At 46.4% G+C, this 72,089-nt stretch overlaps 2 non-coding genes across 2 annotated transcripts; one reads left to right on the plus strand and one right to left on the minus strand.

Moving 5' to 3' along the window:
* Positions 1 to 15,037: 15,037 nt before the first annotated feature.
* trnan-guu (transfer RNA asparagine (anticodon GUU)) lies at positions 15,038 to 15,111 on the minus strand. Its single transcript has one exon. It is a non-coding gene; the product is annotated as a tRNA-Asn (tRNA).
* Positions 15,112 to 25,201: 10,090 nt separating this feature from the next.
* On the plus strand, positions 25,202 to 25,273 carry trnaw-cca (transfer RNA tryptophan (anticodon CCA)). The gene has a single exon. It is a non-coding gene; the product is annotated as a tRNA-Trp (tRNA).
* The last annotated feature ends 46,816 nt before the right edge of the window (positions 25,274 to 72,089 follow it).

Consider the following 72,089-nt stretch of genomic DNA (forward strand, 5'->3'; position numbering starts at 1 on the left):
CCCGAATTAAGAGCCTTTTCAGGCCACGTAACGGCCAGGAGAAGTGGGCGTTGGGAGCTCGGTTGGCCGAAAGGATTGTGAGATCAGAAACTGTGGAAAATCTTAAATCATCCAGAATAGGTGCCGGAGCAAGTTAAAACACCACAAAAGGCACACCAGCCTATGTCATGCTCCAGAATTGTGGTCAGTCTTCAATTGACCACCTAAGAGAATGGGTAAAATGGACTAAGGGTGAAAACAGGCCATTTCCACCCGATGGTTCATTCAATTTAGAGAGAATAACCTGTCTAGAAGAATGCCTGAAAGACAGAGACCCAGGTAGAAGAGGAAAAAAAAAAAGTGAATTGGTCAGCGTTTGGAGATTTGAAAAGGGAAGCTGAGGAACGACACGAGAAGAGCCTAAGAGTTAGCAAGCAGTGTACTAGAGGGAGAAAGCAGGGGGATGAACGGGTAGAGCAGGTGAATCGCCCTCGACATAACAAACACCCATCCGTTATGGTTGCTAAAGAGACAAAGGCACACTCACCTCGGGCTCCTGAGGGTTGGGATAAGGATGAGGATGAGGACTGGGATGAGGATTGGACTCCCTACAGCCATCGACCACCGCCGTATGTTCCATCCCCGGGGGGTGCTCCAGGCCAAGGAGGAGACGATCCTCGGGCCGGAGTACAGGGAAACGGCGTAACACCCGCTCCCAACAATACAGGTGCGGCTGCAGGAAATATAAGTCAGTCACAAGGGAATCAATACCGTGACGGCCCTGCAGGGGGTACACGAAGTCTTACCCGTGGACCAGAGCCCGTTGCCCTGGAGCCATCATCATCTGCATACCCAGTAAGACTTTTTCCCAGTCCACTCTCCGGGGGGGGCTCCGGAGGTCGAGATTTCGACATGGAACAACAAGAATTTAGGCTTCACTGAGATTTGAACTCAAATCACTAGATGTAAAGTCAAGAGGGCTCACCATTACACCATGGAACCAACTATTCCAAAACATTTGAAACATACTTCGTCACAGACAAGGCACTGGAAGGCTGGAAGGTCGATCACACCGGTTGTGGGAGAGCTGGTTGGTGGTGACATGGAAGTGTCTGCAGTGTGCGGGACCAGACGGCTTCCACACATCCACAATGAATGTCCCACCCTTTACTTGGGAAAAGTACAACTGAGAGTGGATAAGTTCCATCCCGGTCGGAGCAATCTGAAGCTTTAACTGACTGACACCCTGGTTTTGCATGTCTTGCAGTGTGTATCTGTGGCGCAATGGTTTGGCGCATTCAGCTGGTAACTGAAAGGTGGGTCATCCAAACCCATCTCCGGGCGAAGCCTTTTAATGTTTTTCCCCGAGGATTCGGTGCCGCACAGTTCCGGGTTGTCCTTGTGCATTTTGGCTGCACGAATATATTCCGCAAACATTGCAAGCTTTGCTGTTATCCAGTGAGTTCCCACTCCAATACTTTTATGAGCATTCAGCACAAGTAAAACGAAAACAATTTTTCACATGGATCATGTTCCTCCATCCAGTCCAATCAAAATAAAATATGTTATTGGGTTTAAAGGAACTGGTGAAAATTGATTCTATTGATACATATATCGAACTGGAACTTCGGTCTCAAGTGCTCCTCCTATCAAGAATAGACACACACACAATCAATGGTTTTACAACTGAGTCATAATCACTTACAATTTCTCATACAGCATGTAAATGAGATAGGGATACAAATTCATCACATGTAAAGAGAAAATGAATGATTAAAGATACTACTGTCCCTCAGTAACTATATTATTATTTATTTCATCCTGAAAAAGGTTATCGGTTATTTAACGGTGATTAAATGAATTCTTATTTTTTCATATTAGCTGCATGTCGTCAATTTTATAAGGTTTTGAATTGAAAAAAGCTGTTACAGAAGTTACCGCCCTGACCTGGAATCGAAGCTGTTTTTCCGTGGCAGAAGGACTGGTTTTACCCAATCATTTCAGGGTCATTTCAAAGAATCACGTGACGTTAAATTCAGATCATGGTTACAATGTGTTTCGGTGTGAAACAAGTGGATTGAAAAGGACAATAATGACACCAAGCATTACGATGCAGCGATGCAGCAATGCAGCATTCCCTGGTGGTCCAGTGATTAGGATTCGGCGCTCTCACCACCGCGGCCCTGGGTCGATTTCCTGCCAGGGAAATTGCATTTCCATCAAAATTAAAACCTTAGAAGAACGAGTTACATGCATCTCATGTGGAAAAAAAGATTCATTGATTTAAACATCATTAATTAATCTATTGTAGAACTTCAATCATATAATTTGCCCTGTGTATGTGAGGAACATTTATCCTGACCTCATTGTATTTTAGGAGCATGGTCCAGCCCCGGTATCTCCACCTGTGAAAGTAGGAAACTGCTGGAAATACACAACAGGACGGGTAGCCTTTTGCAAACAATTAAACCCAGGTTACAGACTCCTTCTTTCCCGTGTCCTTTGCGGGACACTTGTTCCGCTTTAATTTTACAGACTGACTGAGTTCACTAACCGCGGGGAGAGAGTAGGTGCCTCCGCGGCCCCACTGTGCTAACATGGAAGATAACACGATGGGGATGTAAGATAGTGGGTGGGGATCAGTGACATGTTTGTGTAAAGGGCAGCGGAGAAGAAGGAATGACAGCTGTCAGTGAGGGACAGAAGTTGTTTAAGGTGAGCCAACACATTCCCGATCAGCACAGAAGGCATTCACTGGTCAGCTGCCCTATGCTGTACTTCTGGTCAGAGCGGTTTCCGCAGTGGAGCCGTTATCACGTTTGCTTTCCACGTGAAAGGATCCCGTGCAGGAAGATTATGCTTAAACTTGCTGTGGATGAACAGTCATGGGCGAGTTTATTCTCCTGTCAAAAGGGCGACAGTGGCTTCTCCCTTATTCTTTAATTGCTCTTTATTTCACTTCACTAAATAGATATATTTGAGTGAGAGAAATTGTTCCAGAGTGTCGCACACTTCATCTTTTGTTCCCTTTTAAACACATAAAATGAGGCCGGGGGAATAAATCCAGAAAACAAAGCCGAGGGATATAGACAAGAGGAAGAGAGAAGGGGAAATACTGCCTCTACCCAGAACGAATGCAGAAATCCCTCTGCTGCGCTCGGGGTGGCCACCCGCAGCCTGGGTACACTAACGTCCCAACAGTTCATTGACTGTCGGAGTGGGACCGTTCGGCGCTTCAGAAGACAGGTCGAAAAAGCAAAGTCACTGATTCAGTCCCATGTGCTTCTCTGACTGACACCGGGGAAACGGTGAGACAGATTTTGGAGCATAGGTCTGGTTATTGTGAAACAGCAAAGAAAATATGCAGTCTGGAATTAAATTATTTAATGTGTATCCTGCTCGTTTAGTGGTTAGGCATTCACAGAGGGAGCCCGAGTTCGGAAAGTAACTTTTTAATTCAAACTTTTTTCAAATAATTACATGCAATTAACTAAACTCTGTGGGAGGTGGGGTGATTAAACATCTCCGATCGGAAAGGAATTGTCCGCGGGAAGCCTCCAACCGGAATTTTTGGGCCAATATTCTCACCCGGATTGTTTTGCAGACTTATAGTCAATATTTCAATAACTGAACTGTAATAATTTCAGGAGCTTTCATCATAGATGATATTTTACACCCTATCTGACTTAACACACTCAGAATTTTTGAAATTGGTTTCAAATGTTCATTGCTCAGAAGTCAAGGAACCTGGGGTACTTTTTTCAATTTATTTCACAGCAAATATATTCGAAAATGATGTTTCTGCCCGGGCTCGAACCGGGACACTTTCGTGTGTGAGAAAACGTGATAACCTCTACACTACAGAAACCGCTACTGAACTTAGTGCCCAGAGAGAAGTGTTAAGCCAGAAGGTGTAATTCTGAATCTCTTTCTGTGAAAAAATCAGAACACAAACATTTCTCTGACCGAAGCTGCACAAGTCAAAAATGTTCCTTTCAAAGTCGTCAATCTCCCAAATTAACGCACCCCCCGAATCTTCTGGATCAGAAAGCTCCAGTTGTGCCGACTCAATCCATAAATCTGACTTTACTCACCCTGTATTTTAGGAGATTGGTTTAAAATGTTCATTGCTCATAAGACACGGAACCTGGGGCTACTTTTGTTCAATGTATTTCACAGCAAATATATTCTAAAATAAAGCACGCGCCCAGGCTCAAACCAGGGACATTTCATGTGGGAGGTGAACATGATAACGGCTACACTACGTAAACCTTTCCTGAACCCAGCCCCTGGTTCGTCATTTGTACCACAATTAAACCCAATGAGATCGGAATAAAAGTTCCTCACATGCTCATGGCAAAATAAATGGTAATAGATTTACAAAATAATTTATGTATTAATTAATGATGTTCAAGTCAATGATTCTTATTTTTTATACATGATTTGCATATAGATCTGTAAAATAAATGAACTCTTTTTTTTTATAAGGTTTTGAATTAAAAGTACAACTTCCCAGGGTGGGAATTGAATCCAGGACACAACGTTGAGAGTATTGAATCCTTACCACTCGACAACCAGGGACCGATATACCGTTTTACTGCTGCATCATTATAGTTCATGACATTATTGTCATTTTCAGTTCACTTGATTCACACCGAAAACGATTGTAACTGTTGTGTATGCATGCCTGTTTACTGTGTGATGTCTGTAACACTGCTATGCAACACTGAATGTACTCTTACACTCTACACACCTTACCTACACCAGAGGGTGCTGCTGCTTGAGACTGAAAGGTTACCTGCAACCCAGTATATAAAGGACCTCACAGCTTGGTGTCCTCACTCGAGGAGCTTCAAATAAATGACTACAGGTCTACACAGTTTAAGTATCATACCCTGCCTTGTGGAGTCATTACTCAAGGTGCCTACAGACACTACAGTAAACGCCACTTGAAATCACATTCAAATGATTCACTGAATCCACCCCTTGTACCACCGCAACACAGGTTCAATTCTTGGTCAGGGAGATAATATTTACAACACAGTTTTCAAACTAATAGCCCGATATAAATGTCAACATACAGCTAATGTGAAAAGATTAATTAATTTAATCATGTTCAATGAACCGATAACTTTCTTTTGCAGAATTAAAGAAATGATAATATGGTTACTGAGGGATAGTGGTACATAAGAACATAAGAACATAAAAATTAGGAACAGGAGTCGGCCATCTAACCCCTCGAGCCTGCTCCGCCATTCAACAAGGTCATGGCTGATCTGGCCATGGACTCAGCTCCACTTATCCGCCCGCTCCTCATAACCCTTAATTCCCTTATTGGTTAAAAATCTATCTATCTGTGACTTGAATACATTCAATGCGCTAGCCTCAACTGCTTCCTTGGGCAGAGAATTCCACAGATTCACAACCCTCTGGGAGAAGGAATTCCTTCTCAACTCGGTTTTAAATTGGCTCCCCCATATTTTGAGGCTCTGCCCCCAAGTTCTAGTCTCCCCGACCAGTGGAAACAATCTCTCTGCCTTTATCTTGTCTATCCCTTTCATTATTTTAAATGTTTCTACAAGATCACCCCTCATCCTTCTGAACTCCAACGAGTAAAGACCTAGTCTACTCAATCTATCATCATAAGGTAACCCACTCATCTCCGGAATCAGCCGAGTGAATTGTCTCTGTACCCCCTCCAAAGCTAGTATATCCTTCCTTAAGTAAGGTGACCAAAACTGCACGCAGTACTCCAGGTGCGGCCTCACCAATACCCTATACAGTTGCAGCAGGAACTCCCTGCTTTTGTACTCCATGCCTCTCGCAATGAAGGCCAACATTCCATTCGCCTTCCTGGTTACCTGTTGCACCTGCAAACTAAGGGTGTCCTTGGAGATGGAGCAAGCGGTGTCCACCGGTACGCTCGCGGCCTTCCGCGAGAGGTGGGCACCGGAGGGACTGGAGTGCATCATCACGCCCGGCAACCAAATTTTAATTTGATTTTACGTTTTTAAGTTAAATTTGTTTTAATTGCCGGTGCTTTTAGTGTCCCCCTTCCCTTTTATAGGGGGCACTGGAAAAATTTGATTTTAGCGCCCCCCAAAAAAAAAAACAAAGACCCAAAAAAAAAAAAGGGGGCCTTGAAAATGTCTGCTGTGTCACCCAGGTCGGGTGGCATGGTTTTAATGTTTTATGTTTTTGCAGGTTAACTCAAAAGAGTTTCATGCACAAGGATCCACAGGTCCCTCTGCACCGCAGCATGTTGCAATTTCTCCCCATTCAAATAATATTCCCTTTTTACTGTTTTTTTTTCCCAAGGTGGATGACCTCACACTTTCCGACATTGTATTCCATCTGCCAAACCTTAGCCCATTCATTTAATCTATCTAAATCTCTTTGCAGCCTCTCTGTCCTCCACACAACCTGCTTTCCCACTAATCTTTGTGTCATCTGCAAATTTTGTTGCACTACACTCTGTCCCCTCTTCCAGGTCATCTATGTATATTGTAAACAGTTGTGGTTCCAGCACCGATCCCTGTGGCACACCACTAACCACCGATTTCCAACCCGAAAAGGGCCCATTTATCCCGACTCTCTGCTTTCTGTTAGCCAGCCAATTCTCGATCCATGCTAATACATTTCCACTGACTCCCCGTATCTTTATCTTCTGCAGCAACCTTTTGTGTGGTACCTTATCGAATGCCTTTTGAAAATCTAAATACAGCACATCCATCGGTGCACCTCTATCCAACATGCTCGTTATATCCTCAAAGAATTCCAATAAATTAGTTAAACATGATTTCCCCTTCATGAATCCATGCTGCGTCTGCTTGATTGCACTATTCCTATCTTGATGTCCTACTATTTCTTCCTTCATGATAGTTTCAAGCATTTTCCCTACTACAGATGTTAAACTAACCAGCCTATAGTTATCTGCCTTTTGTCTGCCCCCTTTTTTAAACAGAGGCGTTACATTAGCTGCTTTCCAATCCGCTGGTACCTCCGCAGAGTCCAGAGTATTTTGGTAGATTATAACGAATGCATCTGCTATAACTTCCACCATCTCTTTTATTACCGGCATTTCATCAGGACCAGGGGACTTGTCTACCTTGAGTCCCATTATCCTGTCCAGCACTACCCCCTAGTGATAGTGATTGTTTCAAGGTCCTCTCTTCCCACATTCCTGTGACCAGCAATTTCTGGCATGGTTTCTGTGTCTTCAATTGTGAAGACCGAAGCAAAATAATTGTTTAAGGTCTCAGCCATTTCCACATTTAGAAACATAGAAACATAGAAAATAGGTGCAGGAGTAGGCCATTCGGCCCTTCTAGCCTGCACCACCATTCAATGAGTTCATGGCTGAACATGCAACTTCAGTACCCCATTCCTGCTTTCTCACCATACCCCTTGATTCCCCTAGCAGTAAGGACTTCATCTAACTCCTTTTTGAATATATTTAGTGAATTGGCCTCAACAACTTTCTGTGGTAGAGAATTCCACAGGTTCACCACTCTCTGGGTGAAGAAATTCCTCCTCATCTTGGTCCTAAATGGCTTCCCCCTTATCCTTAGACTGTGTTCCCTGGTTCTGGACTTCCCAAACATTGGGAAGATTCTTCCTGCATCTAACCTGTCTAACATTTCTATGAGGTCCCCTCTCATTCTTCTGAACTCCAGTGAATACAAGCCCAGTTGATCCAATCTTTCTTTATAGGTCAGTCCCGCCATCCCGGGAATCAGTCTGGTGAACCTTCGCTGCACTCCCTCAATAAAAGAATGTCCTTCCTCAGGTTAGGTGACCAAAACTGTACACAATACTCCAGGTGTGGCCTCACCAAGGCCATGTACAATTGTAGCAACATCTCCCTTCCCCTGTACTCAAATCCCCTCGCTATGAAGGCCAACATGCCATTTGCTTTCTTAACCGCCTGCTGTACCTGCATGCCAACCTTCAATGACTGATGTACCATGACACCCAGGTCTCTTTGCATCTCCCCTTTTCCTAATCTGTCACCATTCAGATAATAGTCTGTCTCTCTGTTTTTACCACCAAAGTGGATAACCTCACATTTATCCACATTATACTTCATCTGCCATGCATTTGCCCACTCACCCACCCTATCCAAGTCGCGCTGCAGCCTCATAGCATCCTCCTCGCAGCTCACACTGCCACCCAACTTAGTGTCATCCGCAAATTTGGAGATATTACATTTAATCCCCTCGTCTAAATCATTAATGTACAGTGTAAACAGCTGGGGCCCCAGCACAGAACCTTGCGGTACCCCACTAGTCACTGCCTGCCATTCTGAAATGTCCCCATTTACTCCTACTCTTTGCTTCCTGTCTGACAACCAGTTCTCAATCCATGTCAGCACACTACCCCCAATCCCATGTGCTTTTACTTTGCACATTAATCTCTTGTGTGGGACCTTGTCGAAAGCCTTCTGAAAGTCCAAATATACCACATCAACTGGCTCTCCCTTGTCCACTCTGCTGGAAACATCCTCAAAAAATTCCAGAAGATTTGTCAAGCATGATTTCCCTTTCACAAATCCATGCTGACTTGGACCTATCAAATTACCTCTTTCCAAATGCACTGCTATGACATCCTTAATAATTGATTCCATCATTTTACCCAGTACCGATGTCAGGCTGACCGGTCTATAATTCCCTGTTTTCTCTCTCCCTCCTTTTTTAAAAAGTGGGGTTACATTGGCTACCCTCCACTCCATAGGAACTGATCCAGAGTCAATGGAATTTTGGAAAATTGACTGTCAATGCATCAGCTATTTCCAAGGCCACCTCCTTAAGTACTCTGGGATGCAGTCCATCAGGCCCTGGGGATTTATCGGCCTTCAATCCCATCAATTTCCCCAACACAACTTCCCGACTAATAAGGATTTCCCTCAGTTCCTCCTCCTTACTAGACCCTCCGACCCCTTTTATATCCGAAAGGTTGTTTGTGTCCTCCTCAGTGAATACCGAACCAAAGTACTTGTTCAATTGGTCCGCCATTTCTTTGTTCCCCGTTATGACTTCCCCTGATTCTGACTGCAGGGGACCTACGTTTGTCTTTACTAACCTTTTTCTCTTTACATATCTATAGAAACTTTTGCAATCCGTCTTAATGTTCCCTGCAAGCTTCTTCTCGTACTCCATTTTCCCTGCCCTAATCAAACCCTTTGTCCTCATCTGCTGAGTTCTAAATTTCTCCCAGTCCCTGGGTTCGCTGCTATTTCTGGCCAATTTGTATGCCACTTCCTTGGCTTTAATGCTATCCCTGATTTCCCTTGATAGCCACGGTTGAGCCACCTTCCCTTTTTTATTTTTATGCCAGACAGGAATGTACAATTGTTGTAGTTCATCCATGCGGTCTCTAAATGTCTGCCATTGCCAATCCACAGTCAACCCCTTCACTATCATTCGCCAATCTATCCTAGCCAATTCACGCCTCATACCTTCAAAGTTACCCTTCTTTAAGTTCTGGACCATGGTCTCTGAATTAACTGTTTCGTTCTCCATCCTAATGCAGAATTCCACCATATTATGGTCACTCTTCCCCAAGGAGCCTCGCACAACGAGATTGCTAATGAATCCTCTCTCATTACACAACACCCAGTCTAAGATGGCCTCCCCCCTAGTTGGTTCCTCGACATATTGGTCTAAAAAACCATCCCTTATGCACTCCAGGAAATCCTCCTCCACCGTATTACTTCCAGTTTGGTTAACCCAATCTATGTGCATTTTAAAGTCACCCATTATAACTGCTGCACCTTTATTGCACGCACCTTTAATTTCATGTTTGATGCCCTCCCCAACATCACTACTACTGTTTGGAGGTCTGTACACAACTCCCACTAACGTTTTTTGCCCTTTGGTATTCTGCAGCTCTACCCATATAGATTCCCATTATTAAATTCCCCTTCTCATCTTCTAAGGGACCAACATTTACTTTAGTCACTCTGTTCCGTGTTATATATCGGTAAAATCTTTAACTATCCATTTTTATGCTTTGCACAAGTTTACCTTTGTAATCTATCCTTCCTTTCTTTATTGCTTTCTTAGTCATTCTTTGCTGTCGTTTAAAATTTTCCCAATCTTCTATTTTCCCACTAACCTTGGCCACCTTATACGCATTGGTTTTTAATTTGATACTCTCCTTTATTTCCTTGGTTATCCACGGCTGGTTATCCCTTCTCCTACCGCCCTTCTTTTTCACTGGAATATATTTTTGTTGAGCACTATGAAAGAGCCTCTTAAAAGTCCGCCACTGTTCCTCAATTGTGCCACCGTTTAGTCTGTGTTTCCAGTCTACTTTAGCCAACTCTGCCCTCATCCCACTGTAGTCCCCTTTGTTTAAGCATAGTACGCTCGTTTGAGAAACTACTTCCTCACCCTCAATCTGTATTACAAATTCAACCATACTGTGATCACTTATTCCGAGAGGAGCTTTTACTAGCTTCAATCATTAATTTTCTCTTTACATGTGATGAACTTTTATCCCTATCTCGTCTACACACTGTATTTTAGGAGAATGGTTTAAAATTGTAAGTGCTTATTGTCATGTATTCAACCAACATTGTAACCCATATATAATCTGACCTCAGTTGTACACTGTGAGAACAATGACCACTAGGTGGTGAACTTGTGGGAGACGCTTCTAACCTGGACCTTCAGGTATAAAAGGGGAAGCTCCACCCACTTTCATCACTTGAGTGCTAAGGAATAAATTACAGGCCACAGACTGACCTTCTCTCAAGCATGGGCCTCGTGTGCATTTCTACTGTATAGTAAAGATGTATCAATGGCGACGAGAAACTGGGATTTAAACCACGTGAGCATGGCCGCTAGCAGAATAGACGAGAGATACTGTGTTAAGGAATGGTTGGGACAGAGAATCAACATTGTTGAAGCAGCACACAGTTCTCCAAGCAGACAAGGGCAATCGGGTATGCCTCAACATGTAGTCGAACCCAGAGGGGGAGTTCGACAGAGATAATGGCAAGCAGAACGGCGATTCACACCATTGCAAGGGACAATGTGGCCAGTAATGGGGCCATCAACACCTGTTAATGGCACAATCAAGGACAGTCACATGGGTAGTCAGGGACGATTGACTAGCAAGGGATCTTTTGTTTCCAACAACAGCTCATGTTGGAGGCATGGAGGCACAAACTCAGGCGGAGATTGCAGAGATGAGCAAAATACCTACAGAAATTGCAGAAATGAACGCTGGGGGAAATTGCTGGAAGCTGAAGTTCAGTGAGTTCATGTGGAGCACGTATACAGTTCATAGACTAGGATGCCACCGATAATGATGAAATTGCTCCTCAGTGGCATCCCAGTATCAATGGAGCTAGACACGGGGGCTAGTCAGTCCCTGATGGGTAACAAATAGTTGAAAAGTTGTGGGCGTCCCAGGCCAGTAGGGCCAAAATTATCACCGATTGACGCACAGCTACGGACATACACCAAGGAGATCATTCCGGTGCTTGGCAGCGCCACGACAATCGTGACCCACAAAGATTCGGAGAACAGGTTGCCGCTCTGGTTTGTCCCGGGGGATGGTCCCGCACTACTGGGGAGGAGTTGGCTTGCTGTCATGAACTGGAAATGGGGCAATGTTAATGCTATTTCCTCTGTGGAGCGAGTTTCATGCTCACAGATCCTGCACAAATTTGACTCATTATTTCAACCCGGCATTGGCACTTTCATGGGGGCCAAGGTAGTGATTCACATAAACCCGAAAGCCAGGCCAGGACACCACAAGGCCAGAGCGGTGCCGTACGTGATGTGGGAAAAGATAGAAGGTGAATTGAACCGCCTGCTGAGGGAAGGTATCATTTTGCCAGTCGAATTCAGTGACTGGGCGAGCCCGATTGTACCGGTGTTCAAGGCGGATGGGTCGGTCAGGATTTATGGTGATTACAAGGCCACCATCAATCGGGTGTCACTCCAAGACCAGTACCCGCTACCGAGAGTGGAGGAACTCTTTGCGATGCTATCCGGTGGCAAACTTTTTTCAAAATTGGACCTGACCTCAGCTTACATGACCCAGGAACTGGCGAGAGAGTTGAAGAAGCTGACCACCATCACGACACACAATGGGTTGTTTAAGTACAACAGATGTCCGTTCGGGATTCGCTCGGCCGCCGCGATCTTCCAACGAAATATGGAAAGCCTCCTCAAGTCGATTCCAGGGACGGTGGTTTTTCAGGACAACATCCTCATCACGGGTTACGAGACTGAAGAACACCTCCACAACCTGGAGGAGGTGCTACGCAGACTGGACCGGGTAGGGCTGCGACTGAGAAAGGCGAAGTGCATCTTCCTAGCTCCAGAGGTAGAATTCCTGGGGATGAGGGTAGGAGAAGACGGGATGAGCCCTACTGCGTCCAAGACGGAAGCGATCCAGAGAGACCCAGACCCCGTAACACGACGGAGCTGCGTTTGTTCCTGGGGCTCCCCAACTATTTGGTCACTTTCTTCCCAAATTGAGCACGCTGCTAAAGCCGCTTCACGTGCTCCTAAGCAAAGGTCGCGAATGGGTCAGGGGGGACAGCCAGGAAAGGGCTTTTAATAGAGCACACAATTTGTTATGTTCCAACAATCTGTTAATGCGATATGACCCATGTAAGAAACTTGTGTTAACGTGCGATGCGTCGTCCGATGGTGTCGGGTGTGTGTTGCAGCATGTCAATGTCAAGGGTCAGTTACAGCCGGTAGCTTATGCCTCCAGAGGTCTGTCCCAGGCAGAAAGGGGCTACGGGATGATAGAAAAGGAGGCGCTCGCATTTGTATATACGGTAAAGAAAATGCACCAGTACCTGTTTGGCAGGAAATTTGAGCTGGAGACAGATCACAAACCCCTCACGTCCCTTTTGGCCGACAACAAGGCCATAAATGCAGACGCATCGATCCGCATACAGAGGTGGACACTCACGTTAGCCACCTATGACTACACAATTCGGCACAGACCAGGCACTGAAAACTGCGCCGATGCACTCAGCAGGCTCCCACCAGCCACCACTGAGGGGGCTACCGAGCATGCCGCTGAGATGGTCATGGCTGTTGAAGCTTTCGCAAGCGATGGCTCACCCGTGACAGCCCGTCAGATTAAAGTCTGGACAAATAGAAATTCGCTATTGTCTCTAGTCAAGAAATGTGTCCTGAATGGGGACTGGGCAGCCACGTACAGGGCATGCCCTGAGGAATTTAAACCATTTCACAGGGGCAGGGATGAACTCTCGATTCAGGCCGATTGCCTACTGTGGGGAAACCGCGTAGTCATGCCCCAGATGGGCAGAGAGGTGTTCATCATAGAACTCCACAATGAGCATCCGGGCATTGTCATGATGAAGGCAATTGCCAGGTCACACGTTTGGTGGCCAGGGATAGATGCAGAACTGGAAGTTTGTGTTCGCAGGTACAACACGTGTGCCCAGCTGGGCAATGCGCCCAGGGAAGCCCCCATTAGCCCTTGGCCATGGCCCGCCAAGCCTTGGTCACGCATTCATGATGACTACACAGGTCCTTTCATCGGAAAAATGTTTTTGGTTGTAGTAGACGCTCACTCCAAATGGATTGAGTGTGACATTTTAAATTCAAGCACATCCTCTGCCACGGTAGAAAGTCTACAGGCAATGTTCGCCGCCCACGGTCTACCGGACATCTTGGTCAGCGACAATGGCCTGTGCTTCACAAGCACTGAATTCCAGGACTTCATGGCAGGCAATGGAATGAACCATGTCAGAAAGGCACCGTTCAAGCCAGCCTCAAACGGCCAAGCAGAACGAAAAGTGCAGATAATCAAACAGGGGATGCTCAGAATCCAAGGGGGTTCCCTACAAAGCCACTTATCACGCCTCCTGTTGGCCAATAGATCCCAACCACACTCGCTCACAGGGGTACCACCCGCAGGGCTGCTAATGATAAGGATGCTCAAATCCCATTATCCCTTATACACCACACCATGAAAGAAATTGTTGAGAGCAGGCGCCAATAACAATATAACTACCATGACAGGAATGCGGGGGCACGATATATTGGTGTAAACGACCCTGTTGATGTCCACAACTACACTGCAGGGCCGAAATGTCTCGCAGGCACTGTGATTGCCAAAGAGGGCAATAGGATTCTGGTAGTTAAACTAACCAATGGACAAATCTGCCGCAAACATGTGGATCAAACAAAAAGGAGGTTAAGCAAACCCATAGAAGAAGCAGAGGAAGAACACGATACAGAGTTCACTCCAGCACAGGTGACCGAACACCGGAACCAAAGGAAGGAGAGCCCAGTCACTGTGGGCAGTCCGGATAGGCCTGAGGCACCGCAAACAGCAGACACACAGGCCAGTGCCCAACAACCGGAGCCCCAACTCAGGCGCTCTGCAAGAGAGCGTAAACCACCAGAGAGACTCAACCTGTGATCCCAAAAAGACTTTGGGGTCATGTATTCAACCAGCATTGTAACCTATTTTTAAATTCAAAACCTGATAAAATTGACGACATGCAGCCAACGTGCAAAAGTAAGAATTATTTTAATCACCGTTAATTAGCCGATAACCTTCTTCAGAATGAAATAAATAATAATATAATTACTGAGGAACAGTGGTATCCTCAATCATTCATTTTCTCTTTACATGTGATGAAGTTTTATCCCTATCTCATTTACACGCTGTATGAGAATGGTTTAAAATTGTAAGTGTTTATGACTCAGTTGTAAAACCATTGATTTTGTGTGTGTCTATACTTGATAGGAGGAGCACTTGAGACCGAAGTTCCAGTTCTATATATGTACGAATAGAATCAATTTCCACCAGTTTCTTTAAACCCAATAACATAATTTATTTCTAATGGGCTGGATGGAGGAACATGATCCATGTAAAAAATTGTTATCGTTTTACTTGAACTGAATGCTCATAAAATATTGGAGTGGGAACTAATTGGATAACAGCACTGCTGGCAACATTTGCGGAATAGATTCGTGCAGCCAAAACACACAATGACAACCTGGGACTGTGCGGCCCCGAATACTCGGGGAAAAACAGTTAAACACTTCGTCCCTGGGTGGGCTCGAACCACCAACTTTTCGGTTAACAGCCGAACGCGCTAACCCATTGCGCCACAGAGACTGATGGAAGTATAAGGTGCAAGACATCCAAAACCAGGGTGTCAGTCAGTTAAAGCTTCAGATTGCTCCGACCGGGATCGAACTTGTCCACTCCCAGTTGTACTTTTCCCAAATAAATGGAGGGACATTCATTGAGGATGCGTGGAAGCAGTCTGGTCCCGCACACTGCAGACACTTCCATGTCACCACCAACCAGCTCTCCCACAACCGGTGTGATCTACCTTCCAGCCTTCCGGTGCCTTGTCTGTGACAAAGTATTCTGATTGTCCCGAAGCCAGTATTAGGTTTGAATTCCTTTTTAGCTCCTGACTGCGGATATTCCTGTGATTAAACGGGAAATAAATGCTTACAGGGACAGTTGTTTTCACCGTTTCTTTGCTTGGTGAAATTTCAAAGATTGAAAGCAAGGCACATCAACCCCAAACGTCCCGTGAGATGGAAGCCCAGTTGCTGTTTCAAGCTTGAATGCAGGTACAAGCAGAACTTATTCAAAGAAAGTCCAAGTCCCAGAGACGCCTGATTATTTGCACCAAACTCTTTGCAAAGAGTTGAGGTACATGTTTGGTGATCTGGGCACATCTTTCCCCAAACTACAACACTTCAAACATAGCTCAATGGCTGTAAAGCGCTTTGGGGCGTCATGAGTTCCTGAAAGGCGCTGCAGATATGCAAGTCCTTCTTTACAAAAGTTCGATGCAATTTCAAAATATGCGAGCAATATCAGGGCTCCTCTGGGAACCCTCGTAAATTTCAATTAACAACTCCAAGGGAAATCACAGCCCGAGACCAACGAGCCAATTGTTTGACAAATGTGAAGATAAGGTGTAACCATGATCAAAGCATTTTTTTGTGTGTCGCTATTCAGAACATAAGAACTTAAGAACTAGGAGCAGGAGTAGGCCATATGGCCCCTCGAGCCTGCTCCACCATTTAATATGATCATGGCTGATCCGATCATGGACTCAAGTCCACATCCCTGCCCGTTCCCCATAAGCCTTATTCTCTTATCAGTTAAGAATCTATCTCTGTCTTAAATTTATTAAATGTCGTGGCTTTCTCAGCTCTCTGATGCAATGAGTTCGACAGATTTACAACCTCTGAGAGAAGAAATTCCTCCTCATCACAGATTTAAATGGGCAGCCCCTTATTCTGAGATTATGCCCCCTAGTTCTAGTCTCCCCTATCAGTGGAACCATCCTCTCTGCATCCACCTTATCAAGCTCCCTCATTACCTTTAACGTTTCGATAAGATCACCTCTCATTCTTCTGAATTCCAATGAGTAGAGGCCCCACCTACTCAACCTTTTCTCATAAGTCAACCCCCTCATCTCCGGAGTCAACCCAGTGAACCTTCTCTGAACTGCCTCCAAAGCAAGTATATCCTGTAGTAAATATTGTAAGTGTTTGTGATCCTCGCCCAATTGCCAGATGGACGGTTTGAATCGCCCCCACCTTACGAAAGTTCTAGATCCGGGAATTATTATTCAGAGTGTAAATTAAATGAGTCACGGAAAGGGATGCTTCAGTGATAAATCGTAGTATATTTATTTGGTCTAACATACACTGTCTAAAACATGCACTGCTAAACTAAATCACTTTCTCTGTGGAGAATAAAATCCCGGTTACAAACAACATACATACAGTACAGAAATGAACCTAGTAACACGCAGTAATTCCCTGGTGGATTCTAACCCCACCCCTACCAATGAATTACCCTCCCCAGAATAGCCCTGAAAAGCTTCCCTTCTGAGAAAACTCTGAGCCCTTACCCAGCTGGCCTGGGATATATGGTTACTGGCTTGGGACACTCGCGACCATGTTCACCACCACACGCAGCCCGTTTCCTTGCTCAGCTCAGCTGTGGGAATTCACTGCCTGGTCATCAGTCTCGGTGGCTTCTTCTGCAGTACTGCGGCCCCTTCCTCTGGTACATCGATCGGTGGAGCGAGAGGGAGAGGGGGCTCTCTCTAGACACAAGCTGCAAGCTGCAAGCTCCAAGCTTCACACCAAGCTCCAAGCTAATAATAATGTGGAAAGGACCCTGTCTTTCTGGGAGTCTTGCTACCCCTATCTTTCCCGCCAATCTTTAAAACCCCTTTGTTTCTAAGCACGGGTACTTAGTCAGTGATGGGAACGACCCAGCTCCTCCTTGGCTGGCCAGGCTGGTGGGTTCATTGTTCTGTGTCTCCTTCTGAGATGGAGGTGAGAAGTGCTTTTACAAATTAGAGTGGCTTTGTCAGTGGCCCCTCTTCCTGGCCGACAGCTCTTTTGTCAATGGATGACTGACAGCTCTTTTGTCCCAGCGAACTGCTATGCGGTCTCTGGATTTTTAACAAAACCAGCTTTTTCACATATCTGCGCAGGGTGACCCCAGCACAGGGAAAATAGCCTCAGAAAAATAAAATCCACAAAATATTCTCGACTGAGTCCATTCTTTAAACAGAAACTTTGCGATGTCTTCATTACGCTCTGCTAATTATCGATCTTGCCACGTAAAAAGTGCGTTGGCATTGCAATGCATTAATGTAAAATTTATGAAAAGAAAATGCAACGTTTTATCGAGTGCAAAACATGCAGTGCCTGCATTTCAAAAAGCATTGCTTTTATTCATCCTGCGGAATGCATATTGCACAGATAATCTCAGCACACATTGTGCAGACAAAGGCAGCATTGGACAACAAAGTGATTTGTCCTCCGCTGATTTGTAGCAGATAACTGACGGTTGAGCACACAATTTGACAACTAGACTTGTAGATCAAGCATCAATGAAAAAGGCAACAAAACTGCCCACCAGCACCAGGTGTCTTTCACTTGTTTGTCCAAAATTTTCAGCAGCTGGGACAACAAGAATTTAGGTTTCACCGAGATTTAAACTCAGATCGCTAGATTTAAAATCAAGAGGGCTCACCATTACACCGTGGAACCAACTATTCCAAAACTTTTGAAACATACTTCGTCACAGACAAGGCACTGGAAGGCTGGAAAGTAGATCACACCGTTTGTGGGAGAGCTGGTTGGTGGTGACATGGAAGTGTTTGCAGTGTGCAGGACCAGACTGCTTCCACACATCCACAATGAATGTCCCACACTTTACTTGGGAAAAGTACAACTGAGAGTGGATAAGTTCGATCCCGGTCAGAGCAATCTGAAGCTTTAACTGACTGACACCCTGGTGTTGCATGTCTTGCAGTGTGTATCTGTGTACCAATGGTTTAGCGCATTCGGCTGGTAACTGAAAGGTGGATAATCCAAACCCATCTCCGGGCGAAGCCTTTTAATGTTTTTCCCCGAGGATTCGGTGCCGCACAGTTCCGGGTTGTCATTGTGCATTTTGGCTGCACGAATATATTCCGCAAACATTGCAAGCTTTGCTGTTATTCAGTGAGTTCCCACTCCAATACTTTTATGACCATTCAGCACAAGTAAAACGATAACAATTTTTTACATGGATCATGTTCCTCCATCCAGTCCAATCAAAATAAATTATTTTATTGGGTTTAAAGGAACTGGTGAAAATTGATTCTATTGATGCATATATCGAACTGGAACTTTGGTCTCAAGTGCTCCTCCTATCAAGAATAGACACACACACAATCAATGGTTTTACAACTGAGTCATAAACACTTACAATTTCTCATACAGCACGTAAATGAGATCGGGATAAAAATTCATCACATGTAAAGAGAAAATGAATGATTTAAGATACTACTGTCCCTCAGTAGCTATATTAATATTTATTTTATCCTGAAAAAGGTTATCGGTTATTTAACTGTGATTTAATTAATTCTTATTTTTTCTTATTAGCTGCATGTCTTCAATTTTATAAGGTTTTGAATTGAAAAAAGCTGTTACAGAAGTTACCGCCCTGACCTGGAATCGAAGCTGTTTTTCGTGGTATAAGGAGTGGTTTTACCCAATCATTTAAAGGTGATTTCAAAGAATGACGTGGCGTTAAATTCAGATCACGGTTACGATGTGTTTCGGTGTGAAACAAGTGGATTGAAAAGGACAATAATGACACCAAGCATTACGATGCAGCGATGCAGCAATGCAGCATTCCCTGGTGGTCCAGTGATTAGGATTCGGCGCTCTCACCACCGCGGCCCTGGGTCGATTTCCGGCCAGGGAAATTGCACTTCCATCAAAATTAAAACCTTAGAAGAAAGAGTTACATGCATCTCATGTGGAAAAAAAGATTCATTGATTTAAACATCATTAATTAATCCATTGTAGAACTTCAATCATTTAATTTGCCCTGAGTATGTGAGGAACTTTTATCCCGAGCTCATTGTATTTTTTGAGCATGGTACAGCCCCGTTATCTCCACCTGTGAAAGTAGGAAACTGCTGGAAATACACAACAGGACGGGTAGCCTTTGACAAACAATTAAACCCAGGTTACAGACTCTCTTCCTTCCCCTGCCCTTTGCGGGACACTTGTTCCCCTTTAATTTTACAGACTGACTGAGTTCACTAACCGCGGGGAGAGAGTAGGTGCCTCCGCGGCCCACTGTGCTAACATGGAAGATAACACGATGGGGATGTGGGGTGGTGGGTGGGGATCAGTGACATGTTTGTGTAAAGGGCAGTGGAGGAGAAGGATTGACAGCTGTCAGTGAGGGACAGAAGTTGTTTAAGGTGAGCCAACATATTCCCGATCAGCACAGAAGGCATTCACTGGTCTGCTGCCCTCTGCTGTACTTCTGGTCAGAGCGGTTTCCGCAGTGGAGCCGTTATCACGTTTGCTTTCCACGCGGAAGCATCACGTGCAGGAAGATTATGTTTAAACTTTCTGTGGATGAACAGCCATGGGCGAGTTTATTCTCCTGTCAAAAGGGTGACAGTGGCTTCTCCCTTATTCTTTAATTGCTCTTTATTTCACTTCACTAAATAGATACATTTGAATGACAGAAATTGTTCCAGAGTGTCGCCCACTTCATCTTTTGTTCCCTTTTAAACACATAAAATGAGGCCGGGGTAATAAATCCAGAAAACAATGCTGAGGGATATCGACAAGAGGAAGAGAGAAGGTGAAATACTGCCTCTTCACACCGGAGAAGTGTGAGCTTGTGGATCGGAGAAGTTGCAGCTGCTGGAGCTGTGCGTTTTATCGGGGAGGGACGGGGGGAGAGCCCGTCGAGCGACCGGAGAAGCTGAGAAGCTGCTGTGCTTTTCATCGGGTTTGACACTGTTTAAAAATGGCAAAGTGCCAAGTTTTCTCTCCCTGCTGCCCATGCGCGAAGGTGCCGGCAGTGTTTTCGGCGCAGGCATTTGGCTCCGCCCCCCACTTTACCATCGACACCACGCCAGGACTCCGGGGACTGTACACAGCGGCCAGGATGGGGCGAGTTTTTCCCCGAGCCGTTTCCAGCGTGCAAAATCGGTGCACTTGAGGTCAGTGCGCCGACAAAACTTCTTGGGGAAAATCTAACCCTTGAAGAGTAAGGAGTACACTGAAGGAAATACAAATATGTTTGCCGAGCAAAAAAAACAGGGCACTCGCCCCATAGTACCTAATATATAGCCCATAGTACAAGAGTAAGGAAGTCTTGCTACAATTGTATAGGGCCCTGGTGAGGCCACACCTGGAGTACTGCGCACAGTTTTGGTCTCCTTATTTGAGGGAGGAAATAATTGCCTGGGAGGTGGTACAACAGAGGTTCACCAGATTGATTCCTGGGATGAGAGGACTGTCTTAAGTTGAGAGATTGTGTAGAATGGGCCGATACTCTCCGGAGTTTCGAAGATTGAGAGGTGATCTCATTGAAACACACAATATTCTGAAGGGGATTGACAGGGTAGATGCTGAGAGGTTGTTTCCCCCGGGCTGGAGTGTCTAGAACGAGGGGGCACAGTCTCAGGTTAAGGGGTCGGCCATTTAAGACAGAGATGAGGAGGAATTTCTTCACTCAGAGGGATATGAATCTTTGGAATTTTCTGCCCCACAGGCCTGTGGATGCTGAGTCTCTGAATATATTCAAGGCTGCGTTAGATAGATTTTTCGAGTCTCTGGGAATCAAGGGATCGAGAGATCACTCGAGTTTGGACGAATGAGAGGGGATCTCATGGAAACATATAAAATTCTGACGGGACTGGACAGGTCCCGATGTTGGGGTAGCCCAGAACCAGGGGTCAGAGTCTAAGGGATAAGGGGTAAGCCATTTAGGACTGAGATGAGGAGAAACTTCTTCGCTCAGAGAGTTGTTAACCCGTGGCATTCTCTGCCGCAGAGTTGTTGATGCCAGTTTGTTAGATATATTCAAGAGGGAGTTCGATGTGGCCCTTATAGCTCAAGGGATCAATGGGTATGGAGAGAAAGCAGGAAAGGGGTACTGAGCTGAATGATCATCCATGATCTTATTGAATGGTGGTGCAGGCTCGAAGGGCCGAATGGCCAACTCCTGCACCTATTTTCTATGTTTCGATGTTTCTATGTCCTGCTACTGCTTCTTTAATAAATGATTCCAACATTTGCCCAACCACAGATGTTAGGCAAACTGGTCTATAGTTTCCTGCTTTTTGTCTGCCTCCTTTTTTAAATAGGGGCATTACATTTGCAGTTTTCCAATCTGCTGGGTCCTCCCCAGAATCCAGCGAGTGCATGTCCACAGATCACTGAAAGTAGCAGGCCAGGTAGCTAAGGTGATTGAGAAGAAATATGGAATGATTGCCTTTATTAGCCGAGGCATAGAATACAAGAGATGGGGTCGGTGGGGCAGGTTAGGTCACAGCTGGAGTACTGCATGCAGTTCTTGTCGCCATATTACAGGAAGGACATGATTGCACTGAAGATGGTGCAGAGGAGATTTACGAGGATGTTGCCGGCAGTGGAGAATCTTAGCCATGAGGACAGATTAGATAGGCTGGATTTGTTTTCCATGGAACAGAGCCTGAGGGGAGACCTCATTGAGGTGTATAAAATTAAGAGGGTCTGAGATATAGTGGATAGAAAGGACCTATTTCCCTTAGCAGATGGATCAACAACAAGGAGGCATAAATTTAAAGTAATTGGTCGAAAGTTTAGAGGGGATATTTCTTCACGCAGAGGGTTGTGGGGTCTGGAACTCACTGCCTGAAAGGATGGTAGAGGCAGAAACCCTCACCACATTTAAAAAGTGCTTGGATGTGCACCTGAACTGCAGGGTTATGGACCTAGAGCTGGAAAGTGGGATTAGGCTGGATAGTCTCTTGTTGGCCGGCGCGGACACGATTGGCCGAAATGGCCTCCTTCTGTGCTGTAATCGTATTTGATTCTATGAACTCGTTTGCAAAGAGTTGAGGTGATTTGGGCACATCTTTCCTCACATGACAACATTTCAAATGCAACTCAACGGCTGTAAAGCGCTTTGGGGCATCATGAGTTCCTGACAGACGCTGCAGAAACGTAATTCCTTCTTTGCAGAATTTCAATGCAAACTCAAGGCTGGACTGGGATTTGAAGCCAGGATTTTTCTGCAAATTTCAAGTAACAACTGCGAAGCAAGAATCAAACCCCTCGACCAACAAACCACCTGCTTAGCAAACGTGGAGATAAGATGTCACCATTATTGAAGCATTTTTAGTGTGTGTTGCTGTTCTTGATCGGAGCAGCACATGAGACGGAATCAGTGACTTTGCCTTTTCGACATGTCTTCTGAAGCGCCGCACGGTCCCACTCCTGCAGTCACTGAGCTGTTGCGACGTTAATGTATCCATCATCATCATCATCATCATAGGCGGTCCCTCGAAACGAGGATGACTTGCTTCCACGCCGAAAAAGGATGAGTTCACAGGTGTTTCAATGAAGGACCCGAACTACATCCCAAAGGGTGGAAGATGCCTGTGCGTGGATTTTTTTAATGTGTGGTGGCCGTTGCACTACAGCCATCACATGGGCTTGACAGAGCGAGGTCTTGGTTCAGTGGCAAGGGTTAACCAAGACGACAGGCGAACAGCTCTGCTGCACGGACCTAGTGCACACACATATCACAGTGTGGGCTGGTCCGTGCTGCCCCTGGGCCGCTGGTCCCAAACTCATGCCTCCCCTGGGCCCCGATCACGTCCCTCTACAGTCTCTCGCCGCTCCTTCGGCCCGTTCTCGATGCTCCTGCTGTATCTGCCCACGCTCCAATCACAGACCTGGACCTTGATGACGTCACTCCTCGCTGCCGCCGCCCTCCTGCACCAGCTCGCACTGCTCCCTGGAGTCGTCTCCCGGGACCTCCAAGCTGCTCCCAGGGCCGCTCGCCGTTCCTTTTATGGCCCGACCTGCCGCTGGTGTTCTCCCGTTTGTGTTTCCAGGCTGTGGGTGGCCACCCCGAGCGCAGCAGAGGGGTTTCTGCATTAGCTCCGGTTGGGGACAGTATCTTTCCCCTTCTCTCTTCCTCTTGTCTTTATCCCTGTGCTTTTATTTCCCTATTTATTCCCCCTGTCTCAGTTTCTAGTGTTTAAAAGGGAACAAAAGATGAAATGGGTATCACTGTGAAACAATTTTTCTCACTCAAAGTTAGACGCACTCCCGTTGCACCATGAGGTCTCGGTAGCGAGCCGTTGATATTCAGGTTCATATATAAATATATCTACATGTATCATACCCGTTCCCTGGTGGTCGAGGGGTTAAGGTCCGGCGCACTAAACTGATTTCAATTCTCGATCAATTCATCGCATCAAAATAATTGAGGACTGTGAGACGATTAATAATTGCTGTAATCACCATGAATACCAATACTTTCTGCGATAGACCAAGCTTACAGACTATCTGGCTTCCCCTGCCCTTTGCCGGGCACGTGTTCCGGGTTTAATTTAGTAAACTGGGCGAGTTCACTGATCGCGGGGAGACGGTAGGAGCCTCTGTGGCCCCACTGTGAGGATGTGGAAGTGAACACGGTGGCTGGGTGATCCGTGACATTTCTGTAAAGGGCAGCGGAGGAGAAGGATTGAGAACTTTCAGTGTGGGACAGAAGTTGTTTCAGGTGAGCCAACACATTCCTGATCAGCACAGAGGGAGCTCACTGGTCAGCTCCCCTCTGTTGGGACTGTTTTGCCAGAGGTTTCTGTCGTGTAGTGGTTATCACATTTGCTTTATACGTGAAAAGTACCGGGTTTGATTCTGGGTAGAAACATTATGTTTAAACTTGCTATAAGAGAACAATCGGAGGAGAGCTTAGTCTCCTGGAAAATGTTGCCTGACCTGCTGAGATTTCCAGCGTTTGCTGTCGTTATTTGCTATTTATACTCCTGGTAAAAGGGCTCCCTTATTCCTGAATTGCTCTTTATTTAACCAATAAATAGATAACTTTCAGTGAGAGAAAACGGATCCATCGGGGACCTTTCACGTGTGAGGCCAACGTGATATCCGCTACACTGCAGCCCATCAAAGGGCGAGAAACCACTGAATATAAAGGATGAGCTCACAAATATCAGGGGCAGTGCAGTCTGGTCAACGTCAAACCCTCCTTTCTTATTCAGCAGAGGCATGAACGGGAGTCAGACGCCACAAAGTTTAATTAAAGATACAAATACAAATAAAACTTCCAAATCTTTTCACTGTACAATTCTTTCACTTTATTTGAAATCCTACTGCGTTGAATCTGAAAATGATCACCATGGGATTTTATCTTCACGACTGATTCTATTTTCTCTGCACGGAAGGAATAACCGGTGCTGTTAAATTTGACAAAAGTTGCCCCAGATTCCTGGTGACATCGGCAATACGGTGTGTAAAATGGGTTAACATGCTGAAGAACATAAGAACAAAAGAAATAGGAGCAGGAGTTGGTCATACGCCCCTCGAGCCTGCTCAGTCTTTTAATACGATCATGGCCGATGCGATCATGGACTCAGGTCCACTGCCCTGCCCGCTCCCCAAAGCACAGGACAAATGATTGAAGAATCGACTGTCCCTCAGTTAGCATTTCTTTCATTGTGCAAATGAAGGTGAGGGGTTAATTAATGATGCTTTTCCATGAAAACAACACAAAAGTTGAAGAAAAAAACATACGGTGACTGGCAGGTGAGCGTTGCTTCTGACACCTGGTGGAAATGGACGGGCATTTTAATGCCCCTTGTGTTGTTAAAGCTTCATATAGAAGAACATCTCAAGCACATCGTGTAGGCCTCGTGGCGCAACGGTAGCGCGTCTGACTCCAGATCAGAAGGTTGCGTGTTCAAATCACGTCGGGGTCACTGTTCTTTCAACATTAATATTTTCTTTGCTGTTTGGCAATAACCAGACCCTTGTTCCAAGGCCTGTCTCACTGTTTCCCCAGTGACAGGCAGAGATACGCCTGCTGCCCTCATTTAATTCATGTGACAGGACACAACAGTTCAAAATCAACTTGCAGGTGGCCACACACACCGCCGAGCGGTCGAAGGTGCTGTGATTAGATCGCAGTTTTCTCTGGAGGTGTGGGTTTGAATCCAACTTCTGACATTTCTTATTTTTAATCATTAAGCGAAACTCATTGTTTGACACCACGACCAACTCCTTAAAATTGGGATTCAGCAGCTCACCTGCTCGCTGAACATCTCCGTCTGACCTGGTGCTGAAAGTGGAGATGTTTCCGCAGTGTCGCGGTTAACATGCTCGCCTCACAGACGGGAATATTTTCTGGAGCTTTCTCCTCATGCATGCTCAGGGGCGAGTTTGTTCTCCTGTGAAAAGTTCATAAGATGATAAGCATGTAAGAATTAGTGGCCGGAATAGGCCATTCGGCCCCTCGAGCCTGGTCCACCATTGAAGAAGATCCTGGCAGTTCCTCGACAGTAAGTTTAAACATCTGGGGCAGAGCCAACAGGCGCCTGTCTGCAATCAGTGAGAGAACGGTATGTTTGGCAGAGGCCTGGCGAGCTCAGTCGGTGGAACATAAGACTTTTAATCTCAGGGTCGTGGTTTCGACATCCACATTGGACATTTACATTTTTCATCGAATTATAGAATGATAGAAGTTTGCAGCCATTTCGGCCCATCACTTCCACCCCGGCCAACAAGAGGCGATCCAGCTTCATCCCACTTTCCAGCTCTGGGTTACGGCACTTCAGGTGCACATCCAAATACTTTTTACATGTGGTATCTACCTCCGCCATTCTTTAATGCTGCGAGTTCCTGACCCCCACAAACCTCTGCATGAAGAATTTTACCTTCAAATCCTCTTTAAACCTTCTACCAATTGCTTTAAATATATGCCCCCTGATTGTTGACCCCTCTGCTATCTACTATATCTCGGCCCCTCTTCATTTTATGCATCTCAATGTTGTCTCCCCTCAGCCTCCTCTGTTCCAATGAAAACAAACCCAGCCGATCCAATCTGTCCTCATAGCTAAGATTCTCCACGCCTGGCAACATCCTCGTTCATCTCCTCTGTACCCTCTCATACAATCACATAATTCCTGTAATACGGTGACGAGAACTACACACAGTACTCCAGCTGTGGCCTAACCAGTGTTTTATACATTTCAGGCATAACCAACCTGCTCTTCTATCCCATGCCTCAGCCAATAAAGGCAAGCATTCCGTGCGCCTTCTTACCCACCTTATCCAACTGGCCTGCTACCTTCAGGGATCTGTGGACATGCACTCCAAGGTCCCTTTGTTCTTCCACACTTCTCAATGTCGGACCATTTAATGTGTGTTTCTTTCCTTGTTTGCCCTCCCCAAATGCACAGCCTCACACTTCTCTGGATTAAATTAGTATCACTTGAAAACATTTTAATCATACCTCCTATATTTAAGTTTAGATCATTGATGTTGCCACTAAAAGCCAGGGACCTAGCACTGAGCCCTGTGGAACACCACTGGAACCATCCTTCCAGTCCCAAACACTCCCATCAAACATTACCCTTTGCTTCCTGCCTCTGAGCCAATTTTGGATCCAACTTGCCACTTTGCCCTGGTCCCATGGGCTTTTACTTTTGTGACCAGTCTTCCATGTGGGAACTTGGCGAAAGCTTTGCTAAAATCCTTATACACTACATCATACGCACTGCCCTCATCAATCCACTTGGTTACCTCCTCAAAAAATTCAATCAAGTGAGTCAGACAAAATCTTCCCTGAACAAATCCATGCTGACTATCCGTGATTAACCCATGTCTTTCTAAATGCAGAAATTAAATCATTGTTAAATTTTAACCTGCTTTTACGGGAAAACACCATTAATTAACCGATGATCTTTGTTGTGCATGTATAAAATAAGTATACACCCTGTACACTCAATGTACAGTTACATAAGACCATTGAATGTATCTTCACACTGTATGCACTATGCTTGTACCACCAGAGGGTGCAACTGGTGGAGACCTCGGGGTCACCTGCATACAACAGGTAACCAGATATAAAAGGGAGCTCACAGTCCTGTATCCTAACTCAGGAGCTGCAATAAGTGGACTAAGGTCACCACAGTTCAAGTACAATACCTTACCTCGTGGAGTCATTACTAGAGTGCTTACAGAAACAATAACTGGTGACGAGAATACGAATTTCCATGTGACAATGGCTAACCTTGGCACGTTTGAACAATTCGCCGATGGGGAAGATTGGAAGGCCTTTGTGGAAAGTCTCGAACACTTCTTTATTGCAAATGACATGGGGGGAGACGACCCGACCTCGCTGGCTGATAAGTGCAGAGCTATCCTACTCAGTAGTTGTGGGCCCACCGTCTATGGCCTTGTCAGGGACCTGCTAGTCCCAGAGAAGACAATAACATATCTTGAGCTCGTAAGGTTGGTACAGGAACAGCTCAAACCTAAAGAGAGCATCCTCACGGCCAGACACCGGTTCTCTCCCCACCGGTGGATCCGAACGCCAAGAAATCGCAAAATATGCTGCAGACCTGAGACGATTGGCTGCACCATGTGATTTTAGCAATCACCTCACCGAAGCACTAAGGGACATCTTTGTTATTGGAATCGGTCACAAGGGCCTTCTTCACAGGCTGCTCTCTGCGGACACCACGGCCACCCTGCAGAAGGCAATTAACGTGAGCCAGGCGTTCATGATCTCGGCCTGCGATTCCAAGTGGATGTCTCACCCCCAGGACTCTAACCCGGCAAGTACTGTGAACCGAAAGGTGCCTTTTAGAGGCAGGGCTGCTGTTAGCAGTCTCTCTCAGGGAAGAGAGAACAGAACCCCGAGTCCCACAATCCTGAGTCCGCCACATGGGGTCAACCGGCCAACCCCATGCTGGCGCTGTGGAGGAAATCACAGGGCCCACCAGTGCCGCTATAAAGACTATACTTGCAAAGGCTGTAACATGAAGGGCCACCTCCAGCGAATATGCAAGAGAAATCATACTCACCGAGTCGATGGAGAGTTGGCTGATCATCCGGAGTCCAGCGACAATGAGGTTTACGGAGTGTTTACCTGCACCACCGAGAGTTCCCCGTTGAAAATGGAAGATGAAGTCAACGATGTTCCAGTCACGATGGAGGTGGACACAGGGGCGAGCCAGTCACTGATGAATCAGGCAGCCTTTGAGAAACTCTGGGACAATCTAATCGAACGACCTAAAATGATCCCGATCGAAGTGAAACTGCTCACCTACACAAACGATACATCCCAGTCGTTGGCAGCGTGGATGTCCAGGTGTCCCATGGTGGCGAGATGCACAGGTTACATTTGTGGACCGTTGCTGGGGATGGTCCAAAGCTATTAGGAAGAAGGTGGATGAAAAAGATCAATTGGAGCTGGGAATAGCTCCAACCTCCAGCGATCGACATCCCCCATGGCCCCGAAGTTGCATCCAGCACAACACCTGAAAAACCAACCGCCCAACTCGACTGTGCGGCGACGACACAGACCGCTCAACCCAACGGCGAGATGATCCAGCCAAAACAACCAGACCTCACCTTCCAGGCTCCAGTGGCAGGACTCCGGAGAAGAAAATTCACGCAGAAGATAACTTCCTGTCTTCCGTGGAAGAACCTGGGGACAAAAGGATCACCGCAGCCTACCTCATGGAGAGAAAGAAGATGGCGTCTGAACCACGAGGTGAAGGACCTGAAGTCAAGATGGCGGCAGCCAGACCACAAGGGAGCAACACGTGACGCCGAGCGGCGAACTGGATTGGGGTAAAGATTGAAAGACCCTCTTAAAGGAGACCGGCAACCCATCACAATTAAAGGGACATTTCCACTCTTTATATAGCGATGATGGTGATACAAATGTAAAAGATGTAACTGACAATTTCAAGTTTGTAAATGTAACTAATCATGATAAGTCGGGCAATTGCGGTCAGAACCAAAGTATTGTGAGAGTAAACGAAGTGATGACGTGCGATGCTGGGATTTACAAGCATGCCGACAAAACCAAGGGCAACGTCCCGTCAGCACCCAGGTTCCGCGACCATGTAGCCTGCCCCTCCGGGACCAATGTGATACCCCAGGGAGTGTGGCCACACACAGAGGGAGCATACCAGCTGCAGGGCCAGTCATCAGCGGACGGCAAAGGCACCACGACCGGTACCCTGCACCCGATCGGCTCTAACTCTCTGGCCACCAGGGCCAGTACTGGGAGCGAGCGGATAGCACCCTCCTGACCTCCCAACAGGACCTGGGATGACCAGGCTCCCATTATCGCTGAAGAGCAGCAGGGAGACACCGCAGCCCTCAAAGGAGGACAAGGAGGCCACACACTTATGTGGCTCTGCCCATCACTAGGCAACGGTAAAGGCTCTGAGACTCAGCCAGGTGAGCGATCTGAGCCCACCCAGCTGGCAGGGGACACAGCGCCGCTATCAGACAACCTGGACACAGTCTGGTTACTCTGGAAGTAGTGTCCTCACCCACCTGCACCTACACAACCCAGGGGCAAGACTGTGATACCACGTATGTACCTTACCTGTAAAATGTACTTGTTCCACGACTGCAGAACCCAAACAGTGATGTAACTAATCCGATGTTTTTTTGTTCTTTCTGTCTGTACAGGTTTGCACATGCAGGTGTTGAGCCACACACATGGTCTATGTATGGGGGGGCGGAGGGTGCCGGGGGGGGAATGGATGTATGAAGCCATGGACACACATGGATCACACCCAGAACCCACTCAACCCCCACTGCAACCTCCAACCATCCACTGCTGAACATTTCCCAATGTCGTGGTAATAAGGACTTGGGGGTCCACAGGGAGAGAACCAAGCCAAAGCATTGACAAGATGCAAGGGCTTTGGGCACTCAAGTCTCGCGCCAGAGCACACAATGCAACGGCAAGTGGCACAAGACTAAGGGGAGAGTGATGTTGTGTCTGTTTAGTATAAGTATACTCCCTGTACACTCAATGTACAGTTACATAATACTACTGGATGTAACTTCACACTGTACACACTATGCCTGTACCACCAGAGGGTGCAACTGGTGGAGACCTCGGGATCACCTGTACACGACAGGTAACCAGGTATAAAACGGAGCTCACCATAGTGTACCCTCACTCAGGAACTGCAACAAATGGACTAAGGTCAACATAGTTCAAGTACAATACCTTGCCTCATGGAGTCATTACTTGAGTGCTTACAGACACAATTGAAAGAGATTAAACATTAAATGGTAGGACATTGAGAATTGTAGAGGAACAAAGCGACCTGGGAGTGCATGTCCACAGATCCCTTAAGGTAGCAGGCAAGGTGGATTAGCTGGTTAAGAAGACATGCAGAATGCTGGCCTTTATTAGCCGAGGCCTGGATTATGCTTGAATATAAAACAATGGTTAGGCCACAGCTGGAGTACTGCGTGCAGTTCTCGTCACCGCTGTCCAGGAAGAAGACTGTGATTGCACTGGAGACTTACAGAGTAGATTTCGAGAATGTTACCGGGAGTGGAGAATCTTAGCTATGAGGACAGATTGGATAGGCTGGGGTTGTTTTTCTTGGAACAAAGTGGGCTGAGGGGAAACATCATTGAAGTGTATACAATTATGAGGGTCCTTGATATAGTGGATAGAATGGGCCCATTTCCCTTAGCAGAGGGGTCAACAACCATGGGGCATAAATTTTAAGTCATTGGTAGAAAGTGTAGGGGGGATTTGAGGGGAAATGTCTTCACGCAGAGGGTTGTGGGGGTCTGGAACTCACTGCCTGAATGGGTGGGAGAGGCAGAAACGCTCACCACATTTAAAAAGTGCTTGGATGTGCACCTGAAGTGCCGTAACCTGCAGGGTTATGGACCGAGAGCTGGAAAGTGGGATAAGGCTGGAGAGCCTGTTATTGGCCGGCACGGTCACGATGGGCCGAAATGGCCTCCTTCCGTGCTGTAAACTTCTGATTATATAATTCGATGAAAAATAATCACCAAACGTGGGCTCGCACCTCTGACCCTGAGATTTACTATCTCATGATCTACTGACTGATTTATCTGGGCTTCTGCACAATGCACCTTTTTGTCGTTGATTACAGCTCTGCCCCAGATGTTTAAACCTGCTGTCGAGGAACTGCCAGGATCTTCTTGAATGGTGGACCAGGCTCGAGGGGCCGAATGGCCTACTCTGGCCCCTAATCCTTACATGCTTATGATCTTATGACATTTCACAGGAGAACAAACTCGCCCCTGAGCATGCATGAGGAGAAAGCTCCAGAAAATAATCCCGCCTGGTGAGCTTTCGCGTGTGAGGCGAACGTGTTAACCGCTACACTGCGGAAACATCTCCACTTTCAGCACCAGGTCAGACGGAAGTGTTAAGCGAGCAGGTGGACTGCAAAATCCAACTTTTTAGGCGTTGGTCGTGGTGTCAAACAATGAGTTTCACTTAATGATTAAAAACAGGAAGTGTCAGAAGTGTGATGTGAACCCACAGCTCCAGAGGAGACTGCGGCCTAAACACAGAACCTTGGACCGCTCGGCCATCCTGACTATTTAGGGCAATATGTGGCCAACTGCAGGTTTATTTTCAACTTTTGTGTCTTGTCACATGAAATAAATGAGGGCAGCAGGAGTATCTCTGCCTGACACCGGGGAAACAGTGAGACAGACCTTGGAGCAAGGGTCTGGTTTTTGCCAAACAGCAAAGAAAATATTAATTCCCGAATTACCCTGAAGAACAGTGACCTCGACGTGATCTGGGGTCAGACACGCTACCGTTGCGCCACGAGGTCGATACAGCACATCGGAAATGTTTGACTATCTGAAGGTTTCACAATCCAAGAGGCTTTAAAATCCCCGCCCATTCCCACCGGGTGTCAGAAGCAGCGCTCACCTGCCAGTCACGGCATGTTTTTTTGTTCAACTTTTGTGTTGCTTTCACGGGATTGCATCATTAATTAACCCCTCACCTTCTTTTGCACAATGAAAGAAATGCTAACTGAGGCAGAGTCGATACTTCAACCATTTTTTTCTGTGCTTTGCATAGAAACATAGAAGCATAAAAACATAGAAAACAGGTGCAGGATTAGGCCATTCGGCCCTTCGAGCCTGCACCACCATTCAATATGATCATGACTGATCATTCACCTCAGTACTCCTTTCCTGCTTTCTCTCCATACCCTTGATACCTTTAGCCGTAATGGCCACATTTAACTCCCTTTTGAATATATCAAACGAATTGGCCTCAACAACTTTCTGTGGTAGAGAATTCCACAGGTTCAGAATTCTCTGAGTGAAGAAGTTTCTCCACATCTCGGTCCTAAATGGCTTACCCCTTGTCCTTAGACTGTGACCCCTGGTTCTGGACTTCCCCAACATCGGGAACATACTTCCTGCCTCTAACCTGTCCAATCCCATCAGATCTGTATATGTTTCTCTGCAATCCCTTCTCATTCTTCTAAATCCCAGTGAAGAAAATTCTAGTTGATCCAGTCTTTCTTTACATGTCAGTCCTGCCCTCCTGGGAATCAGTCTGGTGAACCTTCGCTGCACTCCCGCAATAGCAAGAATGTCCTTCCTCAGATTAGGAGACCAAAACTGTACACAATATTACAGGTGAGGCCTCACCAAGGCCTGCGTCTGCGCACATACAGAGGCTGAATTCCAGGACATAGTCGACGTATTTACTGAGGCGTATGAAAGCATGGGCCTTACGCTAAACATCCGTAAGACAAAGGTCCTCCACCAGCCTGTCCTCACCGCACAGCACTACCCCCCAGTCATCAAGATCCACGGCGCGGCCCTGGACACCATGGACCACTTCCCATATCTCGGGAGCCTCCTATCAACAAGAGCAGGCATCGACGACAAAATTCAACACGGCCTCCATGCGCCAGTGCAGCCTTCGGCCGCTTGAGGAAGAGAGTGTTTGAAGACCAGGCCCTCAAAACTGCCACCAGGCTCATGGTCTGCAGGGCTGTAGTAATACCTGCCCTCCTGTAAGGCTCAGAGACATGGACCATGTACCGTCGACACCTCAAGTTGCTGAAGAAATATCACCAACGATGTCTCCGCAAGATCCTACAAATCCTCTCGGAGGACAGATGCACCAACATCAACAGCCTTATTCAGGCTAACATCCCCAGCTTTGAAGCACTGACCACACTCGATCAGCTCCGCTGGGCAGGCCACATAGTCCGCATGCCAGACACGAGACTCCCAAAGCAAGTGCGCTACTCGGAACTCCTTCATGGCAAACGAGCCAAAGTGGGCAGCAGATACTCTACAAGGACACACTCAAAGCCTCCCTGATAAAGTGCACCATCCCCACTGACACTCAGGAGTCCCTGACCCAAGACCATCCTAATTGGAGAAAGTGCATCCGAGAGGGCGCTGAGCACCTCGAGTCTCAACGCCGAGTGCCAGTAGAAATCAAGTGTAGACAGCAGAACCTGTCCCACCCATCCCTTCCCTCAACGACTATCTGTCCCACCTGTGATCGGGTCTGTGGCTCTAGTATTGGACTGTTCAGCCACCAAAGAACTCACTTTCGGAGTGGAAGCAAGTCTTCCTCGATTCCGAGGGACTGCCTATGTAGATTCCAAAATTCATGGAAACCCCCCAGTGTTTAGACTCACTGAAAAGGAAATTCGATTTAGGACTATTAAACATAAAGTTTGGGATTCTAAAAAGCATATGGATGAAATGTACAATTCTTAACCAAGTTTGGGATTTTAAAAGGCATGTTTGGGCCTGTGGGGAAAAGCTGCAGTGACAGAGGGGTGGGATTTAGAGTTTGGATATTGTAGCTAATCAGTTTGTCTAGGGGAGCTCTTCAACCATAGTCAGGCTCCCAGAAAACATTAGCATTTAAACAATCGACCACGGAAGAAACATTATCCATCCCACCCACAGGACCCAAATATCACATTCATATTCCAACACCTTTTCAACATGTATAGAAATATCTGGCTCAGCCCAGACTTCCCGAAGCCAAAGCAGTGCTATTACAATGGACAAGAGTTCATCAGTTCATAAATAAGGAGTATCACCATCCCAAAGTCTATCAACACCAGATTAAAACATTTAATCAAGTCTCAGTTAGCTAGTCCGCCAAAACATATACAAAGAAGACCACTTAAATCAATGGGCAGCAAAACTTAAACAAAAGAAACGTTAGATTTGGCACGAAGATTAAGCAGCCTCTCAGAGTATAACTGGGGGCCTATCGTACCAAGAGCAATCTATTTTTCTGACCATTACTTTGGAACAACAAGATCAAGATCGAGAGCAAACGGCGAGATAACACAGGAAGAGACATCACGACATCGGAGAAAAGAATTTCAAAAAACCAATCAGTGGAACATCAATACCAACTGACTTGGTAACAGGCATCAACCGGACCACCGCGACCGACGGACACAACCAGGAAAATCAACCACTAGAAAACCGGGGTCCACGCAAGTTTTCCACTCTACAATTTGTGCCTCGACTGTCCAGCAGGTAAAAATTACCGAAACAACTTAAAACCCGATTGATGACAAAGGATACCGGCTTCGGGACAATCAGAATACTTCGTCACAGACAAGGCACCGGAAGGCTGGAAGGTAGATCACACCGGTTGTGGGAGAGCTGGTTGGCGGTGACATGGAAGTGTCTGCAGTGTGCGGGACCAGACTGCTTCCACACATCCACAATGAATGTCCCACCCTTTATTTGGGAAAAGTACAACTGAGAGTGAACAAGTTCCATCCCGGTCAGAGCAATCTGAAGCTTTAACTGACTTACACCCTAGTTTGGGATTGTAATGTCTGTAAGCATGTAATGCTTGTAGCGCCACACTGTGGATGTGGACGTATTGTGTAATGCAACTGTACAGTTAATCATTAAACAGAACAGGCTCTTTCCGGAGAGTTCCGAGAGAGCAGTCTGCATGTTAGGAAGCTGTGTGTGCTGTGCTCTGTGAAGGTATCACAGGGATGTCTTGCAATATGTGCATCTATCAGTCTCTGTTGTGCAATGGATTTGTGCATTCAGCTATTAACTGCAAGGTTGGTGGATCGTAGCCCATTCAGGGACAAAGCCTATAATTGTTTTTCCCTGAGGATTCGGTGCCGTGCAGTTCCACGTTGTCATTGTGCGTTTTGGCTGCGCGAATATATTCCGCAACCATTGCCAGCTGTGCTGTTATCAAGTTATACCAACTGTTACTTGCATTTTCGTGTGGTTGTTCATTGTCTCGTCGCCAATTGATACGCTCATAATAAAGAATGAAAGTGAGTACTGTGAACAATGAGTAAGTGTGACATTAGCTCCTTTAATAAGACTCCAGAGTGCTTATATACCATGCTCCCAATGGATGCTGGAATCCCTTGGGACTCCAACAGGTCGGCCCTCTGGTGGTGGTGTGATACAGGTGGCCAAGGGTTAAATACATAACACAAGGTGTGTACGGAAATCAACCATCAAAAGCCCTGTCATTAACCACAGGGGTTTCCGGCAATTTTCTGATCGCAAAGGGCTTTCAGTCCTTGTCCTTAAAATTGCAGACGTGGAAATTGGGGAGTTTACTGACTTTGAAAGGAGAACATTGTTGTTTGGTGCAGTTTTGGTCAGAGAAATGTTTGTGAAAGGAACTTTTTGCAGAGAGAGGGATTGAGCATTTCAGCTTGTAGCTGAACACTTCTCTCTGGGCACTGAGCTAAGCAGCAGTTTCCGTAGTGTAGCGGTTATCATGTTTGCCTCACATGCGAAAGGTCTCTGTTGCGAGCCTGGGCGGAAACATTATTTGTGAAGCAAAAACTTGCCTGCAATAAAATTGAACAAAAGCAGTTAAGGGTACATTGTCGCATGAGCAATGAACATTTTAAAACTAATCTACTCAAATACAGAGTGTGTAAAATCAGATTGGAGATAAAACTTCATCAAGGGTTAAAGTTTCACGAATTATTAAAGTTCAGTTCTTGAAATTTCGGTTGTCCCTGTTTGCATTTCTTTCATTCTGTGAAACAACACTATCGGTTTCTTCCATCAGATCTAAGTTGCATTTGAAACCCACAAACGGCTCATTAATTATTCGCTATTCCCCAGTGCCAGAGCTCAGAGGGTTATTGTCCATCCCTGGGATGCAAGCTACCTCAGACCTGGGCTAAACCTCCCCGTGCACCGATCACAGGCTCAGGAAAACCCCGGGGGAGAGGATATCCCGATCACTGGGCCTTCCAGCAACACTGAACAAGCACCCGGTCTGAAACTTTCCCGAGTAATAACTTGCAACTGAAGCATCAACAGTAAGGATGGCCGAGCGGTCTAAGGTGCTGCGTTCAGGTCGCAGTCTCGTCTGGAGGCGTGGGTTAAAATCCCACTCCTGACATTTAGTGTTTTTATTGCAAACTCATTGTTTTGACACCACTCTGAAGTGCTTTGGGACATCCATCTAATGTAATAAAATTACTCCACTTCAATTGCAAACAGTGATATCAAAGTTACTTCCCAAACCGGGAAACGATCCCGGGTGGCTGTAGCGAAAGGAATGGTTTTGTGAAGCATTGAAAGGTGCCCTGTAAATATCCCGCACTGCTAATTTAAACTCACGGTTATAATTTGTTTCAGTGCAAAAGAAGGCAGGCTCGAAGGGCCAAATGGCCGACTCCTGCTCCTGGTTCTTGTGTTCTTATGCAGAGCACAGAACAGATGATTAAATTATCAGCTCTCCCTCAGTTCGCATTTCTTTCATTGTGCAAAAGAAGAAAATGGGTTCATTAATGATGTTTTCCTGTGACAGCAACATAAATTTTAATGAACTGTTATCGACGAACATGGGGCTCAAACCCACGATCCTGAGATTAAAAGTCTCATGCTCTACCGACTGAGCTAGCCAGACTTCTCAACATCTACCCTGTCAATCCCCTTTAGAATATTGTCCGTTTCAACGAGATCACCTCCGAGTCTTCGAAACCCCAGAGAGAATTGGCATATTCTACACAATCTCTCATCATAGGACAGCCCTCTCATCCCAGGAATCAATCTGTTGAACCTCTGTTGCACCACCTCCAAGGCAAGTGTGGCCTTCCTCAGATAAGTACTATGGGCGAATATCCTGTTTTTCTGCTGATTCTACTTGCTCCTCCTTTGATAGTCCTTCTCTGTACATTCTGTATTCTGCTTGGTTCTCTACTGAAATATGAGCCTGAAGTTTATCACAAGCTTCCGTTTTTGTGTTTTAGTTGATCTTCATTCATCCACCGAGCTGTAGCTAGCTATCATGCTATTTCTGCACCCTGCATGAGAACGTGTCTAGTCGTTACCCGATCTATCTCATTTTTGAAAGTCTCCCAATGTCCCTTTCAACTCATAAAATTAGTCCTCCTACAGTTGGGTATTTTCACACATGATTATACCTTCTCCTTTTCCATAACTACTCTAAACCTAATGATATTGTGATCACTGTTTCCTCAATGCTCCTCCACAGAAACATGCTCTACTTAATCCATTTCCGAGATCCAGAACTGCTTTCTTCCCCATCGTGCTGGAAACATACTGATGGAGAAAGTTCTAATACAGATTTCAGGAAATCCTCCCCTGCATTTTCCCTTTGCATTGTTATTTTCCCAGTTTACGTTGAAGTCCCACATTAGCACGACAGATCTTGAATCTTTCTGCATTTTACCTAAATTTACACCTCTTTATCCTTCCCACTATTAGCTGGCCGATAACATAATCGCTCATCTAACTTTCTACAGGCACATTCATTTAAAAAAGAATGTCGGATGGGAATAGGGCCACAAATCGATGGACAATATTAAATCACATGAACCGATGGAAAAATGACATAAAATATGAAATAATTACTTTGCCTCTGTATTTACCAGGGACACAGGGCAGATGGACATGATGGTGGAATAATGTATGGGAAATTATATAACTGCAATAAGTAAAGAGGAGAAATATTAAATGAAAAACCAAATGAAAGGAGGATTGAACCCCTGGTCTGGATGGATTACATCCATACACTTTAAAATAATTCAGCGAAGAGATAGCAGGAGCACTATTACAAATATTTAATGATTAGTTTGAAAAATGTGTCGTGTCAGAGGAATGGCGGATAGCTAACGTAATACATATATTTGAGATGGAAGATAGAACATGTCCGGGGAACTATGGAACAGTCAGTGGAACTTCGGTGGTAGGAAAATAATGGAATCCCTACTAAAGTAGAGAATTGAAGAATATCTATAAACCAAAAATATAATTATGTATAATCAGCGTGGATTCAAAAGCAAAAGTCTTGCTTGACCAACTTCTTTGATTTCATTGAAGAAGTAACAGGAAGAGTAGACCAGGGTAATGTGGTCGATATAATATACTTAAATTTCCAAAAAGTCTTTGATGAGGTACCACATATTAGAATAATGAATAAGGTCAGAGCTTGCGGTGTTAGGGGACAAGTCGTGGAATGTATAGCGAGCTGACCCCAAGACAGAAAGCAGCAGTAAAGGACTGTTATTCTGAGTGCAGAAGGTGTAAAGTGGGCTCCCATGAGGATCAGTGTGGGACCAATGCTGTTCACAATTTAAATTGTCCATTTAGACTTTGGAATCAAAAAAACAATTTCTACACTTTCAGATGAGGCCAAATTGGGGTGGGGCTGATAGACATTATTGAGGAGGACTGCAACAAACTACAACAAGACATTAATAATCTTGTAGACTGGACATTGAATTGGCAAATTCAATCCAACACAGACAGAGTGAGGTCATATACTTTGGTAAGAAAGATAAGGTCAAATACTACGTGAGAATAAGAATCTAAGTGAGGTCAAGGAGCAAAGGGATCTCAGAGTAGAAATACAAATAAACAGTAAAGGTCGTGATGCGGGTTATACATCCATAAAAAGAAAATGGAGCACCAAGGGTTAATTCAAGAGGGATAGTGTTGAAAAGTAGTGAAGTTCTGTTGAACTGGTACCAAACTTTCTTTGGACCACACTTGCAGTACACTGTACAATTCTCATCGCCGTGTTATAAGAACATAAGAACATAAGAACATAAGAATTAGGAACAGGAGTAGGCCATCTAGCCCCTCGAGCCTGCTCCGCCATTCAATAAGATCATGGCTGATCTGGTCGTGGACTCAGCTCCACTTACCCGCCCTCTTCTCGTAACCCTTAATTCCCTTATTGGTTAAAAATCTATCTATCTTTGACTTGAAAACATTCAATGAGCTAGCCTCAACTGCTTCCTTGGGCAGAGAATTCCACAGATTCACAACCCTCTGGGAGAAGAAATTCTTTCTCAACTCGGTTTTTAATTGGCTCCTCCGTATTTTGAGGCCGTGCCCCCTAGTTCTAGTCTCCCCTACCAGTGGAAACAACCTCTCTGCCTCTATCTTGTCTATCCCTTTCATTATTTTAAATGTTTCTAAAAGATAACCCCTCATCCTTCTGAACTCCAACGAGCAAAGACCCAGTCTACTCAATCAATCATCATAAGGTAACCCCCTCATTTCTGGAATCAGCCTAGTGAATCGTCTCTGTACCCCATCCAAAGCTAGTATATCCTTCCTTAAGTAAGTTGACCAAAACTGCACGCAGTGCTCCAGGTGCGGCCTTACTAATACCTTATACAGTTGCAGCAAGAGCTCCCTGCTTTTGTACTCCATCCCTCTCGCAATGAAGGCCAACATTCCATTTGCCTTCTTGATTACCTGCTGCACCTGCAAACTAACCTTTTGGGATTCATGCACAAGAACCCCCAGGTCCCTCTGCACCACAGCATGTTGTGATTTCTCCCCATTCAAATAATATTCCCTTTTACTGTATTTGTTCCACAAGGTGGATGACCTCACACTTTCCGACATTGTATTCCATCTGCCAAACCTTAGCCCATTCGCTTAACCGATCCAAATCTCCTTGCAGCCTCTCTGAGTCCTCTACACAACCCGCTTTCCCACTAATCTTAGTGTCATCTGCAAATTTTGTTGCACTACACTCTGTCCCCTCTTCTAGGTCATCTATGTATATTGTAAACAGTTGTGGTCCCAGCACTGATCCCTGTGGCACACCACTAACCACTGATTTCCAACCAGAAAAAGACCCATTTATCCTGACTCTCTGCTTTCTGTTCGCCAGCCAATTCTCTGTCCATGCTAAAACATTTCGTCTGACTCTGCGTACCTTTATCCTCTGCAGTAACCTTTTGTGTGGCACGTTATCGAATGCCTTTTGGAAATCTAAATACACCACATCCATCGGTACACCTCTATCCACCATGCTCGTTGTATCCTCAAAGAATTCCAGTAATTGCATGGCCACTATGGTCAGATGTTCGACCCCAGTCAATGAACGACACTCAATAGTGTTGTACAATGACAGATAGTCCCAGTAATACAGATTTAGTCCGGTCAGATATTGCAGTCTGCCCAGTGCCTCTCATTTCTCACAACTCTATTGTGACAGCGAATCCCAGTAAGAAACAAACTTTAGAGAGCTTTTAGTGCCGAGGGCAGGTGCAAGTATACAAAGTGTTCCAACAACAGCAATAACTTCATCATTTGCGTGTCTGCAGAGTACAGAGTTACGGTTTCTGTTAAAGGAACGGCATAAATGAGCAATGGGAATTTGGCTAATGTGGACTTCCGATTTATTGAAATTATGTCACTGCCCCTATCATTTAATGGTCATCACTACATTGTCAGATACAGAACAAGGCCAAATATGGATTACACACAGAGTTACACAACGTCAATGACTACAATCACTGACCAGGAAGAGTAGTGACTGCAAGGATCACGTAGAATATTTTATCAATGATGGAAAATGTCGCAGGCATTGTCATGTATTCAACCAGCATTGTAACCCATGTATAAACTGACCTAAGTTGTACACTGTGAGAACACTGACCACCAGGTGGGATACACTCCTAACCTGGACCTTCAGGTATAAAAGGGGAAGCTCCACCCACCTTCATCACTTGAGTGCTATGGAATAAAGGACAGGACACAGACTGACCTTCTCTCAAGCATAGGCCTTGTATGCATTTATACTGTGAAGTAAGGACGTATCAATGGAGACAAGAAACTGGGATTTAAACCACGCGAGCATGGCCACTAGCAGAACAGACGAGAGGTACTGTGTTAAGGAATGGTTGGGACAGAGATTCAACATTGTTAAAGCAGCACACAGTTCTCCAGGCAGACAAGGGCAGTCAGGCATGCCCCAACATGTAGTCGAACCCAGAGGGGGAGTTCGACAGAGACAATGGCAAGCTAAACAGCGATTCACGCCATTGCAAGAGACAATGCGGCCAGTAATGGGGCCATCAACACCTGTTAATAGTGCACTCAAGGACAATAACAGGGGCAGTCAGGGACGATCGACTGGCAAGGGATTTTTTGTTTCAAACCGTAACTCATGCTGGAGGCGTGGAGGCATAGATTCAGCCGGAGTTTGTAGAGATGAGCAAAATGCCTGCAGAAATTGCAGAAATGGACACTGGGGGAAATCGCTGGAAGCTGAAGTTCAGCGAGTTCATGTGGAGCACGTATACAGTTCATACACCAGGACGCCACCAATAATGATGAAAGTGCTCCTCAATGGCATCCCAGTATCAATGGAGTTAGACACGAGTGCCAGCCAGTCCCTGATGGGTATCAAACAGTTCAAAAAGTTGTGGGCATCCAAGGCCAGGAGGCCAAAATTATCGCCGATTGACGCACAGCTACGGACTGACACCAAGGAGATCATTCCGGTGCAAGGCAGCGCCACGGTAGTCGTGACCCACAAAGATTCAGAGAACAGGTTGCCACTCTGGATTGTCCCATAGGACGGTCCCGCACTACTGGGGAGGAGTTGGCTTGCTGTCATGAACTGGAAATGGGGCGATGTCAATGCAATTTCCTCTGTGGAGCGAGCATCATGCTCACAGGTCCTGGACAAATTTGACTCATTATTTCAACCCGGCATTGGCACTTTCATGGGGGCCAAGGTAGTGATTCACATAAACCCGGACACCAGACCAGTACACCACAAGGCCAGAGCGGTGCCGTACGTGATGCGGAAAAAGATAGAAGGCGAATTGGACCGCCTCCTGAGGGAAGGCATCATCTCGCCAGTCGAATTCAGTGACTGGGCGAGCCCGATTGTGCCGGTGCTCAAGGCGGATAGGTCAGTCAGGATATGTGGCGATTACAAGGCCACCATCAATCGGGTGTCACTCCAAGACCAGTACCCACTACCGAGAGTGGAGGACCTCTTTGCGACGCTATCCGGTGGCAAACCTTTTTCAAAATTGGACCTGACCTCAGCTTACATGACCCAGGAGCTGGCGAGTGAGTCGAAGAAGCTGACCACCATCACGACACACAAGGGGTTGTTTGAGTACAACAGATGTCCGTTCGGGATTCGCTCGGTCGCCGCGCCCTTCCAACGAAATATGGAAAACCTCCTCAAGTCGATTCCAGGGACGGTGGTTTTTCAGGACGACATCCTCTTTACGGGTTACGATACTGAAGAACACCTCCACAACCTGGAGGAGGTGCTACACAGACTGGACCGGGTAGGGCTGCGACTGAAAACTGCGAAGTGCGTCTTCCTAGCTCCAGAGGTAGAATTCCTGGGGATGAGGGTAGCAGCAGACGGGATCAGCCCAACTGCATCCAAGACGGAAGCGATCCAGAGAGCACCCAGACCCCATAACACGACGGAACTGCGTTCGTTGCTGGGGCTCCTGAATTATTTTGGCAACTTTCTTCCCAAATTGAGCACGCTGCTGGAGCCACTGCACGTGCTCCTATGCAAAGGTCGTGAATGGGTCTGGGGGGACAGCCAGGAAAGGGCTTTTAATAGAGCACGCAATTTGTTATGTTCCAACAATCTGTTAACGCTATATGACCCATGTAAGAAACTTGTGTTAACGTGCGATCTGTCGTCCTATGGTGTCGGGTGTGTGTTGCAGCATGTCAATGCCAAGGGTCAGTTACAGCCGGTAGCTTATGCCTCCAGAAGCCTGTCCCAGGCAGAAAGGGGCTACGGGATGGTAGAAAAGGTGGCGCTCGCATTTAGAGACCGCATGGATGAACTACAACAATTGTACATGCCTGTCTGGCGTAAAAATAAAAAAGGGAAGGTGGCTCAACCGTGGCTATCAAGGGAAATCAGGGATAGTATTAAAGCCAAGGAAGTGGCATACAAATTGGCCAGAAATAGCAGCGAACCTGGGGACTGGGAGAAATTTAGAACTCAGCAGAGGAGGACAAAGGGTTTGATTAGGGCAGGGAAAATGGAGTATGAGAAGAAGCTTGCAGTGAACATTAAGACGGATTGCAAAAGTTTCTATAGATATGTAAAGAGAAAAAGGTTAGTAAAGACAAACGTAGGTCCCCTGCAGTCAGAATCAGGGGAAGTCATAACGGGGAACAAAGAAATGGCGGACCAATTGAACAAGTACTTTGGTTCGGTATTTACGAAGGAGGACACGAACAACCTTCCGGTTATAAAAGGGGTCGGGGGGTCTAGTAAGGAGGAGGAACTGAGGGAAATCCTTATTAGCCGGGAAATTGTGTTGGTGAAATTGATGGGATTGAAGGCCGATTAATCCCCAGGGCCTGATGGACTGCATCCCACAGTACTTAAGGAGGTGGCCTTGGAAATAGTGGATGCGTTGACAGTCATTTTCCAACATTCCATTGACTCTGGATCAGTTCCTATGGAGTGGAGGGTAGCCAATGTAACCCCACTTTTTAAAAAAGGAGGGAGAGAGAAAATAGGGAATTATAGACCGGTCAGCCTGACATCGGTAGTGGGTAAAATGATGGAATCAATTATTAAGGATGTCATAGCAGTGCATTTGTAAAGAGGTAATATGATAGGTCCAAGTCAGCATGGATTTGTGAAAGGGAAATCATGCTTGACAAATCTTCTGGAATTTTTTGAGGATGTTTCCAGTATAGTGGACAAGGGAGAACCAGTTGATGTGGTATATTTGGACTTTCAGAAGGCTTTCGACAAGGTCCCACACAAGAGATTAATGTGCAAAGTTAAAGCACAAGGGATTGGGGGTAGTGTGCTGACATGGATTGAGAACTGGTTGACAGACAGGAAGGAAAGAGTAGGAGTAAATGGGGACTTTTCAGAATGGCAGGCAGTGACTAGTGGGGTACCGCAAGGTTCTGTGCTGGGGCCCCAGCTGTTTACACGGTACATTAATGATTTAGACGAGGGGATTAAATGTAGCATCTCCAAATTTGCGGATGACACTCAGTTGGTTGGCAGTGTGAGCTGCGAGGAGGATGCTATGAGGCTGCAGAGCGACTTGGATAGGTTAGGTGAGTGGGCAAATGCATGGCAGATGAAGTATAATGTGGATAAATATGAGGTTATCCACTTTGGTGGTAAAAACTGAGAGACAGACTATTATCTGAATGGTGACAGATTAGGAAAAGGGGAGGTGCAAAGAGACCTGGGTGTCATGGTACATCAGTCATTGAAGATTGGCATGCAGGTACAGCAGGCGGTTAGGAAAGCAAATGGCATGTTGGCCTTCATAGCGAGGGGATTTGAGTACAGGGGCAGGGAGGTGTTGCTCCAATTGTACAGGGCCTTGGTGAGGCCAGACCTGGAGTATTGTGTACAGTTTTGGTCTCCTAACCTGAGGAAGGACATCCTTGCTATTGCGGGAGTGCAGCGAAGGTTCACCAGACTGATTCCCGGGATGGCGGGACTGACCTATCAAGAAAGACTGGATCAACTGGGATTGTATTCACTGGAGTTCAGAAGAATGAGAGGGGACCTCATAGAAACGTTTAAAATTCTGACGGGGTTAGACAGGTTAGATGCAGGAAAAATGTTCCCAATGTTAAGGAAGTCCAGAACCAGGGGACACAGTCTAAGTCTAAGGGGGAAGCCATTTAGGACCAAGATGAGGAGGAATTTCTTCACCCAGAGAGTGGTGATCCTGTCGAATTCTCTACCACAGAAAGTTGTTGTGGCCAATTCACTAAATATATTCAAGAAGGAGTTAGATTAAGTCCTTACTACTAGGGGAATCAAGGGGTATGTCGAGAAAGCAGGAATGGGGTACTGAAGTTGCATGTTCAGCCATGAACTCATTGAATGGCGGTGCAGGCTAGAAGGGCCGAATGGCCTACTCCTGCACCTATTTTCTATGTTTCTATGTTTCTATGTTTCCATGTTTCTATGTTTCTATGTTTCTATTCCATTGTCCTTCTGATCAATTGCTGTCCCTGCATATTAACCTTTTGTGTTTCATGCACAAGTACCCGCAGGTCCCGCTGTTACTGCAGCACTGTGCAGTTTTTCTCCATTTAAATAATAACTTGTCTTTGATTTTTTCTGCCAAAGTGCATAACCTTGCACTTTCCAACATTATACTCCATCTGCCAAATTTTTGCCCACTCACTTAGCCTGGCTATGTTGTTTTGCAGATTTGTTGTGTCCTCCTCACACATTGCTTTTCCTCCAATCTTTGGCTATGTTACACTCGGTCCCTTCTTCCAAGTCGTTAATATAGATTATAAAGAGTTGGGGTCCCAGCACTGATCCCTGCGGCACCCAACTAGTTACTGTTTACCAACCAGAGAATGAACCATTTATCCCGACTTTCTGTTTTCTGTTAGTTAGCCAATCCTCTATCCATTCTAATATATTACCCCCAACCCCTTGTGCAGTAATCCTTTATGTGGCACCTTGTCAAAATGCCTTCTGGAAGTCCAAATACACCACATCCCCTGGTTCCCCTTTATCCACCCTGTTCATTACATCCTCAAAAAATTCCAGCAAATTTGTCAAACATGACTTCCCTTTCATAAATCCATGCAGACTCTGCCTGACTGAATTATTTTTTTCCAAAGGTCGGAGGAGCAGTGACCGGAGGAGGTGTGAGCAGCGGCCTATAAAGGCCCAGCGGGAGTCCGGGGATCGACGGCAGTCGGAGGAGCAGCGGCTGGAGGAGCAGCGAGCAGCGAGCTACAGCTGGTGCAGGGTCAAAAGTAAGAAACAAGTCACAAGTAATCAAAGGGTGACGTCACAGCCAAGAGGGTAAGTGATTGGCTGGTTGAGTGGTGAGTAGTTTTCTGTTTCTTTGTCTTTCTTCTTGTTCTTAGCAGCAAGAAACCTTTGGCATGTTGCCAAATTAAGTAATCTAATGGTTAAGTCATGGCAGGAGAGCTCGGACACGTGTCATGCTCCTCCTGTGCTATGTGGGAAGTCAGGGGCGCTTCCAGTGTTCCTGATGACTACATGTGCAGGAAGTGTATCCAGCTGCAGCTCCTGACAGGCCACATTGCGGCACTGGAGCTGCGCATGGAGTCACTCTGGAGCATCCGCGATCTGCGGATGTCGTGAATAGCACATTTAGTGAGTTGGTCACACCGCGGGTAAAGGTTACTCAGGCAGATAGGGAATGGTTGACCATCAGGAAGAGCAGTGGAAGGAAGGTAATGCAGGAGTACCCTGGCGTCATCCCCCTGCAAAACAGATACACCATCTTGGGTACTGTTGGAGGAGATGACTCATCAGGAGAAGGCAGCAGCAGCCAAGTCCATGGCACCAGGGGTGGCTCTGCTGCACAGGAAGGCAGGAAAAAGAGTGGGAGAACTATAGTGATAGGGGATTCTATTGTAAGGGGAAAAGATAGATGTTTCTGCGGCTGCAATCGAGACTCCAGAATGGTATGTTGCCTCCCTGGTGCAAAAGTCAAGGATGTCTCGGAGCGGCTGCAGTGTATTCTGGAGGGGAAGGGTGAACAGCCAGCTGTCGTGGTACATATAGGTACCAACGATATAGGAAAAAAACGGGATGAGGTCCTTCAAGCTGAGTTTAGGGAGCGAGGAGTTAAATTAAAAAGTAGGATCTCAAAGGTAGTAATCTCAGGATTGCTAACAGTGCCACGTGCTAGTCGGAGTAGGAATTGCAGGATAGCTCAGATGACTATGTGGCTTGATGAGTAGTGCAGTGGGGAGGGATTCAAATTCCTGGGACATGGGAACCGGTTCTGGGGGAGGTGGGACCAGTACAAACCGGACAGTCTGCACCTGGTCAGAACCGGAACCAATGTCTAGCGGAGTGTTTGCTAGTGCTGTTAAGGAGGGGTTAAACTAATATGGCAGGGGGATGGGAACCTATGCATGGAGATAGAAGGAAGTAAAATGGGTGCAGAAGCAAAAGATAGAAAGAAGAAAAATAAAAGTGAAGGACAGAGAAACACAAGGCAAAAATCAAAAAGGGCCACATTACAGCAAAATTCTAAAGGGAGAAAGTGTATTAAAAAGACAAGACTGAAGGCTCTGTGCCTCAATGCGAGGAGTATTCGTAATAAAGTGGACAAATTAACTGCATCAACAGCAATTAACAAATATGATATAATTGGGATTACAGAGACATGGCTCCAGGGTGACCAAGGCTGGGAACTCAACATCCTGAGGTATTCAACATTCAAGAAGGACAGACAGAAAGGAAAAGGAGGTCGGGTAACGTTGCTGGTTAAAGAGGAAATTAACACAATAGTAAGGAAGGACATTAGCTTGGATGGTGTGGAATCTGTATGGATTGAGCTGCGGAATACCATCGGGCAGAAAACGCTTGTGGGAGTTGTGCACAGACAACCAAACAGTAGTAGTGAGTTTGGGGACAGCATCAAACAAGAAATTACGGATGCGTAAAGGTACAGCAGTTATCATGGGCAACTTTAATCTACATAGAGATTGGGCTGACCAAACTGGTAGAAATACAGTGGAGGTGGATTTCCTGGAGTGTATTAGGGATGGATTTCTTGAAAAATATGTCGAGGAACCAACTAGAGGGCTGGCTATCCTAGACTCGGTGATGTGGAATGAGAAAGGACTAATTAACAATCTTGTTGTGCGAGGCCTCTTGGGAAAGAGTGACCACAATATGGTACAATTCTTTATTAAGATGGAGAGTGGCACAGTTAATTCAGAGACGAGAATCCTGAACTTGAGGAAAGGTAACTTCAATGGTATGAGGTGTGAATTGGCTAGAATAGACTGGCAAATGAGACTTAAAGGGTTGACGGTGGATAGGCAATGGCAAACATTTAAAGATCATATGGATGAACTTCAACAATTGTACATCCCTGTCTGGAGAAAAAAATGAAACGGGGAATGTGGCTCAACCGTGGCTAATAAGGGAAATTAGGGATAGTGTTAATTCCAAGGAGAGGCATATAAAGTGGCCAGAAAAAGCAGCAAACCTGAGGACTGGGAGTAATTTAGAATTCAATTGAGGAGGACAAAGGGTTTAATTAGGAGCGGAAAAATAGAGTATAAGAGGAAGCTTGAGGGGAACATAAAAACTGCCTGCAAAAGCTTCTGTAGATATGTGAAGAGAAAAAGATTAGTGAAGACAAACGTAGGTCACTTGCAGTCAGAATCAGGTGACTTTATAATGGGGACAAAGAAATGGCAGACCAATTGAACAAATACTTTGGTTCTGTTTTCACGAAGGAAGATACATATAACCTTCCGGAAATACTAGGAAACCGAGGGTCTAGCGAGAAGTCGGAACTGAAGGAAATCTTTATTAATCAGGAAATTTTGTTCGACAAGTTGATGGGATTGAAGGCCAATAAATCCACAGGGCCTGATATTCTTCATTCCAGAGTATTTAAGGAAGTAGCCCTAGAAATAGTGGATGCATTGGTGATCATTTTCCAACAGTCTATCGACTCTGGATCAGTTCCTATGGACTGGAGGGGAACTAATGTAACAACACTTTTTAAAAAAGGAGGTAGAGAGAAAATGTATTATTATAGACCAGTTAGCCTGGCATCAGTAGTGGGGAAAACGCTGGAATCAATTATTAAAGATGAAATAGCAGCGCATTTGGAAAGCAGTAACAAGATCGGTCCAAGTCAGCATGGATTTATGAAAGGGAAATCATGCTTTACAAATCTTCGAGAATTTTTTTAGAATGCAACTAGTAGAGTGGACAAGGGAAAACCAGTGGATGTAATGTGTTTGAACATTCAAAAAGCTTTTGACAAGGTCCCACACAAGAGATTAGTTTGCAAAATGAAAGCATATGGTATTGGGGGTAATTTATTGACGTGGGTAGAGAACTGGTTGGCAGACATCTAGCAGGGAGCAGGGATAAATGGGTCCTTCTCAGTATCGCAGGCAGTGACTAGTGGGATGCCACTGGACTCAGTGCTGGGACCCCAGCTATTTACAATATACATCAACGATTTAGATGGAATCAACGGAATTGATTGTAATATCTCCAAGTTTGCAGGTGACTCTAAGCTGGGTGGCGGTGTGAGCTGTGAGCAGGATGCTCATAGGCTGTAGGGTGACTTGTACAGGTTAGGTGAGTGGGCAAATACATGGCAGATGCAGTATAGTGTAGATAAATGTGAGGTTATCCACTTTATGGCAAAAACGTGAAGGCAGAATATTATCTGAATGGTGACAGATTAGGAAAAGGGGAGGTGCAACGTGACCTGGGTGTCATGGTACATCAATCATTGAAAGTTGGCATGCAAGTACAGCAGGCGGTGAAGAAGACACATGGCATGTTGGCTTTCATAGCTGGGGAATTTGAATATTGGAGCAGCGAGGTCTTACTGCAGATTTACAGGGCCTTGGTGAGGCGTCACCTGGAATATTGTGTTCAGTTTTGGTCTCCTAATCTGAGGAAGGATGTTCTTGCTATTGAGGGAGTGCGGCGAAGGTTCACCAGACTTATTCACGGGATGGCAGGACTGACATATGAGGAGAGACTGGATCGACTGGGCCTGCATTCACTGGAGTTTAGAAGAATGAGAGGGGATCTCATAGAAACATATAAAATTCTGACGGGACTGGACAGGTTAGAGGCAGGAAGAATGTTCCCGATGTTGGGGAAGTCCAGAACCAGGGGTCAGAGTCTAAGGGATAAGGGGGAAGCCATTTAGGACCGAGATGTGGAGAAACTTCTTCACTCAGAGAGTTGTTAACCTGTGGAATTCTTTGCCACAGAGAGTTGTTGATGCCAGTTCGTTAGATATATTCAAGAGGGAGTTAGATGTGGCCCTTAAGGCTAGAGGGATCAAGAGATATGGATAGAAAGCAGGAAAGGGGTACTGGGCTGAATGATCAGCCATGATCTTATTGAATGGTGGTGCAAGCTCGAAGGGCCGAATGGCCTTCTCCTGCACCTATTTTCTATGTTTCTATGTTTCTATGTCCTGCTACTGCTTTTTTAATAATGGACGCCAACATTTTCCCAACCACAGACGTTAGGCTAACTGGTCTATAGTTTCCTGCTTTTTGTCTTCCTCCTTTTTTAAATAGGGGCATTACATTTGCAGTTTTCCATTCTGCTGGGTCCTCCCCAGAATCCAGGCAGTGCATGTCCACAGATCCCTGAAAGTAGCAGGCCAGGTAGATAAGGTGGTTAAGAAGGAATATGGAATGCTTGCCTTTATAATCCGAGGAATAAAATACAAGAGATGGGGTCGCTGGGGCAGGTTTGGCCACTGCTGGAGTACTGCGTGCAGTTCTGGTCGCCATATTACAGGAAGGACATGATTGCACTGAAGAGGATACAGAGGAGATTTACGAGTCTGTTGCCGGGAGTGGAGAATCTTAGCCATGAGGACATATTGGATAGGCTGGATTTGTTTTCCATGAAACAGAGCCGGAGGGGAGACTTCATTGAGGTGTATAAAATTATGAGGGGCCTAGATATAGTGGATAGAAAGGGCCTATTGCCCTTAGCAGAGGGGTCATCAACAAGGAGGCATAAATTTAAAGTAATTGATAGAAAGTTTAGAGGGGAAATTTCTTCACGCAGAGTGTTGTGGGGGTCTGGAACTCACTGCCTGAAAGGGTGGTAGAGGCAGAAACCCTCACCACATTTTAAAAGTGCTTGGATGTGCACCTGAAGTGCCGTAACCTGCAGGGTTATGGACCTAGAGCTGGAAAGTGGGATTAGGCTGGATAGCCTCTTGTTGGCCGACGCGGACACGATGGGCCGAAATGGCCTCCTTCCGTGCTGTAAACTTCTATGATTCTATGATCTCCTTCACAAAGAGTTGAGGTGCGTGTGAGGTGACTTGGGCACATCTTTCCTCACGTGACAACATTTCAAAGGAAACTCAACGACTGTAAAGCACTTTGGGGCATCATGAGTTCCTGACATACGCTGCAGAAATGCAAGTCCTTCTTTGCAAATGTTCGATGCAAATTCAAAATTCGCGGCAAAATGAGGACTCGTCCAGGATTTGAACCCGGGACCTCTCGCATATTTCAAATAACAACCCCAAAGCGAGAATCATACCTCTAGACCAACAAGCCAACCATGTATTTTATGTGGAGATAAGGTGTAACCATTATTAAGCATTTTTAGTTTGTTGCTATTCCTGATTGGAGGAGCACATGAGACGGAATCAGTGACTTTGTCTTTTTGACATGTCTTCTGAAGCGCCACACGGTCCCACTCCTGCAGTCAATGAGCTGTCGGGACGTTAATGTATCCATCATCATCATCATCATCATAGGCGGTCCCTCGAAACGAGGATGACTTGCTTCCACGCCAAAAAAGGATGAGTTCATGGTCGTATGGTGTTACTCCTCCCTGTGCGATCCCCAAGTTTGGCCAGGGAGCGTACAGCCTGACCTGACGGCCTCTGCGTTTCACTCAACAAGTGAGACACCATAAGTAAAGAATAATCGCGAGTTGACAGACAACCAAAAAGTGGGAAGCTATTCTGATCCCGGCAGGAACTTCTATATTTCTGAAAATGTCCCACCAAGGTGGAATTGTGATCTCTAGAATCTTTCTCCCTATCTCAATTGTTTTCTGTTCTCGAGAATCGAAATGTTTTTGTGAGTTTACTACAGCTGCTAGCAGAGCAGTAAGTTGTTCGGGTAGTGGGGGAATTTCATCGCCAAATGTACAACATCATCCTGCAGGTTTGTGATGTTTTCTCTCACAGTGAGGTGAACAGTGGAGGGTTCAGGAATGGGGACAATCCGTTCCTGGGACACTTGAATTTCTGCCTCGGGTTTAAAGCAAAAACTGCTGTCACTGACCGGACCCCAGAAGTGACCATGTTGGTAGTGGGGCGCACTTGTGGTGACACAATATGTCCCACCCCCGATGTATGCTCCCTGTGGAGAGACATGGTTTTGTGCCATTACCTCCATGGTACAGTTGATAGACTGTGCACCAGCAGCTTTAAACCCACACTGTGGTTTAGAATAGGTGTTCAAGTGCTGGGGACACAGTATTATGTGTGCACCCGGAGAGGTCAGTACCCGTCACAGCGTGTTCCCACTTTATGACATAAGGTGGGACTGCTGTGAAATGAACATGTGCACCTCCTTGAATGACTCCAATGTTCTCCACCCTGTATACAGTGTGGGAAGGGCTGTCCCACCCATGACCGACATGCTTAGTACTATCCCCATGATGGTGTGATTAGAACATCGCGATCGACTGGAACAGGGTAAGTTTCAGAAGCTGGGCCGAGTTGGCACGGGCTTAGTGAGTTACTGTACGGGTGGAGGGCTGCGAGGTGCTTGTTACTGATCCAGTAGGGGACTAAACCTTGTTTTAAATCCTCCAGGTTGTTGCGGCCCTCGCCCAACAACCATACCCCGTACAGCACACACACCTCGTTCTGTGCAACCTGGTCAGAAGCATTCCTATCCTCCCGTATGAGTGCATTCCCTGTCTGTGCATGTTTTTCCAGCTCAACCACGATTTCCTTTCAATGGATCATCATAGCCTGGTCCTCCTGTAGCTCTGAGCCTTCTCCTGTGTTTTCTTCTTTCATGATGTTTCTCAGTTGGTTCTTTAGACCATTTATCTGCATTTGTAGTTCTATATCGTCCAGGCTATTTATCACAGAGGATCCTGCATGATATGCAGTTAAAATGTCGTTCAAGGTGCCCCTTCTAGGTCTTCCCGTGCCCATGGTGACCCTAGCGTATAGGATGTATATATCTGTTTTGTCTACATTCTCAAATTCTAACTCATAAAAGTTCTTGAACATTTCTCTGAGTAGGGCCTGGTATAGCTGCTCTGTTTCCTTCGGGCACCAGTCTGGTATTTGCACCTCGGTAAAGTTTAAAATAACTGAAGCTACTGCATAATGTAGCCCCTGGTATAACACCTTTTCGGTTGGTACCAATAATAATCTGTTCCCTGGTCACTTGGTGGTGGTCGGACACCTTTCTATTATTGTTCTCACTGGCGGGGTCGTGGGCAGGGGTTTCATAATGTGTGCTATAAGTTCGGTGGTGTTAATTGGGAGCGGGGTGTGTGGGACCACACACCCGTGTAGGCTGGAATCCCACCCCATCCCTTCCCCCTCATCTTGCCATTGCCTGGCAAAGGCGATTGATATGTCTGCAAAACAGATCTCCTCTGACCACCACAGGCAGACGTAAATTCCCTGTTCAGACTCCTACCACTTGTTCTAACACACCTTCACTCCTCCCCGTGTCCCCGTGATGGTACGGTACATGTCATTCCCGAGTCTTTCCCAGTCAGAGTGCTGATCCCCCACATCCTTGCTCAGCTTCCTGAGCCAGCACCATCTACCCAGGGGAATCTTTCCTTTACAAGTCAAACAGACACGTTTTCCCTCCGTGACACTGACCCACGCAGCAACGACCCGTATCCTGGGGCATGGAACGGAGGCCTCCCCAGAGGTAAACCCTTCCTGGCTGGAGTAGTGTGTGGAATGAGACCCCATCCACCCTGGCCACCTTCCCTCGTGGGCGTACACGGCGAGCTCTTCCACACCAGGGGTGCCAGCTCCTGCAGTCACGATCGGTGCTCTCTCTCCTGAGACCATAAATGGGGGATTCTTCCACGTCTCCTCAGCTGTCACTGCTCATCCTTGTCAGGGTGAGCAGGAACAGGACCCTGTTCATGTTGTTATCGATCTTGTAGTGCCTCTTTTACTGCCGACAAGGTGGGGTCTTTTCCTTTCCCCAATACATATGTCACTATTTAGTCACCGGCTGTCGGCTGAAACTCTTAACTTCTATATTCATATAAACATCCTTATCCTATTCTACTCGTTTCACACCTTCCATACGTGTGGTTTCTTTTCGGTTGTGGTACCCTGAAATCATTACACGCATAATCTACGCTACGCTAGATTCTTACTAAACATCCCTTAACACATATCGTATTATTTATGTACATCTGCCACCCATCTCCGGGTGGCCAGGTTAATTCCTGTCCTTCTCTTTTCTTCCCTGGCCTCTGTGTTTCCAGCGAGGCCGGTAGTAGGTCGGACTGTACCGCAGGACCTGGAGTGTCCTGACCGGAGGTGGGTCTGAGTCCCACACTATTGGGGGAATGTCCCCTCCGGTGATACAGCACACCGCTCCTTTGGGGGTGGCTGCCTGGTTCATTTTGTCCCCTGGGGGTTCTGCCTGGTTGAGGGCCGTGGGCTGGGGACCCCCAATTAGTGGCTGGTCCACCACTATCTCTTCTGGGGGTCCCTCGTCGCCCGAGGCTACCGGCTGGGTGTCCCTGCTCGCAGGCTGGTCCCTGATCTTAGGTACCCTTTCACGGTAGGTCCCTCTCCCGGGGCTGAACCACTTAAATTGGGGCGCTGGTGACCACGGTGCCTTAGGCCGTGGTGTGCGGAGAGTCCTTCTCAGGGTTTTGACCCCTGGGGTGCGTCCAAGTCCCAAATGATTGGGGGGATAGCTCCTCCAGTAACTCAGTCCATCGCCCCTCTGGGTACAGTCTGTGGGTCTGCCATGTCCCCTGTGGGATTTCCACAGTCGGGGGCTGCTGGCTGAGGGTCCCTGCCTTTAACACGGTTCCCTGTTCCTGGCTGTCCCTTACGTTTAGCTGCTGTCCCGGGGTTGAAAAGTTTTCACTGGTTTATGTGGAACCACTTTGTACGGCAAGGCATTTTCACGGCACAGACCATGGGGCTTGCCTTGTCGACAATGTGGTACGGCCCCATGTACAGTGCCTCATAAAACCCTCCTCGAGCGTAGTTGCTGACCATAACCTGGTCCCCTATCTCCCATTCGTGGTGTTTGCGGGGCTCCAGCAGCAGTCAGTTGCTCCAATGCTGTTTTCCCATATTGTCAGCAGCCTGCCAGTGAATCTGTTTAATGTGTTCAAACAGGTTCCTGACAAAGCTGTCCCGGCTCGCTTCCCAAAGCTGACCTTCCGTGAGTACCGGGGCTAATACATGGGTGGGGGTTCGCCTGGCTCTGCCGGTCATGAGCTCATACGGGGAGTACCCCGTGATCTTTGATTGGCTGGCCCGGATCCCTATGAGGACCAGTGGTCGGACCTCTACCCACCTCTTGGGTGAGTCCCCTGTGTCTTTTCGCAGTCTTTCTTTGATGTTGCGGTTTAAATGCTCCACAGGCCCGGATGACTGCGGGTTGTGGGCGACATGCCATTTCCCTTTGATGCTGAGCACCTTAATGGTCTCCTGCATCACCTGCCTGGTGAAGTGGCTCCCCTGGTCAGAATCCACGTACTGGGGTAGTCCATATGTCCCATAGACACTTTCCTTTTCTGGGCGTCGGGGTTGTTGGCAGCGCACACCAGACAGCTGGCACAGAACTCGCGGACGTCTTCCCTGAGTCCTGGCCACCACCCTGCCTGTACCACCCATTGCCAAGTGGTCTCAGGTCCAGGGTGTCCTGCTCCTGGACCCTCGTGGGCCAGCTGGAGGAATTCTCTCCGCTGTTGTTGGGGAACTACCCATTGCTCCCCACTGAAACGCATTTCTTCTGTACAGGCTGTCTACGCTTTCCCCTTTTTCTAGCGTGTTCAGGACAGTTTTGGGGACGGGGTTTTGGATCTGAACCGTTTTTAGGTCCGGGGACAATGCTACCCCTGCCCTCCCTGTCATCCCAATCCTGCCCCTGACTGCTGCGATGGGGCCTGGGTTGTACGGATCCTCGAGCTTGCCCGTGCGCGCACCTTGCTTGGCCAACATGTCAGCCTGCTGGTTTCCCTCGCTCCAGGGTTCAGTGGTGGAATGTGCCTTCACTTTATGTATATAGATCTTCCCTTCCTTCCCCTCGGCTGTCATGATCTTTTCCAGTCGGGGTTTAATTGCCAGGGGTCTCCCGTCAGCAGATGTGTATCCGCGACGGGACCAGATAGCCAAGCACTCCAGACACGAATTGCATGTGAACATACTGTCCGAGAAAATCGTGTGTCGGGTGGGGAATTCTTCGGGGTGTGTGACTTCATACACCACCGCAGACAGTTCAGCGTGCTCGGCACTCATCGTACTGGGGAGTTTAATCACCAGGGCAATGCCTGCCTCTGGGTCATAAACTCCACAGCCTGTGAGTCGTTCACCTGCAAATCCGTTCTTGAACCGTCCACAAAGATCTCTCGGCTTGTGGGATGTAACCCAGCCCGAAAACCTATGCTAATTTCCCATACCGCTTCTATTGAACACCGGTGGGTGATCCCTGGATAGATCATGTTGGCTGCGAGTCTTGGCTCGCAGAGATTCTTACCACTTAAGTCCATCTGGGAGGGTATGGTGGGTAAGGAGTGTGATAAGGGATCCCCTGTGAAGATCAGTGATCTTTTCACAGCCCAGTGAGTGGCTAGGAGGTGCCTCTCAAAGTTGGAGTATCCCTTCTCCACATCCATGAGTATCCTGGAGGAGTAGACCACTGGTCTCAGCCGGCCGTGCCGCTCTTGGAGCAGTACTGCACTCAGGCTGTCCCCACTGGCTGCTACCTCCAGGAAAACTCTTTACCCCCATCAATAGCCCCGAGAGCTGGCACGGTCTTCAGGTCTTTATTGAGTTGGATAAATGCTGCCTCGCAACCTTCGTCCCATTCCCACTCCACTCCCTTGTGTAGGAGTCGGAGCAGAGGGGCTGCTGTGGCTGCGTAATCCTCAATGAAGTCTCTGCTGTACCCGGTTAGCCCGAGGAAAGATCTTACTTCTGTTACTGTGTCGGGAGCTGGTAACTTCTGCACTGCTTCCCTTCTAGCTTTGTCAATGGCCCTTTCCCCAGCGCGCACAGCCAGTCCCAGGAATTTTACTTCCTTCAGACCGATCTGTGCCTTTGTGGGATTCACTTTAAACCCTTCTTCTTTCAGCAGCTCCAGCAGTTCAGCCAGCAGTGGACCATGCTCCTCCCCCTCATCGGTGAACAGGAGCAGGTCGTCCACATACTGTACCAGCTGCTGGGGTCTGCTGAAGCTCTTTAAACAGTTGGCCAGACATTGATGGAAAATACTGGGGCTGTTGTGGAAGCCCTGAGGGAGACAGTTCCAAGTGTATTGCTGTCCTTTAAAGGTAAAAGCAAATTTGTACTGACCTTCTCTTCTTAAAGGTATGGACCAGAACCCGTTGGAAATATCCAGCTCTGTGAAAGTGGTCGCGGAGGCTGGGATACTTCCAATGAGGTCATCCAACGGCAGCAACCGTGGGTGCACAGTCGGGGATGTTACGGTTGAGTACTCGATAGTCCACCGTGGCTCTCCAGGTGTTGTCCTGTTTCTTAACCGGCCACAACGGAGAGTTCACATGGGTAGCTATTGGTCTCAATACCCCTGTTTCACTAAAGAACCCAAGGCTGTTTCCATGTCTGCCTCCGCCTCCCTAGGGAAGTTATACTGTTTCTACGGTCGGGTCATAGGGTCACCATCTATGCTAACCTCGACCCCGTTTATCCTCCCACAGTCATGTTTGTGAGTGGCAAAAGCTGCAAGGTTTGCCCTTACATACTCTTGGTACTCCATTGGAGTGTTACTGACCAGTGATTCAAGGTTGTAACACTCCTTGGCTTCATGGTACACACCGTCCCTTTTCCCCATTTTTCTGGGATAACCATCACTAAAACTCTCCTGTCCCATACATACTGACCCCGAAAGACAATGGTTTCTTAAATCCACGAGGATCCCATGGCCTCGAATGAAGTCAGCCCCCAGGATCCCTCTCCCTTCCTGTTCCCACTTCATCAGGACACAAGTCCATTTGGTGTGGAGTGTTCCGAAACGAATAGAGAACGGAACGGAGAAAGAGCCAATCTTCTCGGTGCCTGTGAAATCCACTAAGCTCTAGCCGACCCCGCTAGACAGAGGTGAGGCGGCGGGGTTATTTACATAGACAAGGGTGCTTGATGCACCGGTATCCAGCAGGTCAGTCCCTTTCACCTTTTCCACCTCCATCTGAACGGTCGGTCTCCCCCACGCATCGTACTCGAGGGAACACAGGTGGACAGGCTGTGTCTGTTCTAGTCACTGTTTAGGCTGGGATGGGGCAGATGGAATTTCGGTACCGGTGGCAGTGGCTACCCTCCCAGAGCCATCCAGCATTGTTCGCAGCGCAGTCAGAAATGTATCAAACGGGTGGGGAGGGGCTGGCTTCTCAGTCTCGGTCTTTTGGGCAGGGGCTGGAGAACTCTTCCCTGCGCTACACTTCCATGGGTCTGGAGAAGGGACTCCCGTCATTACAGCCCATGGCTTCTCGAATATCTACCTGGACAGCGGCACATATCCTCTGCCCCCTTTTGCTCTCGGCAGAGAGGGACCTGTACAGCTTGCTGTCCAGTGAAAGGAGGTGCATCTTTGCTATCTCGGCATCATCACACGCGTTAATATCCCCTGCCTGTTCCACTTCCATAAAGTGGACCGAGGTGTCCCCCTTTGGGGTGAGCTTTCCCAGGTGACTTATCATAGCCCTAAGCTGTTGGGTCGTGTGGGGAACCACAAACTGACTTTCAAGGGGCCCCACACCCCCAGCACCGGTGGGCGGGCCAAACGTTTGTTGCCGGACCGGGCACATTGGCCCTGGTTCTGGCCCTTCCTGTTCTGGCTCGCCTGCCCCTCCTCCCTGCTGCCAAGCCAAGCTCAAACTCGGTGCCACAGGTGGTGGTGGTCCGCTATCTCTGTCCGCCCCACAACTCGTTCACCCCTCCTGCTGCCGAACCGGAATAGTCACCGGCACCACAGGTGGTGGTTGAACAGTTTCCTCCTTCTCTTCCAGGTTTACCCGGGCCGTACCTGGGTTTATTAGGAATACCTTGCCTTTTGCCTTGGACAGAGCAAGGGTTAAACTTTTGATTTGTTGCTGGCAGGGACCGTGGACTACTTTATAAGCTGCGATCATTTCGTCGAAAATGTGTGCACCCCGTGTACTTCAGCATCTGCCTCCTCTCTCGAAGGCTCTAAATTGCTTTGATCCACCATGGACCGATCTTCCTCCGCCACGTGGTGGTTAGCAGGTTTTGCAGAGCTTGCAGCTCGTTTGCAAGCTCATTGGAGGTGCTCCATTGTTCCACAGCACTTGAAAACATACCCTTTGAAGCGTCATGAATAGGCTGAATGGAAGCCTCCACAACGCCAACAAGCTGTGAATTGCCTTGCATTTATTCTTTGTTGGGGACTCTGAGTCATCTGGATCACCTGAGGCCTGCTGGCAGTTATAAACTCGTGGGTTCTGCTCTGTACATTTCTGCTCGCAAACACAGTTCCAGTTAATTTATGAACATTGCTAGCACTTGTGTGCTGAGAGATTTGTTGGGTGTTATCACTGATGGACATAAACGCCTGTACTGTCGCAATGGCCTTATTGAGGGTCGGTGTCTCTCCAGTCAAAATTTTTCGTAGGATGGTCTCTTGCCTAGTACAAAAAAGTCTCTGAGCATTTGCTCCGGGCAGCCATCAAACTCACATTGTCCTGCAAGTTGCATTAGCTCGGCGACGTAGCTCGCCACTTCCTGACCGTCAGATCGCTGGCACTTGGAGAACCGATACCGCACCATCAGCAAGCTCTCCCTCGGGTTAAGATGCTCCCGAACCACTGTTCACAGCTCCTCATATGGCTTATCTGTGGGTTCCACCAGAGCCAGAAGATTCTTCATGAGGCTGTCGGTCGGTGCCCTACAGACTGTGAGGAGGACCGCTCTCCTTTTTGCAGCGCTTCCTTCTCCATCCAGCTCGTTGGCTACAAAGTACTGCTCTAGCCGTTCGACATAGGCTTCCCAGTCCTCACCCTCCGAGAACTTCTCCAGGATGCCCACAGTTTGCTGCATCTTTGCGTTGGATTCGTATTCTCGTCGCCAGTTATTGTGTTCCTAACACAGATGAGGCTGCACACAGGGAGGTTAAAGTAACAGTGACCTCAGTCTTTAATAAGACACTCCAGAGTGAGGAACAGGCCTTGGGGGCCGGCTTATATACAGTTCTCCAAAGGGATGCTGAGATCCCTTGGGACTTCAAGGGATGAGCTCCCTGGTGGTGGAACATGGGAGTGCATGCTTTACAGATACACAACAACCACCAGCTTCTCAAGGGCAATTAAGGTTGGGCAATAAATTCTGGCCTTGCCAGTGACACCCAGATCCTGTGAACTCATATAAAAAAACACTATTTTAGGAGTCTGGTTCAAAATATTCATTGCTGACGACACCAGGAATCTGGGGCAACTTTTGTCAAATTGGGCTCAAAACTGGAGCGGTAATTCCGACTGTGCACAGATAATAGAATCAGTATTGAAGGTAAAATCACATGGTGCTCATTTTCAGAATCAACGCAGTAAGATTTGAAATAAAGTGAAGGAATTTTATGGTGAAAGGATTTGGAAATTAAATGTGACTTGTACTTCGGTCTTTAATTAAACTTTGTGGCGTCTGTCTGCCATTCATGTCTCTGTTGAATAAGGAAGGAGGGTTTGACATTGACCAGACTGCACTGCTCCTGATATTTGTGAGCTCATCGGTTATAATGCGATGTTTGTACCCATTGGTCAGTGCCAACTTTAGCTCAGCTGTTACTTCGTGATACCAACTTTGTGAAAAGTTTGAATTGGTCTTAATGCAGTCACTGCCTGGTGTTTTTTTGTCATTGCAATCCCCTTCTTTCACACTGGAACAAATCGTAACCGTGTTTTTAAATTAGCAGTGTGAGATTTTTCGAGAGCATCTTTAAATGCTTCACAAAACCATTCCGATCCCTTCAGCTTCCAGGGTTCGATTCCCAGTTAGGGAAATCATTTTGCTACCACCGTTTTTAATTAAAGTGAAGTAATTTAACTAAATTACATAGATGACCCAAAGCACTTCAGAGTGGTGTCAAAACAAATGAGTTAGTAATTAGAAATAAGGAATGTCAGAAGTTGGACTTGAGTTTCTGGGATGGAGTAGAAATAACCCTCTGTGCACTGGAACTGGGAAGGGTGAATAATGAATGAATTGTTTCCGGGTTTGAAATGCGGCTTAGATCTGCTGGTATTAACCGATAGCATTGTTGAGCAGAATGAAAGAAATGCTAACATGATCACTGAGGGTCAGTCGAACCTTCAACAACTTCATTTTACTAATTTGTGAAACTTTAATCATTGAGGAAGTTTTATTCCCTTTCTGATTTTACACACTCTGTATTTTAGGAGACTTGTTTTAAATGTTCTTCATGGAATCAGAGAAGTTTACAGCACAGAAGGAGGCCATTGTTGCATGAGCAATGAACATTTAAAACCAGTTTTTGTTTCAAAAATAATGTTTACGCCGAGGCTTGAATCGGAGACTTTTCGCGTGTGAGGCGAACGTGATTACCGCTACACTACGGAAACTGCTGCCAAGTGCAGTGCCCAGAGAGAAGTGTTCAGCGACAAGCTGAAATGCTGAATCCCTTTTTCTGAAAACATTCCTTTCACAAACATTTCTCTGACCGAAACGGCACAAAACAAAAATGTTCCTTTCAAATGTGCCAATTATTTTCGTTAAACTTTTATTTTGCTTTCATGGGATAACATAATTAATGATTCGATAATTTTCTTTTGCACAATGAAATAAATACTAACTGAGGGAAAGTCACTACGTCAATAATTTGTTCTGTGCTCTGCATGTTTGTAATGTCGCCAAGTTTGCTGATGATACAAAGATAGGTGGGAAAACAAGTTGTGAGGAGGACGCAAACAATCTGCAAAGCGATATAGATAGGCTCAGTGGGTGGGCAGAAATTTGTCAGATGGAGTATAATGTGGGAAATATGAGGTTATCCACTGTGGTAGCAATGATAAAAAAGCAAATAATGATTTAAATGGGGATAGATTACGAAATGCTGCGGTGCAGAGGGACCTGGGGGTCCTTGTACATGAAACACAACAGGTTAGTATGCAGAAACATCCTATCTGCATTCACCTTGTCAAGCCCCCTCATAATCTAACACGTTTCCATAAGATCACCTCTCAATCTTCTGAATTCCAATGAGTAGAGGCACAACCTACTCAACCTTTTCTCATAAGTTAGCCCCCTCATCTCCGGAATCAACCTCGTGAACCTTCTCTGAACTGCCTCCAAAGCATCTATATCTTTTCTTAAATATGGAAACCAAAACTGCACGCAGTGTTCCAGGTCTGGCCTCACCAATACCCTGTATAACTGCAGCAAGACTTCTTTGTTTTATACTCCATCCCTTTTGCAATAAAGGCCTTACGAAGCGCTATCTGTTAATAAACCTCCAGTCAAATCTTCTCAGATTCTTAAAAGCATTGCCAAAGGAAAAGAATGAGTTTTACCCTCTATCTCAAGGGATATCTTGGTGACTGCAATCAAGAGTTGCCACAACAAAGTAGCACAAATAGAACTTTGATGGGAAGAATGTATTCGCACTACCGTTGTGGTGTCTTTAGACTGTAGAGGCTGCACAGAGATAAAGTGTAACCATCATTGAAGCATTTTTAGTGTGTGTTGTTATTTTTGATCGGAGGAGCACATGAGACGGAATCAATGACTTTGCCTTTTCGACATGTTTTCTGAAGTGCCGCGCGGTCCCACTCCTGCAGTTAATGAGCTGTTGGGACGTTAATGTATCCATCATCATCATCATCATAGGCGGTCCCTCGAAACGAGGATGACTTGCTTCCACGCTGAAAAAGGTTGAGTTCACAGGTGTTTCAATGAAGGACCCGAACTACATCCCGAAGGGTGGAAGATGCCTGTGCGTGGATTTTTTTAACGTGTGGTGGCCATTGCACCCCAGCCATCACACGGGCTTGACAGAGCTTGGTCTTGGTCCAGTGGCAAGGGTTAAGCAGGTCGACTGGAGACCAGTTCTGCTGCACGGACTCAGTGCACACACCTATCGCAGTGTGGGCTGGCCCGTGCTAACCCTGGGCCACTGGCCCCGAACTCATGCCTCCCCTGGGCCCTGATCACATGCCTCCACAGTCTCTCACCGCTCCTTCGCCCCGATCTCGATGCTCCTGCTGTACCTGCCCACGCTCCAATCACCGACCTGGACCTTGATGACGTCACTCTTCGCTGCCGCCGCCCTCCTGCACCAGCTCGCGCTGATCCCTGGAGTAGTCTCCCGGGATCTCCAAGCTGCTCCCAGGGCCGCTCGCTGTTCCTTTTATTGCCCCGACCTGCCGCTGATGTTCTCCCGTTAATGTATCCAGGCTGTGGGTGGCCACCCCGAGCGCAGCAGAGGGGTTTCTGCATTAGTTCTTGGTGGGGACAGTATCTTTCCCCTTCTCTCTTCCTCTTTTCTATTTCCCTGGGCTTTTATTTCTCTATTTATTCCCCCTGTCTCAGTTTCTAGTGTTTAAAAGGGAACAAAAGATGAAATGGGTGTCACTGTGGAACAATTTCTCTCACTCAAAGTTAGACACACTACCGTTGCACCATGAGGTCTAGGTAGCTAGACGTTGATATTCAGGTTCAAATAAGAAAAAATATAAATATATCTACATGTATCATAACTGTTCCCTGGTGGTCGAGTGGTTAAGATCCGGCGCACTAACCTGGTTTCAATTGTCGATCAATTCATTGCGTAAAAATAATTGAGTTCTGTGAAACGATTAATAATTGCTGTAATCACCATGAATACCAATACTTTCTGTGATAGACCGAGCTTACAGACGATCTGGCTTCTCCTGCCCTTTGCCGGGCACGTGTTCCGGGTTTAATTTTGTAAACTGTGCGAGTTCGTAGATCGTGGTGAGACGGTAGGAGCCTCTGTGGCCCCACTGTGAGGATATAGAAGTGAACACGGTGGCTGGGTGATCCGAGACATTTCTGTAAAGGGCAGTGGAGGAGAAGGATTGAAAACTTTCAGTTTGGGACAGAAGTTGTTTAAGGCGAGCCAACACATTCCTGATCAGCACAGAGGGAGCTCACTGGTCAGCTCCCCTCTGTTGTGCCAGCTGTGCCAGAGGTTTCTGTCGTGCAGTGGTTATCACGTGTGCTTATCACGTTTGTTCGATCCCGGGAAGGAACATTATATTTAAACTTGCTATAGAGGAACAATCAGAGGCGAGTTTCGTCTCCTGGCAAATGCTGCCTGACCTGCTGAGATTTCCAGCATTTGCTGTTTTTATTTGCTATTTATTCTCCTGGCAAAAGTGATCCCTTATTCCTGAAGTGCTCTTTATTTCACTTCAATAAATAGATAACTTTCAGTGAGAGAAAACGGATTCACCGGGTACATTTCGCTTGTGACGCCAACGTGATATCCGCTACACTGCAGCCCATCAAAAGGCGAGGAACCACTGAATATAAAGGATGAGCTCACAAATATCAGGGGCAGTGCAGTCCCGTCAACGTCAAACTCGCCTTTCTTATTCAGCAGAGACATGAACGGGAGTCAGACGCCATAAAGTTTAATTACAGACACAAATGCAGTAACACTTCCAAATCTTTTCACTGTAAAATTCTCAAAAATTTATTTGAAATCCTACTGCATTGAATCTGAAAATAAGCACCATGGGCTTTTATCTTCAATACTGATTCTATTTTCTGTGCATGGTCGGAATAACCGGTGCTGTTAAATTTGACAAAAGTTGCCCAAGATTCCTGATGTCATCGGCAATGAAGATTTTGAACCAGATCCTAAAATACAGTGTGTAAAATGGGTTAATATGAAGAAGAACATAAGAACATAAGAAATAGGAGCAGGAGTCGGCCATACGCCCCTCGAGCCTGCTCCGCCATTTACTGCAACGGCATAAAACATGTGAGGTTAGCCCCGTTCAAACCCGCATCCAATGGTCAAGCAGAGTGGGTAGTTCATGCACAAGTACCCCCAGGTCCCGCTGTACTGCAGCACTGTGCAATTTTTCTCCTTTTAACTAATAACTTGTTCTTTGATTTTTTTCTGCCAAAATGCATAACCTTGCACTTTCCAACATTATACACCATCTGCCAAATTTTTCCCCACTCACTTAACCTGGCTATGTCTTTTTGCAGATTTTTTGTGTCCTCCTCACACATTGCGTTTCCTCCCATCTTTGTATCATCAGCAAACTTGGCTACATTACAATCAGTCCCTTCATCCAAGTCGTTAATATAGATTGTAAAGATTGGGGTCCCAGCACTGATCCCTGCAGCACCCCACTAGTTACTGATTGCCAACCAGAGAATGTACCATTGATTCCGACTCTCTGTTTTCTGTTCGTTAGCCAATCCTCTCTCCATGCTAATATATTACCCCCAACCCCGGGAACTTTTATCTTGTGCAGTAATCTTTTATGTGACATCTTGTCAAAATGTCTTCTGGAAGTCCAAATACACCACATCCACTGGTTCCCCTTTATCCACCCTGTTCATTACATCCTCAAAGAATTCCAGCAAATTTGTCAAACATGACTTCCCTTTCATAAATCTATGCAGACTCTGCCTGAATGAATTATTTTTTTCCAAAAGTCGGAGGAGCAGTGACCGGAGGAGGTGTGAGCAGCGGCCTATAAAGGCCCAGCGGGAGTCCGGGGATCGGCGGCAGTCGGAGGAGCAGCGGCTGGAGGAGCAGCGAGCAGCGAGCTACAGCTGGTGCAGGGTCAAAAGTAAGAAAGAAGTCAAAAGTAATCAAAGGGTGACGTCACAGCCAAGAGGGTAAGTGATTGGCTGGTTGAGTGGTGAGTAGTTTTCTGATTCTTTGATTTCTTCTTGTTCTTAGCAGCAAAGAAACTTTGGAATTCTTGCCAAATTAAGTAAATCTAATGGTTAAGTCATAGCAGGAGAGCTCGGACACATGTCATGCTCCTCCTGTGCTGTGTGGGAAGTCAGGGACGCTTCCAGTGTCCCTGATGACTACATGTGCAGCACGTGTATCCATCTGCAGCTCCTGACAGGCCACATTGCGGCACTGGTGCTGCGCACGGATTCACTCTGGAGCATCCGCAATGCTGAGGATGTCGTGAATAGCACAGTTAGTGAGTTGATCACACCGCAGGTAAAGGCTACTCAGGCAGAGAGGGAATGGCTAAACATCAGGAAGAGCAGTGGAAGGAAGACAGTGCAGGAGTCCCCTGCGGTCATCCCCTGCAAAACAGATACACCACCTTGGGTACTGTTGGAGGAGATGACTCATCAGGGGAAGGCAGCAGCATCCAAGTCCATGGCACCATGGGTGGCTCTGCTGCACAGGAGGGCAGTAAAAAGAGTGGGAGAACTATAGTGATAGGGGATTCTATTGTAAGGGGAATAGATAGATGTTTCTGCGGCTGCAATCGAGACTCCAGAATGGTATGTTGCCTCCCTGGTGCAAAGGTCAAGAATGTCTCGGAGTGGCTGCAGCGCATTCTGGAGGGGGTGGGTGAATAGCCAGCTGTCATGGTGTATATAGGCACCAATGATATAGGGAAAAACGGGATCAGGTCCTACAAGCTGAGTTTAGGGAGCTAGGAATTAAATTAAAATGTAGTAATCTCAGAATTGCTACCAGTGCCACGAGCTAGTCAGAATAGGAAATGCAGGATAGCTCAGGTGAATATATGGTATGATGAGTAGTGCAGGAGGGTGGGATTCAAATTCCTGGGACATTGGAACCGGTTCTGGGGGAGATAGGACCAGTACAAATCGGGCGGTCCGCACCTGGTCAGGACCGGAACCAATGTCTAGGGGAATGTTTGCTAGTGCTGTTGGGGAGGGGTTAAACTAATATGGCATGGGGATGGGAACCTATGCAGGGAGATAGAAAGAAGTAAAATGGGGACAGAAGCAAAAGATAGAAAGAAGAAAAGTACAAGTGGAAGGCAGAGAAACACAAGGCAAAAATCAAAATGGGCCACATTACAGCAAAATTCTAAAGGGACAAAGTGTATTAAAAAGACAAGCCTGAAGTCTCTGTGTCTCAATGCGAGGATTATTCTTAATAAGGTGGATGAATTCACTCAGAGGCAGCAATTCACGAATATGTTATAATTGGGATTCCAGAGACATGGCTCCAGGGTGACCAAGGCTGGGAACTCAACATCCTGAGGTATTCAACATTCAAGAAGGATAGACAGAAAGGAAAAGGAGGTCGGGGAACGATGCTGGTTAAAGAGGAAATTAACGCAATATTAAGGAAGGACATTAGCTTGGATGGTGTGGAATCTGTATGGATAGAGCTGCGGAATACCAAAGGGCAGAAAACACGAGTGGGAGTTGTGCACAGACCATCAAACAGTAGTAGTGAGTTTGGGGACAGTATCAAACAAGAAATTATGGATGCGTGCAATAAAGATACAGCAGTTATCATGGGCGACTTTAATCTACATATAGATTGGGGTAACCAAACTAGTAGAAATACGGTGGAGGAGGATTTCCTGGAGTGTATTAGGGATGGTTTTCTAGACCAATATGTCGAGAAACCAACTTGAGGCCTGGCTATCCTCGACTCGGCGATGTGTAATTAAAAAAAGAAATAATTAGCAATCTTGTTGTGCGAGGCCCCTTGGAGAAGAGTGACCATAATATGGTAGAATTCTTTATTAAGATGGAGATTGAAACATTTAATTCAGAGACCAGGGAACTGAATTTATGGAAAGGTAACTTCGATTGCATGAGATGTGAATTGGCTAGAATAGACTGGCAAATGAGACTTAAAAGGTTGATGCTGGATAGGCAATGGCAAACATTTAAAGATCACATGGATGAACTTCAACAATTGTACATCCCTGTCTAGAGAAAAAATAAAACGGGGAAGGTGGCTCAACCGTGGCTAATAAGGGAAATTAGCGATCGTGTTAAATGCAAGGAAGAGGCCTATAAATTTGCCAGAAAAAGCAGCAAACCTGAGGACTGGAAGAAATTTAGAATTCAGTAGAGGAGGACAAAGGGTTTAATAAGGAGTGGGAAAATAGAGTATGAGAGAAAGCTTGCTGGGAACATAAAAACTGACTGCGAAAGCTTCTATAGATATGTGAAGAGAAAAAGATTAGTGAAGACAAACGTCGGTCACTTGCAGTCAGAATCAGGCGAATTTATAATGGAGAACAAAGAAATGGCGGACCAGTTAAACAGATACTTTGGTTCTGATTTCACGAAGGAAGACACAAATAACCTTCCTAATGTACTCAGGGACCGAGGGTCCAGCGAGAAGGAGGAACTGAAGGAAATCTTTATTAGTCAGGAAATTGTGTTCAGGAAATTGTTGGGATTGAAGGCTGAAAAATCCCAGGGCTAGATAGTCTGCATCCCAGAGTAGTTAAGGAAGTAACCCTCGAAATAGTGGATGCATTGGTGATCATTTTCTAACAGTCGATCGACTCTGGATCAGTTCCTATGGACTGGAGGGTAGCTAATATAACACCACTTTTTTAAAAAGAAGGAAGAGAGAAAACGGGTAATTATCAACCGGTTAGCCTGACATCAGTAGTGGGGAAAATGCTGGAATCAATTATTATGGATGAAATAGCATAGCATTTGGAAAGCAGTGACAAAATCGGTCCAAGTGAGCATGGATTTAGGAAAGGGAAATCATGCTTGGCAAATCATCGAGAATTTTTTGAGGATGGAACAAGGAGAGTGGACAAGGGAAAACCAGTGGATGTAATGTATTTGGACATTCAAAAGGCCTTTGACAAGGTCCCACACAAGAGATTAGTGTGCAAAATTAAAGCACATGGTATTGGGGGTAATGTATTGACATGGATAGAGAACTGGTTGGCAGACAGGTAGCAGAGAGTCGGATTAAATGGGTCCTTCTCAGAATGTCAGGAAGTGACTAGTGGGGTGCTGCAGGGCTCAGTGCTGGGACCTCAGCTATTTACAATATACATCAATGATTTCGATGAAGAAATTGAGTGCTTTATCTCCAAGTTTGCAGGTGACTCTAAGCTGCGTGACGGTGTGAGCTGTGAGGAGGATGCTCAGAGGCTGAAGAGTGACTTGGAAAGGTTAGGTGAGTGGGGAAATACATGGCAGATGCACTATAATGTGGATAAATGTGATGTTATCCACTTTGGTGGCAAAAAAGTGAAGGCAGATTATTATCTGAATGGCGGCAGATTAGGAAAAGGGAAGGTGCAACGAGACCTGGGTGTCATGGTACATCAGTCATTAAAAGTTGGCATGCAGGTACAGCAGGCGGTGAAGAAGGCAAATGGCATGTTGGCCTTCATAGCTGGGGGATTTGAGTATTGGAGCAGGAAGGTCTTACTGCAGTTGTACAGGGCCTTGGTGAGGCCTCACCTGGAATATTGTGTTCAGTTTTGGTCCCCTAATCTGAGGAAGGATGTTCTTGCTACTGAGAGAGTGCAGCGAAGGTTCACTAGACTGATTCCCTGGATGGCAGGACTGACATATGAGGAGAGACTGGATTGACTGGGCCTGTATTCACCGGAGTTTAGAAGAATGAGAGGGGATCTCAAAGAAACATATACAATTCTGACGGGACTGGACAGGTTATAGGCAGGAAGAATGTGCCCGATGTTGGGGAAGTCCAGAAACAGGGGTCATAGTCTCAGGGATAAGGGGTAAGCCATTTAGGACCGAGATGAGGAGAAACTTCTTCACTCAGAAAGTTGTTAACCTGTGGAATTCTCTGCCGCAGAGAATTGTTGATGCCAGTTCATTTGATATATTCCAGAGGGAATTAGCTGTGACCTTTACGGCAAAAGGGCTCAAGGGGTATGAAGAGAAAGAAGGAAATGGGTACTGAGGTGAATGATCAGCCATGATCTTATTGGAATGTAGAAACATAGAAAATAGGTGCAGGAGTAGGCCATTCGGCCCTTCGAGTCTGCACCACCATTCAATGAGTTTATGGTTGAACATGCAACTTCAGTACCCCATTCCTGCTTTCTCGCCATACCCCTTGAACCCCGCGAGTAGTAAGGACTACGTCTAACTCCTTTTTGAGTATATTTAGTGAATTGGCCTCAACAACTTCCTGTGGTAAAGAATTCCACAGGTTCACCACTCTCTGGGTGAAGAAGTTTCTCCTCATCACGATCCTAAATGGCTTACCCCTTATCCTAAGACTGTGAGCCCTGGTTCTGGACTGCCCCAACATTGGGAACATTCTTCCTGCATCTAACCTGTCTAAACCCGCCAGAATTTTAAACATTTCCATGAGATCCCCTCTCATTTGCCTGAACTCCAGTGAATCCAGTCTTTCTTGATATGTCAGTCCCGCCATCCTGGGAATCAGTCTGGTGAACCTTCGCTGCACTCCGTCAATCGCAAGAACGTCCTTCCTCAAGTTAGGAGACCAAAACTGAACACAATACTCCAGGTGTGGCCTCACCAAGGCCCTGTACAACTGTAGTAACACCTCCCTGCACCTATACTCAAATCCCCTCGCTATGATGGCCAACATGCCATTTGCTTTCTTAACCGCCTGCTGTACCTGCATGCCAACCTTCAATGACTAATGTAACATGGTACCCAGGTCTCGTTGCACCTCCCCTTTTCCTAATCTGTCACCATTCAGATAATAGTCTGTCTCTCTGTTTTTCAACAGAAGTGGATAACCTCACCTTTATCCACATTATACTTCCTCTGCCATGCATTTGCCCACTCACCTAACCTATCCAAGTCACTCTGCAGCCTCATAACATACTCTTCGCAGCTCACACTGCCACCTAACTTAGTGTCATCTGCAAATTTGGAGACACTACATTTAGTCCCCTCGTCTAAATCATTAATGTACAATGTAAACAGCTAGGGCCCTTGTGGTACCGCACTAGTCACTGCCTGCCATTCTGAAAAGTACCCATTTACTCCTACTCTTTGCTCCCTGTCTGCCAACTAATTTTCAATCCACGTCAGCACACTACCCCCAATCCCATGTGCATTAACTTTGCACACTAATCTCTTGTGTGGGACCTTGTCGAAAGCCTTCTGAAAGTCCAAATACACCACATCAACTGGTTCTCCCTTGTCCACTCTACTGGAAACATCCTCAACAAATTCCAGAAGATTTGTCAAGCATGATTTCCCTTTCAAAAATCCATGCTGACTTGGACCTATCATGTCACCTCTTTCCAAATGCGCTACTATGACATCCTTAATAATTGGTTCCATCAATTTCACCACTACTGATGTCAGGCTGACCGGTCTATAATTCCCTGCTTTCTCTCTCCCTCCTTTTTTAAAAAGTGGGGTTACATTGGCTATCGTCCACTCCATAGGAACTGATCCAGAATCTATGGAGTGTTGGAAAATAACTGTCAATGCATCCGCTATATCCAAGGCTACCTCCTTAAGTACTCTGGGATGCAGACCATCAGGCCTGGGAATATATCGGCGTTCAATCCCATCAGTTTCCCCAACACAATTTCCCGACAAATAAGGATTTCCCTCAGTTCCTCCTTCTTACTAGAACCTCTGAGCCCTTTTATATCCGGAAGATTGTTTGTGTCCTCCTCAGTGAATACCGAATCAAAGTACTTATTCAATTGGTCTGCCATTTCTTTGTTCCTAGTTATGACTTCCCCTGATTCTGACTGCAGGGGACCTACGTTTGTCTTTACTAACCTTTTTTTATTTACATATCTATAGAAGCTTTTGCAGTCCATTTTAA

The sequence above is a fragment of the Pristiophorus japonicus genome, unplaced genomic scaffold (genome assembly GCF_044704955.1).
Source record: "Pristiophorus japonicus isolate sPriJap1 unplaced genomic scaffold, sPriJap1.hap1 HAP1_SCAFFOLD_75, whole genome shotgun sequence".
Lineage (NCBI taxonomy): Eukaryota > Metazoa > Chordata > Chondrichthyes > Pristiophoridae > Pristiophorus > Pristiophorus japonicus.